This window comes from Aegilops tauschii, chromosome 3, assembly GCF_002575655.3.
Source record: "Aegilops tauschii subsp. strangulata cultivar AL8/78 chromosome 3, Aet v6.0, whole genome shotgun sequence".
Classification (NCBI taxonomy): domain Eukaryota; kingdom Viridiplantae; phylum Streptophyta; class Magnoliopsida; order Poales; family Poaceae; genus Aegilops; species Aegilops tauschii.
Window position 1 is genome coordinate 601,848,895 of NC_053037.3, and position 71,430 is coordinate 601,920,324.

A 71,430-nucleotide genomic window follows, 5' to 3' on the forward strand; every position below is an offset into this window, starting at 1 on the left:
GCCACCATTTTGCAGGATGTCTCAATTCTTTTTGAGCATTTACAGCCGCTATGTTGTCCGAGTCATCCCAGGTTTCTAAACAATCTGATGCATTTGCAAAATCCTATCCCTCTGTTTTGCGTCCCTTTGGGCCAGATTAAGCACACTACCGGTGCGTTGAGGCACTCTATTGCCTCGACATATATGTTGGAGCTATTATTATGACCCTAGGTGTCTTAGGGAGTCACCTAGTAATCTAGCCATGTTTTGTGTTCCCGGTGTGATGATTCTGGCCACCATTCTCGAAAGCATCTCGTGATGCCATTTAGTAGTAGGTATTCTACTCCTGGGTTCTTGACCCGAGATTCACTCTACTTACCTCGTGTTGATAGTGTTGCTCGTACCTTTAGGATATTAGTAACCTTTGCGATAGTCCTCGAGGTCTGTGGTATATCGTTCTTCCAATACCATGAACTGCTTATGGCAGAAGTTCTCTTGAACCGAAAGATCACAACCAGAGTGCTCTTGAGGAGTACTCCATTCATATTGTGACTCTGCCAGTCCTTCCTCCTCTGCATGGGTTATCCGGAAGAAATATGTTGAATTTGTTCGACATACTAATTCATGCATCCATAACTCAGAAAAACATATGTTCCTTTGGGTTGTCCCTCTTTAGCTGTATTCCGACCTTCATCTATCAATTGATAGTCAAGAGTATGTGTGCAATCGTGCTCATTGATGCCTACTATTCTTGTGGTCCGTCAAGCCATTCTATTCTGGATGGCTAGGAGAAACAAACTCCGGTACCTCGTCCATATCTAGGATTGGGTCAAAGTAGTTGTATTCCGCAGATCAAATTGCCAATCCAGCCTTTGATCTGTTCTACCTTGGAATGTCACCCTCTTTCATATCAAGAATGACGTGAGAATTGCACAATCTCTCATGAATTCTTGATGTAGTGATACTTCTCGCCATCATTATTCATCTCTCGGTCTCCGTGTTGGTTGTAACCGGAATGCTGACAAGTGAACTGTGATGTGTGAAATCAATACTCCTAGCAACCCTGTTGCTTGGTAGTTAATGGACAACAATCTCATTCTTAGCGTGTTGGTTATTCAATCATCATCCTGAGATTGATCGTGTTACCTAGTCCATTTTTCCTGGTGCACTCTTTGGTCAACGAGTTAGGATTGTATCAATTCCTCGCTCTTTTTGATCACATCGTCTTGCCCTGAAAAGCAAGTTTGTTCTCGAGCTTAGTAACATATCGGTGGTTCGTGATTTCTCGAATATCTTCTCGGAAGTGTTACCAGGTTGACACCCGACCGCTATGTTGAGCTCGTGATCAAATGGTTTTCCTATAAACCACTCTTTCTCCAAGAATCTGTGTTGGATACCTTGAGCTAGTTGGTTAAGCTAAACAACAACTTGGAGAGTTGGAAGATAAAAGCTTGCCTGACTTAGTTCTCTCCAAAGGATATCTCTTGTGTGTGTGTTTGTTGTAGAAAGATGATTTCTTCATCGATTGGTCCTCGTGATCAATTAATGGACCTATCATCTTAACCAAACTTTGATTTGAGTATGGGCTATTATCAATCAAATCAGAACCAACGATGATCATAATGTTGTCTTACTCGTGGTTGATCCCTCGAGCATGCACCATTATATCTTTTGGGTCTGACCAATGCTATCACTTGTTCACATAATTATGGAATTCCATCTCCATGGAAACCTGGATGAATTGTTGTTGAGCCCATCAGCAACACTGCTACCTTCTCCATGATTCGTGTTGAACATCCAGCTAGTATTGGAAACTTTGTAAGCATTGCCTTCATGTTCCGCTCATGAGGTATACGTTTTGATGGAAGAAGTGACTTCCTCTGGTTTATGTGCAATCGATGCAAGTTGCCGCCGTGAACTCGAGAAAGCTTGTTTTTGCTTCTTTTGGAATCATCCCAAGTCAGTCATGCATATGTGCGAAGTATTCTATGGTCTGGAGACTTGCAACCTTCATTCTATATGTGTTCCTAGCACAACAAGCCACTGATTGATTTGTTCAAGGAAAAGGAGTTGCCGTGCGAATACTAGTTCATGCACAAGGCTTCGATATCCTCATTGATGGTTCCCCACCTGAACTCGGTAGTGTTCTATTATAAGACCACTACGTGGCCATGCTTGGCTGGGACAGCGAGTTCACAGGTTGTAGCAGAACCAGCCCATGTTTTGGAGCTTGCTATCGTAGTTCATTTCCCGAGAATCTCGCAACATCTTCTCGTCGATTCGTGTTGCAACCTTTCCTTTTCCAGACACGTTGTCTGAATTATCTTGTTACCAACCAGATTTGAATCTCAGGCAGATATGATGGTTGGAACTTCTTCCAAGAACTATGATATAGGTTCCAGTGAAGTGGACGCACCTAGCTGGAAGCACCATTATTGTAGTATCTTGATTAAGCCGTTTGGTCACTTCCCATGAGGATTTCATATGACTTATTCCACAAGTTGTTCCTTATGGATTTTTATATTTCCGAAGTCCAACCTTTTACTTGATGTTCTAGATATCAAACCATATCTATGAACGGGATATGCTAGTGCATCAAGGAGAACATTAGAAGCGGAGTGCTAAATGTCTCTCGGTCGATCATCCAGATTTGCTTCTTTGGCATTGCTAAGGAAAAATCTGAGAAAGTGTTGTCCTCCTTTGCACCTGCATCCTCCATCACCGTTCATCATGGTAGTATGATGTGTTGCCAGGATCCTCGGCACGGATGTTGGTAAAACCTTGATGAATATGGAAATGCTCAAGTTCTTGAAAGCACGCTCAGTCACTAGGTTATATCCTTGGTATCAACTGGAATGTGCCTTCCATTTGCCAAGTTGTTCTATAACCATAGTTTCCTTTCCAAATTGAGTGTGCCATTCTTTTGAATTCTTTCAAACGATCATTTGTAAATTGCTTTACGCTGGTATGAAGAGTTTCAATGATCTCTGAATCAAAAGTAATTCTTTTTGCCACTTAAGGGAATATTTCTATGAGCCACCCTCCCTAAGGTGCCCCGTTATGGAATCAAGGCAGATAACTCCTTGTTATCTTGAAACCATGCACCATCTTATTCAGCATGGAATTGTGCTTATCACCTTGGATCCTCGTTCTCTGTTTCACTCCATCCCTCTGGATGTATGCTTCGTGTCGTAGCTCGAGAGATGTTCAACATCTCATTCCGTGAGTTGATCGTAAGTTACTCGATCTTTAAGAAGATCGGTTCCTATAGAGTTTCTTCTATCGTCATCGTGTTGGATGAAGACCCCGGAAGCAAAGACGACAAGATCAATTTGAAGGAATGAATCAACAACTTTGATGAGGGCATTTGGATCGAGAAGATTGTGTTAGCTTTTGTGTCCCCTCTTCCTCTTACCCTACGCTTGAATCTCGGGACGAGATTCTTGTTTAGTGGGGGTGAGTTGTCACATCCCTAGTTCTGGTTTGCTCTAGGCTAGCTAGTCATGTGTGCATCATGTTTAAATTTCAATGAATTTGAAATGGGGACATGTGAAAGCCTCAGAAATCATTTCTGAAAAAGACCAAGATAAAAATTGCTTCAAATAGGTCCAAGAAAATGTTCATGTTTCTCTATGGAAATATTGGCCAGAATTAAAATTCAAACCAATATTTTTAGGAGCTCATAAATATTTGTTTTGGGCATTTGAAGCTAATGCAATAATTATTTGCATTGGATATATATACATGTTATATATTTTATATATGTCCAATAATTCTGGGTAAATGTGAGGGGCTCTAGTATAATCCAAATAGTCCCTACAAAAATTTACCAGAAGCGTATAAAGTGATTTAGTGCAGAGACTAAATCAAAATAGAGTTAAAATAAATGGGAAAACAGAAACTAAAATAGAAAGAAAGAGGGACAGAGAATCTTCCTGCACAGCCCACCACTGTAGCAACCTACTGGCCGAAGCCAGCCCAGCCCACCAGGGGCAGCACTGTCTTCATCCTCCTGCCAGGAGGAGAAGCAGCTGCGTGCCCGGTGCGCAGACGAACCACGCCGGCTCCTCCCTGCCTGCGTGCCCCTCGACCGCCTGGTCGCCTCCACGCGTACCACGCCGCCTCCTCGACCCTCTCTCACTTTCCCTCAAGCTCATCCCCTCCTCTGGCTCGCTCTCTCACGCCCACCGAGCACGCCCGTCACCACTGTCGCCGTCCACCATGGCTACCGAGACCCCCTCGTCCAACCACCGTATCCCCGAGCTCTGTCGTCCTGCTCTTCCTCTCCTCGTCGACGCACGCAACTCCAGGAGCAGCAGAATGCCACCCCCGTCGTCTTCATCACCGTTTATGTCCGGTGATCCCCGTGGTCGAATTCGCCGCCGCAGAGGCCTCCCCGAGCCCAATGAGGCCGCCAACGACCCCGCTGTGAGCTCCACTCCGTTCCCCTCCTTCGTTTTGCTTGCCCGTGCTCCGTAGCCTCCTCCCCGATGAGCCCGTGTGTGCGCCGCCGCGCGAGGTCGTCGCCGGCATCGTTTCCGGCCACCCCGCGGCCTCCCGTCCGGTCCTTTGGATGCGGACGAGCGAGAGCCCCTCCTTGGTGCCAGCAGCGCGACGAACTGCCGTCCCTAACGCGAGTCCGGCGAGCTCTCGCCGTCGGGTTGGTCATCGCCGGCGTAGATCCGGTGATGATGACATGGCACTCTTAATTAGGGGCTAATCACCCCGCTAACTAAACCGTGTGCCACTGACAGTGGGCCTCGTGCCCTAATTAACCCCGGGATTTATTCCCTGTTTAGTTTAAATTAAACCAGCCGACCCCACATGTCAGTTGACCCTGCCACGTCAAACGTTGACCTGGCCCCACTGGTCAGCCTCTGTTCTTGCCCTGTTACACTGACGTGCGGGCCCCACAGGTCAGGTTTGACCTGGACCGCGCTGTTGACCTGATGATGTCATCCTGACGTAGTGCTGACGCAGTAATTTAATTATTGGAATTATTCTTATACAGGAAATTTCAGAAAATAGTGCAAACTTCTAAAATTCATAGAAATTCAACCGTAGCTCCAAATCAAATAATTTATATATGAAAAATTATCAGAAAAATCCAATCTATCCATTTATGCTACTTTCATGCATGAAAAACAAACTTATACCTGCTGTATAAGTGAAAACATTCAAATGGCATTTTAAATGCTCAAATTAGAGTTTGCATTTGAACCTTTGGTTCAAATGGACTCCCTTGCACTTGTTGCTAGCTGCATTAGCTCAATTCACAGCATATTGCCATGTCACATTCATGCATCATATTGTGCATTGCATTGATTGTGTTCTTCCTTGTTTGCCGGTGTTTGCCCCCTCTCGATAGATGTGGTTCCGACGATGAGTTCGATGACACCGATGAAGAACTATACTATCTTCAGAAGTGCCAGGCAAGCAAAACCCCCTTGTTCATTCCGATACAATCCCACTCTCTCGCTCCTGCTTTCTTTTACTGCATTAGGACAACAACGATTCATCTGTTACTTGCTGCGGTAGCTGAACCCCTTTATCCTCTGCATGACCTGTCATTGCCACCGTAAATAGATGAAACCCACTAGCATGAGTAGGAGTTGTTTGAGCCCTGATGTGCCTACTCATTCATGCTTGTTTGTCATGCCTGCTATTGCTTAGAGTTGTGTCAGGTCTGATTCATCGGGAATGAATTGGAATGTGGTGAACATGTCCTACTGTTGAGAGCTAAGTGTGTGAACACGATTTGGTAAAGGTAGCGGTGAGAGGCCATGTAGGAGTACATGGTGGGTTGTCTCATTGAAACCGTCCTCAGGAACTGAGTTCTGTGTTTGTGATCCATGAACAGTTACTACCACACATTGGGTTCCGGTAACTCGACCCCTCTCGGCTTATTAACCGCCTCGATCTCTGTCCAGGAGTTGCAACTAGTTTCTAGTGTTTGTAGGTAGTGTTAGTAGTCTACCAAGTGGCACCCGGTACAGGTGGGCTTGGGACAGACTAGGCACCGTGGCACGGTGTACCAAGCGTAGATCTATCCGTCGAGGTGGGCTTGGGAACCCTGTTCACATCGTTTAGGGCCGTGAGCGACACCCCGGCCGGATCTCCTTGCGGATGGAACCCGAATAGGCGATAAACCTAGACTAGAGACTTGTGTGGTTAGTCAGGTCGTGGCCGACTCCCTCGCCAGACTTCCGCTTGAAGGTTGCCGAGGTACACGACGTGTACATGGTGGTAAGTGGCGAGAGCGTGTGTGACGAAGTACACCCCTGCAGGGTTAATATGATCTATTCGAATAGCCGTGTCTGCGGTAAAGGACTTCTGGGTTGCCTATAACAGTTCATAGACAAGTGAAAGTGGATACTCTAAAATGCGCAAGATAAGCGTGAGTGCTATGGATGGCGTTCTCGTAGGGAGACGGGAGCGGATCCATAGTGGTGTATTGATATGGTGAATATGTGGACTCGTGTGCGCCACCTCAAAAGAGTTACTTGCAGTCGTAGTTCAGGATAGCCACCGAGTCAAAGCTGGCTTGCTGCAGTTAAACTCCACCACCCCCTTTGTTGATACCGATGCATATGTAGATAGTTCTGATGTAAGTCTTGCTGGGTACATTTGTACTCACGTTTGCTTATTTTATGTTTTGCAGAGAGACGTCAGTCTCGCTAGTAGTTCCGTGTGGACTTCGAAGTTTAGCTTGTTACCTCAGCTACGATCTTGTGCCCTCGGCAGGATCTGGTAGATAGTCAGGCTTCGCAGCCTTTCTCTTTTGTAGATGTCTGTACTCGGACATGTTAAGCTTCCGCATGTGTTTTGACTTGTATGCTCTGCCTGTTGGGTCATGAGACCCATGTTTGTAATATCTGGCTCTTCGGAGCCTAATGAAAAAATACTCTGAGTCGTAGAGTCTTGTTGTGATGCCATGTTGTATTTGCACATATCGAGCATATTGTGTGTATGATTGAAATGCTTGGTATGTGTGGGATCCGACAATCTAGTTGTCTATCCTTAGCAGCCTCTCTTATGGGGAAATGTAGTCTAGTGCCTCCTTGAGCCATAGTAGTCCGCTACAGCCCGGTTCGCCGGAGTCCTGCTAGCCCAGCACTACTGCTCTGGACACTTGACTGGCCGGCATGTGTTTCATATCGTTCCTGTGTCTGTCCCTTCGGGGAAATGTCACGCGGAGACATCCGGAGTCCTGCCTAGCCTGCTACAGCCCGGGTTCCCGGAGTCCTGTTAGCCCAGTGCTACAGCCCGGATTCGCACACTGCTGACCGACACGTTCGATGTTGATTCATGTATGCTTGTCCCCATACGTTAGTGCCGCTTTGGGTTCACGACTAGCCATGTCGGCCCGGGTTCTCTGTCATATGGATGCTAGCGACACTATCATATACGTGAGCCAAAAGACGCAAACGGTCCCGGGCCATGGTAAGGCGACACCCGTGGGAATACCGTGCGTGAGGCCGCAAAGTGATATGGGGTGTTACCGGCTAGATCGATGTGACTTGGAATCGGGGTCCTGACATATATGTTTTGATGTACCGAAGGTAGTTCGGAGTCCCGGATATGATCACAGAGATGACGAGGAGTCTCGAAATGGTCGAGACGTAAAGATCGATATATTGGACGACTATGTTCGGACACCGGAAGTGATTCGGGAGGTTTCAGACATATACCGGAGTACCGGGGGGTTACCGGACCCCCCCGGGGGAGTGTAATGGGCCTATTGGGCCTTAGTGGAGAAGAGGAGGGGCGGCCAGGGCAGGCCGCGCGTCCCCTCCCCCTCTAGTCCGAATTCGACAAGGAGGGGGCGGGCGCCCCCTTTCCTTCCTCCTCTCTCCTTTCCTCCCCCCTTCTCCTACTCCTACTAGGAAAGAAGGAGTCCTACTCCAGGTGGGAGTAGGAGTCCCCCCTTGGCGCGCCCTCCTCCTTGGATGGCCGCCTCCCCCTAGCTCCTTTATATACAGGGCAGGGGGCACCCCAAGACACAACAATTGATTATTGATCTCTGATCCGTGTGCTGTGCCCCCTCCACCATAATCCACCTCGGTCATATCATAGCGGTGCTTAGGCGAAGCCCTGCGTCGGTAACTTCATCAACATCGTCATCACGCCGTCGTGCTGAGAAACTCTCCTTCGAGCTCTACTGGATCGTGAGTTCGCGGGATGTCACCGAGCTGAACGTGTGCTGAACACGGAGGTGCCGTACGATCGGTACTGAGGATCGGTTGATCGTGAAGATGTACGACTACATCAACCGCGTTGTCATCACGTTTCTGCTTACGGTCTACGAGGGTACATGGACGACACTCTCCCCTCTCGTTGCTATGCATCACCATGATCTTGCGTGTGCGTTGGAAATGTTTTGAAATTACTACGTTCCCCAACAGAGGTTGTACTGTCCGGATCCAGTCAGGCACCCGGACCATCGGGTTTTGGCCACGAGCTGGGACCACTGGGAAGCGGCCCTCCACGCGGACCATGGGACCCATGCCAAGGCCGTGATCACTACTTTCTGGGTGAGTTCTCTTCAGAAGCACAAGTCCATTCTAGTTTCATGAATGATTTAACTCATGGCTTCTTCCATTCTTGTTTCATGCATGATTGTAGAAATTCTATTGAGTTCTTCTGGAGCACAGGGCCAGAGCCGACTAGATCGTGCTGCGCCAATGCAAGAAGAAGGCCCGCCAGATGCAGTACAAGGTGCGCTATGTGGCCATCTCGACATACTATCACGACGCTCTTGGTGTGATGATGACCAAGGAAGAAGCGCGGAGGATGGGCATTACCTTGGAGAGGCCCGAGTACTTGGCGATAAGTATAAAAGATTTTTCATTCCGATGTTTGTGGTACATTTCACCGTTTCGTGTTGACATGCCATTATGCTTTCATTATGTAGGTGTGTCCAAATTGGTGTTATGGAAAAGACGAGTCCTGGGCGGCATTGGTGGAGCTTTGGTGTGATAAGGCTGGAGCCTGGGCGGCTACAAGCATAAAAAACAAGGCTAACCGAGGGAGGGTAGCCGTACTGGAAGGTGCGGCTGGATCACCTCCTTTTCAGGGAGAGCTAATGCTTATGCTTATTGGGTATTTTGGTTTGACACTTCTTCACGCCCAAAAAGAAGGCAGCTACGTCTGAGCTAAACTTGGACATGGAAGTCTTCTTTCGTTTAGGGTGAAGTAAGACCAAGCTCATGAGCTTATTATCCTAGTTCGGAGGGAGTACATGCTCAGGGAAACGGAAACCACTTTCTCCACAAGACACTTAATGTATGACTAACCTCATTAAACATTCTTCTTCTTCTATTTACCGTCACTTTCTTATGTATGACTAACCTCTGTTTGGTGGTGCAGGAGGAGAAACTGAAGCGGCCGCTCTCACACATGCAGGCGTGGGAGATCGCCCATACGCGGAAGGACTCCAAGCCTGGCGAGCCCAAGTACTACAGCAAGAATACTGCGCAGAGGAAGAAGGCCTACTCCGATGGGTATCTGAGGTTACATCCTGACACACCTGACCCCATTGCGGCGGATCTGGACGAGAGGGTGGTGGTGGGCATGGGGCCCAAGGAGCACGGTCGGGAGGCGGTTCTCGATGCTATGATCACTCCTACTATCTCCTACACACAACTCCGTCATATCGATCCGAGTCTGAGCCAGCGCACGAGCACGCCCATGACCAGTGCACAGTCACAGTCCCTCTTTCAGGAGCGGCAATCTGTAAGTATTTTCCCTCTTATCTTCATTGCTCACTTTATTTTCCGCATTTAGTAGTTTTATGAGTTCCATCATGTCATACCGTAGGCCTACATGGAGTACACACGCCAGGAGACCATGGCGTGGCACGAGAGCCTTTATGCATACCATGAGCAGAGGGATCGCCAGATGCAGCACGCTTTTCAGGAAATGCCGGCCGGCGGGTTTCCTCAATTGCAACCAGCACAATGTCCTCCACCACAACCAAGGCTGCTTACCTTTGAGGAGTTTGTGGCACAGAACGCTGGCCCCTCGCTGGTTAGTTCATCCCCAATCTATTCACCCATAGCATATCATGCCTTTCAACACAGTCATATATCTCGTTAACATGTCTTTTCAACATCCAGGGAACCGGTGGATCAACCGTTGGTGGTGGTCTTCGCAGCACTCCCGAGTCATGGAGCCTGACCACTCCGAACCACGGAGGCAGAGGCGGAGGTGGAGGCTGTCTTGGCGGTAGCGCCGCCGCTAGCAGTGACGACCTGGGCTTCGGCGGTCTTGGCGGTGACGACCTCCGCGGTGCTCGACGTCCTGGCGCTTAAGCCTTTCGGTTACTTGTGTGCTTATGCTTATGTTTCTTTAGATGACTTGTGTGTGGTGATGATGATAAACTTGTGGTCTCTGATGGTCCTTTAGATGACTTGTGTGCTTGTCTTATATGCTTATGCTTATGTTTATGTTGATTGTGATGATGCTTATGCATATATTGTTGTGACGGTGCCGGATGATACTTAGATGTGTTCTATATGTCTATTTCCATCATATATATCTGTTGATATCTGCTGTATATTTGAATTGAATAGATCTGAAAACAAACAGAAAAAAGAAAAAAAAATCAAATACAAACTATGCCGACGGCTAGGCCGTCGTCATAGAGCTGGCGTGAGCACCCAGTTGCTGATACGTGGCAGCTATGCCGACGGCCTCCTGGGGCAGGGCTATGCTGACGGTCTAGCAGTCGGCGTAGTTTCAAACTAAGCCGACGGCTAGGCCGTCGGCATAGCCCTGCCCCAAGAGTAACGGCTGCTCGCCACGTGGCACGTCTATGCCGACGGTCTAGCCGTCGGCATAGATGCGCCATGTGGCGAGCAGCCGTTGGTCAGTACATGACGGCGGCCGCCGTTAGGCGGGAACGTTGCCGACGGCCAGGGCCGTCTAGATGTACGGACACCGTCGGGATAGGTCCTATGCCGACGGCCTTCCGGGCTACACCGACGGATATTTTGCCGACGACCCAATGCCGACGGGGGCCGTCGGCATAGGGTGCGATTCCGGTAGTGGATGATTGCTGCCCTCAAATGACTAGCATGATTCCTCTTCTGTATAGGGTATAGGGTAATACCTGAATGTTGAATATATTAGCTGCATTTGTCTCTCCTCTCACACTTCTCTCCTGTCCTCTACTTGTACTACACTGCAGAACAAGTATAGTTATACGAAATGAGGACTGCGTGGTTTTTTGGTATTGCCTTTAGCATTTGCTGTTCTATTGATTAATGGCAGTCTTAGGGCATCTCCATCGCTGACCATCCGCTGTTCTGTTTCTTAATGGCAGTCTTAGGGCATCTCCAACGCTGACCCCAAATGGAACATCACATATGTCCACAGTGTTGGGGAACGTAGCATGCAATTTAAAAAAAATTGCTACGCTCACGCAAGATCTATCTACGAGATGCATAGCAACGAGAGGGGGAGGGTGTGTCCACATACCCTCATAGACCGAAAGCGGAAGCGTTTGACAACGTGGTTGATGTAGTCGAACTTCTTCCCGTTCCGACCGATCAAGCACCGAACGTACGACACCTCCGAGTTCTGCACACGTTCAGCTCGATGACGTCCCTTGAACTCTTGATCCAGCAAAGTGTCGAGGGAGAGTTTCGTCAGCACGACGGCGTGGTGACGGTGATGGTGAAGTGATCCGCGCAGTGCTTCGCCTAAGCACTACGACAATATGACCGAAGGCGTAAACGGTGGAGGGGGGGCGCCGCACACGGCTAGGAATCAATGCTGTGTGTTCTAGCGGTGCCCCCCACATATATATAGGTGGGAGATGGAGAGGGGCAGCAAGGGCCACCCAAAGTAGGAGTAATCCTACTTGGGCGCCTCCTACAAGACGGCCTCCCCCCTTTCCATAAGTGTCGGAGGGGGAAGGAAAGAGAGGGGGGATGGGAAGGAAAGGGGGAGGCCGAATCCTCCCCTTTCCTTCTCCATTCCCTCCTTTCCTTTTCCCCTTATTTCGGCCTATAGGGGGCGCATGAGCCCCTTAGGGGCTGGTCTGTCCCTCTCTTGGCCGATTAGGCCCATATAGTTTGCCGGGGGTTGCCCGGAACCCCTTCCGGTGACCCGATACGTACCCGGTACCGCCGGAACACTTCCGGTGTCCAAACACTATTGTCCTATATATGTATCTTGACCTCTCAACCATTTCGAGACTCCTCGTCATGTCCGTGATCTCATCTGGAGCTCCGAACAACATTCGGTCACCAAATCACATAACTCATATAATACAAAATCGTCGTCGAACGTTAAGCGTGCGGACCCTACGGGTTCGAGAACTATGTAGACATGACCGAGACACCTCTCCGGTCAATAACCAATAGTGGAACCTGGATGCTCATATTGGTTCCTACATATTCTACAAAGATCTTTATCGGTCAAACCGTAATGACAACATACGTTATTCCCTTTGTCATTGGTATGTTACTTGACCGAGATTCGATTGTCGGTATCTTCATACCTAGTTAAATCTCGTTACCGACAAGTCTCTTTACTCGTTCCGTAATGCATCATCCCGCAACTAACTCATTAGTCACATTGCTTGCAAGGCTTATTATGATGTGTATTACCGAGAGGGCCCAGAGATACCTCTCCGATACTCGGAGTGACAAATCCTAATCTCGACCTATGCCAACCCAACAAACACCTTTGGAGATATCTGTAGAGCATCTTTATAATCACCCAGTCACGTTGTGACGTTTGATAGCACACAAGGTATTCCTCGGGTATTCGGGAGTTGCATAATCTCATAGTTAATGGAATGTGTATATGACATGAAGAAAGCAATAGCAATTAAACTTAACGATCATTATGCTAAGCTAACGGATGGGTCTTGTCCATCACATCATTCTCCTAATTATGTGATCCCGTTTACCTAATGACAACTCATGTCTATGGTTAGGAAACTTAACCATCTTTGATTAACGAGCTAGTCTAGTAGAGGCTTACTAGGGACACTGTGTTTTGTCTATGTATCCACACATGTATCAAGTTTCCGGTTAATACAATTCTAGCATGAATAAATATTTATCATGATATAAGGAAATATAAATAACAACTTTATTATTGCCTCTAGGGCATATTTCCTTCACACATACCAGGACCAGTCCTGGACACAGATGCGAAAGCCGGCCATCCAATGCTAGCCGCATACATTTTTGAACATTGTTTGAACTAAATGAACGAAATTCATCAAAAATGATGGATTTTATTAAAATTTGACATAGTTTACATAAAATGGTCGATATTTCGAACATTCAAAACTGGGGAAAAACCTAAACCCTATACAAGACGACCACCTTGAACGCGTGGCCGGCCTACCCTGTCGCACCGTCGTCGTCGTCCGTGCCATCATCGATGGCGTCGTCCCTCCAGCGGCGAAAGGGCGACGGAAGGCCATGAAAGCCTTGTCCGGCGGTTGTGTACCACTTGCGGAGGAGCCGCTCTGCCTCCTCATGCATCATGCGGAGGGCCGCCACGGCCAAATGCAGATTGTACCCATAGAGCTCTAACGGCGTCCTTGGCCCTGCCGACGTTGGCGGAGGAGTCGCTAAGCGGCCACTCCGCGCCGATCTTGGCAAGCTCGCCGTCAAGGAGTGGCGGCCCCTGGCTGCCGTCATTGCGGTGGTGATGGAGTGGTCGAGGACCCATGTGGCGGCGAGGTCCAGGTCTTTGCGGACCAATTCCGGCGTCGCGTCGGACTTGGCGAACGCCGAGAGGTGGGTGGCGTTGCGCCGGTCGTATCGCGCTTGTTGGCTCGCCACGTGCTCCTTGAAAACAACGGCCCTCGAGGCCGAGGGACCGCCGATATCGCCGCCTCCGAGGAAGTGGAGGATGCCGTCCCGCGCCTTCGTGATCGCGAGCGACATTGTCACAACCCTAGAGTAATTCTCTGTAATAGTTACATTTAGAGGCATCATGCATCATGTTTAAATTTATGAAATTTGAATTGAGGAAAATTGTAAAGCCTAAGAAAATTTTTAAGTAAAGGGAAAAGCCCTTGAAATTGCATTCAATAATTCCAAAATGTTCCTTCTAAAGTTTTTAGAATTTTGGCAATTTTTATTAATTGAACCAAAATTTGTGAACATATTTAAGGAATTATTTTGGGCTTTTTAATTTAAATCAATAATTATTTGAATTTGGATGCACTTGGCTAGGACCAATGTATCTACATAAAAGTTTACATAAAGTTTGGCACTTGTTTGGAACCATTTTTGAATTTAAATCAATGTCAAATAAAGAAAACAAAACAGCAAACCGAACAGAAAATAAAAAGAAAAGAAGCGAACTCACCTAGGCGTACCTGCAACAGTAGACGGCCTGGCAGGCCCAGCCCACCTCCCCTGGGGTCTTCCTCACGCCCACTGGCAGTGGGCATGTCGCTCGCGCGCGCGACCGAGGCCAGCTCTTGCTTGCCTCACCCAGCCTCATTCCCTCCGTTGCGTGAATAAGTCGCGGCGACGTGTCGGGCACGACCAGCGCGTGTATGGGCGCGAGCTGATCGTGTCGGGCGCGTCGGGTCCGCGGCGTAGGCATGCGTGGATGCGTGCGTGTGGTGCACGAGGTGACCGTGTAGGTAGACACCGTGCGTGTGTGAATGTAGACCAGGTCGTTGGCGATCCAAGGGGAGCGCGTGCGCTGGTTCGTTGAGGGCTCGGCGCGGTGCGCGTCGCGGGCGTGTCCAGAGCGGGCCGAACGGAGCGTGGGAGTGGGTGGAGGCGTGCGGGTCGTGGCCCAGCGCCGGCCCGGGTATAAGTGCGCTACAATGATCGTTGTAACGATGCGGTGTTGAGTTCGAGCTCAAGGAATACGCCGTGGTTTCGGTGGGCGTTCATGCGCCGGGAATTCTCGCCGTGTCCATTAATTGTCTCCTTCTTCTTCCTCCCTTCTCTTCTTGGTTCGAGCCAGACAGAGAGAGTGAGGTGCAACAGAGAGTGAGAAGAGATAGGGCTAGCTAGGGTTTAGGGTTTGCAACAACATTTGGTATCAGAGCCTCGTTGCGGGAGGAGTTCGCCGGCGATGTCACTTGTGCCGTACGCCGGCGGAGCGGGCAGCTCGCAGCCGCAGCAGGTGCCGATGCTCACTGGTGATAACTACACCACGTGGGCGATCAAGGTCGAGGCCAACCTCGACGCGGCTGGGCTGTGGGAGGCGTGGTGCTGCCGGAGGATGCGGCGGCAGCGGTGATCGCCAAGAAGGACAAGCCGGCGCGGGCGTATCTACTCTGGGCGCTGGCGGAGGATCTTCTGCTGCAGGTGGCGTCCAAGAACACGGCGGCTGATGTTTGGGCCAGCCTAAAGGCGCGGTTCGTCAGCGCGGATCGAGTCCGGGCGGCGCGGCTGGGCACTCTCCGTGGGGAGTTCGAGCTGCTACGCATGGCGGAGGCTGACACGCTGGATGAGTTCGCCGGCAAGCTCGGTGGCATGGCGGCGCGCTTCGCAGGGCTTGGATCGACGCTGGAAGACACGGCGCTGGTGAATAAACTATTCGACTCGGTGCCGGACCTCCTGTACGCGGCGGTGGCCGGGATCGAGTAGTTCTGCGACGTGTCCACGATGGCATTTGAGGAAGCGCTGGGTCGTCTGAAGGCGTTCGACGAACGGCTACGACGATGCGGACAAGCGGGCGGACGGCCAGCTCATGTTCACAGCAGTGCAGTGGCGGGCACGAGAGCGGCAGTAGAGCGGCGCTTGGGATGACGACGACGGGCAGAGCGTGGCGTCGGGCAACGGCGGCAATAGGCGCGGCCGCTGCTACAAGTGCGGCGAGCGCGGCCACTTCAAGCGGGAGTGCCCCTAGCCGCGGAAAGCGCCGGCGGCGGAGCGCGCACTGCTGGCGGACGGCGGCGTCGAGGACGATGGCCTCCTTTGAGCCGCGGCTTAGGGGGTGAAGTGTTGCGTGAATAAGCCGCGATGACGTGTCGAGCACGACCAGCGCGTGTATGGGCGCGAGCTGATCGTGTCGGGCGCGTCGGGTCCACGGCATAGGCGTGCGTGGGTGCGTGCGTGTGGTGCACGGGGTGATCATGTAGGTAGACACCGTGCGTGTGTGAGCGTAGACCAGGTCATTGGCGATCCAGGCGGAGCGCGTGCGCTGGTTCGTTGAGGGCTCTGCGCGGTTTGCGCGTGCGGAGCGCGTCGCGGGCGCGTCCAGAGTGGGCCGAACGGAGCACAGGAGTGGGTGGAGGCGTGCGGGTCGTGGCCCAGCGCTGGCTCGGATATAAGTGCGCTACGACGATCGTTGTAACGGTGCGGTGTTGAGTTCGAGCTCAAGGAATACGCCGTGATTTCGGTGGGCGTTTCGTGCGCCAGGAATTCTTTCTGTGTCCGTTGTCTCCTTCTTCCTCCCTTCTCTTCTTGGTTCGAGCCAGACAGAGGGAGTGAGGTGCAACAGAGAGAGAGAAGAGCTAGGGCTAGCTAGGGTTTAGGGTTTGCAACAACACCCTCACGCCTCTGGAATGCCAGAGAAACCCTCCTCTCTCTTTCCCCTCGCCCAGAGCTCACTCTCCCTTCCTCTGGAGGTTGGTTTCATGGCCGCCCGAGAGCCGCAGCTCGCCGCCGCTTGCAGTCCACGTGGCCACCGTCGTTGATTCGGCAGGAAAGCATGTCCCCATCCCACCGACCGCATGCACGTACACGGGCAAGTTGCCGCAAGGATCTCGCCGTACGAGCTGCCTCCGTGGCAGTGGCTGCAAAATCCCGGACCTGTAAGTTCCAACAAATACCTCCCTTATTTTTCACTTCTCTCAGGCGACCTGGTGGCGGAACAGCCCCTACTTGCCTAGTTAGACAAAAATTGATGCTCTGCACAATCAACCAGTACTAGTTTCAGATATACACTGAGATATGAGTGACACAAAATAGTTCATTCTTGACATGATACTAGTTTCCGAGATACACCGAGATATGAGTGACATAAACATAGTTGAATCTTAACACGGTACTTGTTTCAGAGGTACACTGCGATATATGAGTATATCACATAACAAAGTTGATTCTTAACATAGCACTATGGCATAACATAGTTCATTCTTGACATGGTTATAAGATTAACACGCAACACAAAGCTTAATAAAGCAGGCGAATCCACGAATGATAAACCTTAATTTGATGAGAGCTCCCCACCGACAATGGTAGAGGGCGACATGACTTCTGGTTCCCCGTAGTCGCGAACAAGCTCCATTGCTTCTATGACGAAGGACGCAAGAATCCTGCCAGGCTTCCTTCACTACAGGAATCGCACCCTATGCCGACGGCCCTGGCCGTCGGCATAGCCCTGATTGGCCGTCGGGACAGGCCTATGCCGACGCCCCCCGTCGGCATAGGACCGTTGGCAACATATCCGTCGACGTAGTCCGGGAGGCCGTCGGCATAGGCCCTATCCCGACGTGTCCGTACATCTATGCCGACGGCCCTGGCCGTCGGCAACCTTACCTCGTAACGGCGGCCGCCGTCAAGTGCTGACCAACGCCTGCTCGTCACGTGGCAAGCCTAGCCGTCGGCATAGATTTAGACTAGGCCGACGGCCAGGCCGTCGGCATAGATTTAAACTAAGCCGACGGCCAGGCCGTCGGCATAGGCCTGCCACGTGGCAGCAACTGGGCTCTCCTGGGGCAAGGCTATGCCGACGGCCTGGCCGTCGGCTTAGTTTATATGTATGCCGACGGCTAGGCCGTCGGCATAGCCTTGCCCCAGGAGAGCCCAGTTGCTGACACGTGGCGTCTATGCCGATGGCCTGGCCGTCGGCTTAGTTTAAATCTATGCCGACGGCTAGGCCGACGGCATAGATGCCACGCGTCAGCAACTGGGAGCTCCGGCCAGCCCTATGCAGCCGTCGGCATAGTTTGTATTTGATTTTTTTTCATTTTTCTGTTTGTTTTCACATCAATTCAATTCAGATATACAGCACATATCAGCAGATATATATGATGGAAATAGACATATAGAACACATCTAAGTATCATCCGGCACCGTCACAACAATATATGCATAAGCATCATCACAATCAACATAAACATAAGCATAAGCATATAAGACAAGCACACAAGTCATCTAAAGGACCATCAGAGACCACAAGTTTATCATCATCACCACACACAAGTCATCTAAAGAAACATAAGCATAAGCACACAAGTAACCGAAAGGCTTAAGCGCCAGGACGTCGAGCACCGCGGAGGTCGTCACCGCCAAGACCGCTGAAGCCCAGGTCATCAGTGCTAGCGGCAGCGCTACCGCCAAGACCGCCTCCACCTCCGCCTCCGCCTCCATGGATGGGAGTGGTCGAGCTTCGTGACTCGGGAGTGCTGCGAACACCACCGCCAACGGTTGATCCACCGGTTCCCTGGATGTTGAAAAGACATATTAACGGGATATATGACTGTGTTGAAAGGCATGATATGCTTTGAGTGAATAGATTGGGGATGAACTAACCGGCGAGGGGCCAACGTTCTGTGCCACAAACTCCTCAAAGGTCAGCAACGTTGGTTGTGCTGGAGGACCCTCTGCTGATGGCTATTGAGGACACCTGTCGGCCGCCATTTCCTGAAAAGCGTGCTGCATCTGGCGATCCCTCTGCTGATGGTATGCATGAAGGCGGTCGTGCCACGCCATGGTCTCCTGGCGTGTGTACTCCATGTAGGCCTACAGTATGACATGATGAAACTCATAAAACTACTAAATGCGGAAAATAAAGGGAGCAATGAAGATAAAAGGGAAAATACTTATAGTTTGCTGCTCCTGAAAGAGGGACAGTGACGGTGCACTGCTCATGGGCGTGCTCGGGCGCTGGCTCAGGGTCAGGTCGATCCGACGGAGCTGTGTGTAGGAGATAGTAGGAGTGATCACAGCATCGAGAACCGCCTCCCGACCGTGATCCTTCGGCCCCATGCCCACCACCACCCTTTCGTCCAGATCCGCCGCAATGGGGTCAGGTGTGTCAGGATGTAACGCCAGATACCCATCGGAGTAGGCCTTCTTCCTATGCGCGGTCTTCTTGCCGTAGTACTTGGGCTCGCCAGGCTTGGGGTCCTTCCGCGTATGGGCGATCTCCCACGCCTGCATGTGTGAGAGCGGCCGCTTCTGTTTCTCCTCCTGCACCACCAAACAGAGGTTAGTCATACATAAGAAAGTAATGGTAAATAGAAGAAGAAGAATGTTTAATGGGGTTAGTCATACATTAACTGCCTTGTGGAGATAGTGGTTTCGGTTTCCCTGAGCATGTACTCCCTCCTTCCCTCGGTTAGCCTTGTTTTTGACTCTCATAGCCGCCCAGGCTCCAGCCTCATCACACCAAAGATCCACCAATGCCGCCCAGGACTCGTCTTTTCCATAACACCAATTTGGTAACACCTACATAATGAAAGCATAATGGCATGTCAACACGAAACGGTGAAATGTACCACAAGGTAATGAAAGCATAATGAAAGCATAATGAAAAATCTTTTATACTTACCTTCAAGAACTCGTCCCTCTCCAAGGTAATGCCCATCCTCCGCGCGTCTTCCTTGGTCATCTTCACACCAAGATAGTCGTGATGGTATGTCGAGATGGCCACATAGCACACCTCGTACTGCATCTGGCGGGCCTTCTTCTTGCATTGGCGCAGCACGATCTGGTCCGCTCTGGCCCTGTGCTCCGGGAGAACTCGATAGAATTTCTACAATCATGCACGAAACAAGAATGGAAGAAGCCATGAGTTAAATCATTCATGAAACTAGAATGGACTTGTGCTTCTGAAGAGAACTCACCCAGAAAGTGGTGATCACGGCCTTGGCATGGGTCCCATGGTCCGCGTGGAGGGCCGCTTCCCAGTGCTCCCAGCTCGTGGCCAAGACCCGATGGTTCGGGTGCCTGACTGGATCCGGACAGTACAACCCCGGCCAGTGTAACTTTAGCAAGACGGTGATGAGGCCGTTGGGAATACGGACCCCTTTAGAATATATCCAGTTGCTGCAAAAGAATGAACTATTAGCATGTGACAAGCAAAATAAATAACAACCGGAATGAGCATGTGACAAGCAAAATAATGAAATTATTATAAAGTGGCAGTTACTCTTTCCCCGTGGGCTCAATGAGCCACTTCTGCTCCTCAGTAGCAGGAACCTGCTTTGGTAGCTTTGCGTTACCATGCAGCCACCCCTTGTTGTCAACCCCCTCCCCGCCAGCACAATCATCCCCGCCACCACCCTCCTCCTCGCCTGCCTCCCCCTCCCCAACCTCCTCCTCATCCTCCTCCTCCTCGTCCTCCTCCTCCACCTCCTCCTCGGCCCCATCCCGAACCTCCTCCTCCTCGCCTGCCTCGTCCTCGTCCTCCTCCTCACCAGATGAGGGTACCTCACTAGAGGAGGGTACCTCACTAGAGGATGGCCTCGAAGACAACACCCCTAAGTCGGTGAGGGTGCGCTCTTTCTGGCCGCGACCCCCACCACCTCGCCCTCTAGGGGCTCTCCCCCCGCCCCCTCCTCCTCTAGGGGCACCTCTCCCTCGACCTCCCTGTGAGGAGTCATCGTCAAGTAGCCGGGGGGGAGGATTACGTGCTCGACCACTCTGACTAGGCAGGCCAACGACCTTGCGTAGGAAACCCACGCCGTCGGCCTTCCCCTTGCCCATGTTCCACGAACCTGCATTGAAAAAAGAATAAGCAATTAGTAAATTAATGAAATGAAGGAAAAGGCATGATAATAAACACATTAATAAAAATGCATAAAAGGCATATTCCTAAACTATAGAAAAAAAGACTTGACACGTACATCTGCTAGAAACCATATGAATCATCACTGTTGTAACCTCTTTCTCGGTCAGTCTTATCGTCACTATCAATCATATCATCTTCGTTGTCTGACGGAGGTGGAGGCTCTTCCTCGTCGTCAACGTCTTCGTTTAACTTTTCTAGCATAAGTATGTCATTTTCATTGACAATGGTCTCACCATCATTCCGTGCTTCGTCGTCGTTTGGATCCACATCATCATCACCCAATGGTCTAGCGTCATCGTTTCTAGCCACATCATCATCATCAGGTTGCTCTTGATAGAACACTCCCTCGTATGTCATGGGGTTAATGTTGTAGTAATCGTCTTCATTCGGGTTCGGTAGCTTACCATGTGGCGACACCTTGAACACAACTTCCCAACCCTTTAGGTACTCTTTCTGGCATGGGTAATGCAGATAATATAGTTGTGTAGCTTGGGTAGCCGCAATGAAGAGATCGGCTCCGGCATAGACGGTTGATGGTTTAACTTCGACCAAACCAATGGAAGGCGTATGTTTTACCCCCTCCCGCGGATCGAACCATCGACATTTGAACACAGGCAGACTTAGGGTCTCGCGCCCCTGGTGGAATTTAATCTCGTATATATTTTGTACCCTTCCGTAGTAGTCTACTGAATTTTGACCGGGGGTGTACACTCCGGTATTTATAGTTTTGGGATCAGGCCGGCTGTTCTGGTGATCCTCTGTATGGAAGCGATACCCATTCACATCATACTTTTTACATGTCATGACGGCAGGGTCAAAACCCATGGAAACCCATCTCAATTCATCATCCATAGATATGTTCGGATCTTTTCCCTACAAGTATAATTGAAATTGTTGCGTGCATTAGTTAACTAATAAATGTTGAACTAGGTATTTAATAGGGGAGTGTGGAAAATTACTTTCTCCATGAACCAAGCAACAAAATTTTTACGTCCAGGGTTTCCATGACGGAGAAGAGTAAGTGCCTCCGCCTCAGTAGGAGGATTCATTCCCGTCCATTCCTCTTGAACGAAATCACTAGAAAAAGAAAAGCGGTGTTAGACCGGGACTAAGTGAACATAGAACATGATGATGGGGAAGACATAAAGGAATGGTGTAGTGGTATTACCTCATCCACACTTCCTCAACTTCCTTGATGTTGTGCAAGATATAGAACATGAGGTCCTCCCACTCTTGTCGTGGCATGTTATAAGATTTCGAGGCCCCAGCCCTCCCACCTTGCGTGTTGAATAGATGGAGTCTGGGTTGATACTTGGGCTCTTCTATATTGTATCGAGGCACCTTGTTATGCAGATGGGGAACGTGGTCTAGATAGTATGATGTCCTGAGGTCTGACACCTCCTCTAGGATAACTGCCTCAGCTATGGAAGCTTCAATCTTAGCTTTGTTTCCACATTTCTGTCGGAGATGCTTATTCTATCTCTCAAGGCCGTACTGCCAGCGATTCTACACAGCCCCCCCCAACAATACCTCGTTCGCGAGGTGCAGCATGAGATGTGTCATCGGAGTAAAGAAGCCTGGCGGAAAGATCTTCTCTAGCTTGACTATCAACTCCAATGCCTTCTTATGCAATTTTTCAATCACGTCTTTACTTACTTCTTTAGCAGAGAGCATGCGGAAGAAATGGCTTAGCTCGGCAAGCACTCGCCAGACATGCTCGGGGACATAGCCTCGAACCATCACCGACATTATCCGCTCAATCCATACATGGTAGTCATGACTCTTCAGGCCGGTCACTTTGCCCGTTGAAAGATTGATTCCCTTACATATATTCGATGCATAACCATCGGTGAACTTCAAAATGTGTTTCAGCCAGATAAGTACTTCCTTTTTTTCTGGCGGTTTAAGGACAAAGTCAGCATCTGGCTTGAACAAGTTTTTTCGACCGCCTGTGGGAGGATTCATGTTCAGACGTGGTCTATCACAAATTCTCTGTTGATCCACTCTAGCTTTAACGTTATCCTTCGTCTTATCAGGAATATTGAGGATCGTGTGGAAAAGGGACTCTGCCACATTCTTTTCGGTGTGCATCACATCGATATTGTAAGGAAGTTTGAGGTCCTTGAAATAGGGAAGCTGCGAGAAGGGGGTAATGTGAGTCCAGTTGTGCGTCTCACCATATCCCTCGAAGCCTTTGGCTTTGGCTTTGCCTTTGCCTTTGACTTTAGGCTGGAGAGCTTTTAGCTGAGCAAGAACATCTGCCCCCGAAAATGTTGGAATCTCGGTTACTTCATGAACAACCCGGCCTTTCGTGAAGTTCTTCTTGTCTTCCCTGTCTGGATGGTCTGGAGGGAGGAACTGTCGATGCAGGTCAAAGGCTACATACTTGCCACCCTTACTCAGCCAAATCATTAGCAGAGCCTGCATGCACACTGGGCATGGCATCTTCCCACTTGTACACCATCCGCAGAATAGAGCATAGCCGGGAAAGTCATGCATGAAATAGTGCAACCAAACTTTCATCAAGAAATTTCTCTGCAGATCCCGGTCGTATGTCAACGTCGGAAAGTACCAAGAATGGTGCAAAGCATCCACCAGCGGCTGCATAAACACACCCAATTGCTTCCCCGGATAATCAGGCCCCGGAATGATGAGCGGCAAGAACATGGTCTTGCGTTGCATTAGGGCACCGGGAGGAAGATTGAGCGGAATTACAAACACGGGCCAGCAGCTGTATGGATTGGACGACATACCATATGGATTCAACCCATCACCTGATATGGCTATTCTGACATTCCCAGCCTCGGCTGCTTCCTCGGGGTATTCTTCATCGAACGACTTCCATGCTTCCCCTACCGATGGATGTACGATTTTTTTGGATTGTACCTTATACCTTCCTTGTGCCACTTCATCATTTTGGCAGACTCCTTCGTGATGAAAAGGCGCTGCAGTCTTTTTATAAAATCAAGATACCGAAGAACCTTAAGGGGGATGGTTAGCTGCTTTTTCTCACCATCCTCACCGACCACCTCAATGTACCGAGACGAACCGCACTGCCTACAGTACTTGTCATCCGCATACTCGTGCCTAAACAAAAGGCAATTCTTCGGGCAAACATCTATTTTCTCATAATCCATAGAGAGTGCCTTCATGATTTTCTTTGTATCGTACATGCTTTTCGGCAGTTCATGACCCTCAGGGAGGCTGTTAGCCCATACTCCCAAGAATGCTTCGAAGCATTTCTGGCTACAGCCGTACTCAGCTTTGACTGCAATCAGTTGCGAGATGGCATCCAGCTGAGATATTTTCGCACCCGCATAAAGAGGTTTCTTCGACGAGGCCAAGACCTCCAAGAAGGCCTTTGCGGTTGCCTCCGGTTCCTCCGGTTCATTCTCTGAAGGTGTCGCATTTCCTGTTTCTGCAACAATGACATCATCTAGCATGTCCCTGACCCCGTCGTCCTCATATCCATCGATGCGTTGTCGCATCACCTCCTCTCTACCACGGTCCTGCTCGGCTATGTTTATCGGCGGCATGTCAAAGTTTGGCATATATCTGTGCGTGCGAAGGTGCTCACTCATGTCCGTCTGATTTCTACGGTGACGTCTGGCACATCTCGCACAGGGGCATGGTGGGATAATTCTCATTGGACGACGGAATATCTCCTTCAAATAAACATCGGTTTTCGCGATCCACTCTGATGTTACTCGATTCCGACGGATAAAACCACTGTACATCCACTGATTATCTGCCATCCTCTGCTTTTTTGCAAGCCACACAACATAATTAAGGATTCATTTAAATTAATCACATCAAATTTTCAGTTTCTACCGCGTTTAATCCACCTACATCTCTAATAGGTAAAGATGGGTCCTAATCCCACCCGAGGATGTGTAGATTGAGTACGTTCTCCATTCTACCCCGTTCCGAGACAAAATTTCGGCAGCACCTCCCCGCTGTTCTCTAGATACACGTCTCGGCAAATATCCGAGAGAATGTGCTCCGGAGAACAATGGGGAGGCGCCGCCGAAATCCTGTCTCGGAACGGGGTAGAACATGGAGAACATACCCAATCTACACATCCTCGGGCTGTCCGTGGAAAACGCTGGACAATCCGAAAGAGCTGCGGTGATAAATATGCAATTGAATGCATATTTATCGATGCAACCCTTTCGGACGGGAGACGCCTAGGTTACGCCAGGTGACTTGAGAATGAAATCTACTGATATGAAAAAAGGGAGGAGATGGACTTGTAGCTCACCCTCGGCTGTAGAGGAAGTAGTCGAACAGCAGAGGGATGCTCAGGGGGGCCAATGCGTCGGACAACGGTCACTCCGACGAAATGCGACACCACAAAGCTTGCAAATTCCATCGCGACAAAAAATTAGAACATCACATTTAATAGAGCATATTTAAAACATTTAAACATGCATTCATTTATTTTTGCATCATGTAGGCAAAAAAACTAACAACATTAACAATATATTCATCATCGTCATCACATATTCATCATCATCATTATCACGTATTCGTCATAATCATTGATCCATCTCATCGAACCAATTTTTTTTGCAAGATATGCAACATATAGCATCTCATCTAACCAATTTTTTTTACTACCTATCTCACTATCTATCTAACTATCTAACTATCTACCTATCTAACTATCTATACAACTATCTATCTAACTATGTACCTAACTATCTAAATATTTATCTAAATACCTATCTAACTAGCTACAAAATTACTAAAAAACACTAAAAAATACATAAAATTTTCACCTTCGAGAGGGCCGGCCGGAGTTGGGGCGGGGAGGCGCGGAGTCGGGGCGGGGAGGCCGGCGGGGGGTCGGGGCGGGGCGGCCGGCGTGGGGTCGGGGCGGGGAGGCCGGAGGGGGGTCGGGGCGGGGCGACCGGAGGGGGGTCGGGGCGGGGCGGCGCGGGGTGGGGTAAGGGAGGCCGGAGGGGGGTCGGGGCGGGGCGGCCGGCGCGGGGCCGGCGCGGGGCGCCGCGAAGTCGGGGCGGGGCGACCGGCCCGGGGTCGGGGCGGGGTGGCTCGGGGTCGGGGCCGGGAGGCGCGGGCGGCGGCGGGCTCGGGGTGGGGCGGCGCGGGTCGGAGCGGAGAGGCGTGGGCGCCGGCGTGCTCGGGGCGGCGCGGGCGGTGGCGTGCTCAGGGCGGGCGGCGGCGGTAAGGGTCGGGGTCGGGTGCGGTGAGGGAGAGAAATGAGTGGAGGAGGAGGGTGGGCAATTACTGTGAACTTTTCAGTGCCCGGGCAGCCGGCCCGGTGCCCGAGCACTAAAAGGTTCATAGTGATAGTACATTTTCAATGATGAATACCGGAGTTTTTAATCAATTCAATTATTATATTTTTAGATTCTTAGTTTACCGTCTGTATGGGACCCGGTACCCGGTGCGACGCCTGTGACACCGTGACCTTGGGGGTTAGGCGGTACGGGGGCCATGGGGGGTAGCAATGCCACTGGAGCTTAGCCGTCGGCATAGATGGAGATGCCACGTCCGGCGAAAGTCAAAGGGCTAGACCCGGCGGTCGTCTGTGTCAGGGATACACAGGACGGGGTACCTGTGGGCGGGGGGGGGGGGGGGGATAGCAATGCCATCCGTGAGGGGTCCACACCCCGGAGACGCGTGCCGCCTCTTCGTACATGCCACCACACCACCCCGCATGTATGAGGGCCCAGTGCGACGCTCCGGTGGCATTGCTACCCCCCAGGGCACCCGTCCCGCCTAACCCTGTAGCGTTAGACCACGAGATCTAGCCCTTTGACTTTACATAGACAGGCTTTGACCAGTGGAACTCTCCCCCCGGGTGTGTTAGATCAGCACATAGGAACACTTTGGAGCAACATCCGGGCCAAACCCACAGCAAGATCCCCTCCGTGTAGACCCGACGCGTCTGTTTCACCCCTTCAGGTGCCAGCGGCGGCGCCGTCCGTGAGGGGGGGCACACCCCGGAGACGCGTGCCGCCTCTTCGGACATGCCACCACACCACGCCGCATGTATGAGGGCCCGGTGCGACGCTCGGGTGGCATTGCTACCCCCAGGGCCCCCCGTCCCGCCTAACCCTGTAGCGTTATTCACGCCGCATCGTTACCGCAGAACGTCTACTACCGTGTCATCGCCGTCCATGAGGGGGGGGGCACACCCCGGAGACGCGTGCCGCCTCTTCGGACATGCCACCACACCACCTCGCATGTATGAAGGCCTGGTGCGACGCTCCGGTGGCATTGGTACCCCCCAGGGCCCCCGTCCCGCCTAACCCTGTAGCGTTAGACCACGAGATCTAGCCCTTTGACTATACACGGACGGGCTTTGACCGGTGGAACTCTCCCCCCGGTTGTGTTAGGTCAGCCCATAGGAACACTTTGGAGCAACATCCGGGCCAGACCCACAGCAAGATCCCCTCCGTGTAGACCCGGCGCGTCCGTTTCCCCCCTCCAGGTGCCGCCTGGAGGGGGGAAACGGACGCGCCGGGTCTACACGGAGGGGATCTTGCTATGGGTCTGGCCCGGATGTTGCTCCAAACTATTCCTATGGGCTGACCTAACACAACCGGGTGGATAGGTCCACTGCTCAAAGCCCGTCCGTGCAAAGTCAAAGGGCTAGATCCCGTGGTCAAACGCTACAGGGTTAGGCGGGACGGGGGCCCTGGGGGTAGCAATGCCACCCGAGCGTCGCACCGGGCCCTCATACATGCGGCGTGGTGTGGTGGCATGTCCGAAGAGGCGACACGCGTCTCCGGGGTGTGCCCCCCCTCACGGACGGTGATGACACGGTAGTAGACGTTCTGCGGTAACGATGCGGCGTGAATATTATTAAATACTCGGAGCGCGATAAAATCATGAGTTTTTTACACGACGTGGGCACATGTGTTGTAGGACTGATGGTAATTTTTCATAATTGTTGGTGATGGAGTAGTATCTGAACAATTCCCTCTACGCGGATTGCTCTTCGCGTGTCTACGACTGTGGCCGGCGGCTTCCGGGGGCTAGCATGTTGCCAAATCTTGCGTAGGCGGCCTCTCACAAGTCTGGAAGTGTTGTGGCGGGTGCAAATGCCCGGCACGCGTCTCCGGGGTGTGCCCCCCCTCACGGACGGCGCCGCCGCCGGCACCTAGAGGGGGATACGGACGCGTCGGGTCTACACGGAGAGGATCTTGTTGTGGGTCTGGCCCGGATGTTGCTCCAAAGTGTTCCTATGGGCTGACCTAACACAACCGGGTGGATAGGTCCACTGCTGAAAGCCTGTCCGTGCAAAGTCAAAGGGCTGGATCCCGTGGTCAAACGCTACAGGGCTAGGCGGGACGGGGGCCCTGGGGGGGTAGCAATGCCACCCGAGCGTCGCACCGGGCCCTCATACATGCGGGGTGGTGTGGTGGCATGTCCGAAGAGGCGGCACGCGTCTCCGGGGTGTGCCCCCATCACGAACGGCGATGACACGGTAGTAGATGTTCTGCGGTAACAATGCGGCGTGAATATTAATAAATACTCGGAGCGCGATAAAATCATGAGTTTTTTACACGACGTGGGCACATGTGTTGTAGGACTGATGGTAATTTTTCATAATTGTTGGTGATGGAGTAGTATCTGAACAATTCCCTCTACGCGGATTGCTCTTCGCGTGTCTACGACTGTGGCCGGTGGCCTCCGGGGGCTAGCATGCCGCCAAATCTTGCGTAGGCGGCCTCTCACAAGTCTGGAAATGTTGTGGCGGGTGCAAACGCCAGGTACGCATCTCCGGGGTGTGCCCCCCCTCACCGACGGCGCCGCCGCCGGCACCTGGAAGGGGGAAACGGACGCGTCGGGTCTACATGGAGGGGATCTTGCTGTGGGTCTGGCCCGGATGTTGCTCCAAAGTGTTCCTATGGGCTGACCTAACACAAACGGTGGATAGGTCGACTGCTCAAAGCCCGTCCGTGCAAAGTCAAAGGGCAAGATCCCGTGGTCAAACGCTACAGGGTTAGGCGGGACGGGGGCCCGGGGGGGTGTAGCAATGCCACCCGAGCGTCGAACCGGACCCTCATACATGCGGGGTGGTGTGGTGGCATGTCCGAAGAGGCGGCACGCGTCTCCGGGGTGTGCCCCCCCTCACGGACGACGCCGCCGCCGGCACCTGGAGGGGGGAAACGGACGCGTCGGGTCTACACGGAGGGGATCTTGCTATGGGTTTGGCCCGCATGTTGCTCCAAAGTGTTCCTATGGGCTTACCTAACACAACCGGGTGGATAGGTCCACTGCTCAAAGCCCGTCTGTGCAAAGTCAAAGGGCTAGATCCCGTGGTCAAACGCTACAGGGTTAGGCGGGACGGGGGGCCTACGGGGTAGCAATGCCACCCGAGCGTCGCACCGGGACCTCATACATGCCGTACGGTGTGGTGGCATGTCCGAAGAGGCGGCACGCGTCTCCGGGGTTTGGCCCCCTCCAAGTGACGGCGGCACTGCCTTACGTGCAGGGGGGCACACCGCGGAGCCCCAAGACGGGCGTCTACTCATGCCTGAACACTTTCACATATGCATGGGGACCCGTGTGATGTTTCGGTGACATAGCTACACCCCGAATCCCCCCACCAACCAGAATTCCATCCGTGTCGACCGTTTCCCCCCTTCGTGGCAGAGCGATAGCGACGTTCGTAACGGGGGGCAATCGATATACCATCGGGGTATGTTTTTTTAGATAAGGCAAAATTATCTTATGCAAAAACAAAAACTAAAATAAAGTAAAAATAACAAAATAAAGTAAAAATAAAAAAATAAAGTAAAATAAATGTATGCCGACGGCATCTGTGCACACACGGAGGTGCAGTCCCACGGATCGATGACGTGGCATGGCACACGGATCGATGACGTGGCAGAGGGGCCTATGCCGACGGCTATGCCGTAGGCATACCTTCACCATAGATAGTATAAAGCAAAATTAAAAATAAAACTAGATAAACATATGCCGACGGCAAGAGCTGCGCACACGGATCGATGACGTGGCAGAGGGGCATGGGCCCGGTCTATGCCGACGGCCTTGCTGTAGGCATACCTCTGCCATAGATATGCCGACGGCCGCCGTTACCTCCCGTCGGCGTAGCTTCAACGCCGTCAAACGGTCAGCGCTGACCAGGTAGGTGGGCCCGGGCTATGCCGACGGTCCCCGTAGGCGTATCTCAAGCGGTCCCGACGGCCCCGTCTATGCCGACGGCCCCGTCGGCATAGATGGATGTACGCCGACGGCTTTTCTACGCCTACGGCCTGTCTTTGGCCGTCGGCATAGGTCCATCTATGCCGACGGCCCCCCGTCGGCATAGATGAGGCCGTCGGCGCAAGCAGTTATTCTGGTAGTGCTTGGTTTTGCTGCGTTGTCACCTCTTGCGAAATCCATGGATCTGTCAATAAAATACATGTTTCTGCTACAAGCCTTCAACAGTGCTTCCACCAAGCTCTCCAAATCTGGTTTCGGGTATCTGCTACCTCTGCATTTCATCATTGATATGACCATCCTGCTGGTAAGCTTATGTATTTTCAGGCAACTGGCCGTGGGTTTACTGTTTCTTTCAACCATCTCCCTGAGCTTCACTGGAAGGCTAAGTTCACCGATTGCGCCATCAAACTGAAGAGCCAAATGCTGATCAGCGCTGATGAGTGTCTCGTGTACTGTCACACAAAGGGATAATAGAGATGTCTCTGTTTTCCGTTTTGTTTGAAGTCTCCTGTTCTTGACCTTACTTTGCAAAGCACCTGTTGTAAGTATTTTGTTGAGCACCTGCAAATGGTGTGAGTATGCTTAATTTGACAGATGTATGTAATAAATAGGATAGGATCATTTATCCTCATGTATATAAAGAGATACTAATCGTCTGAGAACTTTTACTGTAGGACAGTGATTACCTTCGGAATTACGTCGGTCATGGATTCCTTGAGTATCCTTAGGCATTCATCATCATTGGTGTAATGAAGACATGCATGCTGTAGAATTTCTGCTACACTATGGTACCCATAGTTTAAAGCTTTAAGGTCCTCTGTGAAAGAGGAAACTGCAGAACCATTTACTTGTAAGATAATCGTGGCATTACTCCCGTCCTGGAAACATAGTTTCGCCAGTGCTTCAAGTGCTGATGTTCTGGAGTTGGCAGTAGTGTACATGTGTACGAGCATCTCGATTAAATATACTTTGTCTGCGGTCTGCATCTGCACGTGTAGATTGGTGAGAATCCCCATGGTCAATGTTCCCATCTTTTGAGAACATTTGTCACACCTGAGAACACTCATCATGGTTTCCACTGCCTCCATTTCCAGGTTGGTTTCGATTTCCCGAACCAGCTTGCTGCCTGTTTCCCCTTCCCCATGACCATAAGTAGCTGTGAGCCGGTTTATCACTTTCAGTGATTCCTTTAGTACGTTTTCCCAAGTATCATGATCAGTTTGGTGGTAAAGGTTGGAGGCTAGAGGTGTCATGATCTTGGTGAGCAGACCTCGAGTGTGGATGATGAGTCTACAGTTGTTCTCGTTGGCTGCAAGCACGTAAAGAACGTGCAGACATTCCCACAACCGCTCCAGGTAGTCCTCCTCCTCCTTGGCATAATCACTGTGTGTGAAAAAAAATCGTTGATGTTCTTTAAATGTGCTGATTAGTGAGGATATGCACTGGATCACTTGGGGAAGCTGCTCCACACTGACCCCGTCGGCCAGGTGCAACACCATGTTTGCAGCGTGCTTCCTTGTCTCTCTTAGTTGAGAGGTAATTATCTGAGTTTCTGGCCTCTCACTACCATATGGGCTGCTTCTCGGATTCGATAGGACCAAAAGGAGACGGAAGATGTGGCTGGAGGGTGCGTACAAGATCAGATATCGTATTATGCCGCGCTGCTCCTGAAACTTGCTTGGTTTCACTTTCACCCGGCACAGTGGCCCAAAGATTGTGCTGAGGATGGTTAACCCGGAGGCGTAGTCTGCAGGCGACTTATCAGGCCCCATCAGGTCCACAGCATATGTCACCAGGTTCCTTCCTTTGGCGAAGGAAGGGTTCTTCGCACATCCCCTCCGGGTTTCTTTCATGTAATCCTCAACTAATGTGACAGTAGGACCTTTGAAGCCGTATGCTTCAGCCACTTCCGTTACTAACCTTTTCTCCACAAGAGCATTGATTATTCTTCTATAGAGCAAGATTGCACATTGGACCACGACGATTTTGTACAAGACGTCAAGGGCCAGATTCATGTTTGCTTTGCTAGGATCTCCATCCGCGTCCCCGTAATCGTGCCGTTTTAGACGCAACAGGGAAATCCCGGCGGCCGAGTACAACCCCCAAAGTATGACATAGAAAGCACCGAACAAAAACAGAGCTATGTACACCGCTTGTTGGAGAAGCGATACGATCCATCCTAGAATTTGTTTAACACTCACTACCAGTCTCAGGATATTTGCTGATGGCGTTGCACTATCCTGCCGGTTCCGCACAAAAACCGCGGCCACCGCATTCAGTCCCGATGCTGACCTTGCAGCTGAGTTCCACTTGTCACCAGCAAGGTTATCGACCACCCTGTTGTGTTGTAAAGCTCAAACTTAAATTAAATCTGGAACCAACAAGAGAAATTCTTGACTATAGTGCTTGAGAAAAAAAAACTCTGTTGATCAACTTTTAATCTAAGCTCCTCATATGGGCTTCCTACTCTCTCTTTTTGTCCTCATAATTTCCTCTTTCTGTGAGGATCCTTAACTATAATGCCATCCATGTTATATACCGGCTTTCCTAAAACTTTATCTTGAACCCTATGACTATCAATGATAGTCTTGCATTTCGAGATTTTGAAAAACTGTCAACATAATGCTTGATTTATTCATTTTTTCTGTGTCATTAATTGGCACACTAACTGCTCCTTCACGGACCTATGCCTCTGCTTGCTCGGCTACACATCTCTAAGCAGTTGCTCTTCTCGTAGACTTGAGAACCACAGAAAGAGCCTTTTATGTGGTTGACTACGGACAAAGCTTCAGGAGTGAAATGCAAGATCTATTGAGAGACTATCTACTGCCCTACCAACCTCGGTGGCCTTGCCGTGCTCCACCTTGAAAAATTCGCTAGAGCTCTTCAATTGAGATGGCCATGGTTGGAATGAAGGACTCGAGCAAGACGTGGGTTGGTATGGGCAACCTATATGATGTTGTGGATATGAACTTTTTCCACACCTCCACCATCAAAACCATTGGCAATAGCAACAAGGCGCCTTTCTGGCACTCGCCATGGACACCGAAGACAATTGAAAGACATCGCGCCCCTCCACGAGAACACATGGATTGGGAAGATCAAAATGACCAGTGACTTCACTTCACCATGGAACACATCCTAGAGTATATTGAACTTTGGACGCTCCTTAGCCAAGTTCAACTTCAAAATGATGTTGACGATGATATTCGTTGGAAGCTAACTGCAAGTGGGGACTACACGGCAACGTCTGCCTACAAGGCTCAGCTCGTTGGACCAACGCTTACCTTGGTGAACAAGACCGTGTGGAAGGTACCCCCCCCCCCCCCCCCCACCCACCCTAAGGTTAAGTCCTTTGCTTGGCTTGCCATCCAAAACATAATTTGGACCGCCTGGAGATGCGTGGGTGAGCGAAGTCATTGCCCTCTTTGCAAGAGGGCAAATGAATTAGTCACTCACCATTCTTTCAAATGAGAGTGTGGAGAATGGTCAAGATGTGGCTTGGTTTGGAGGCCTTTGATTTATTCCGTCGGGCGGACGAGAGGAACATAAAGACTTGGGGGAAAGCGGGCTGCAACATTGCGAATCTGAAAGCGATAGCCTCTCACCATGTTTGTTTTCTTGAAAAATTCAACACTGCCACATAACATTTTTACAGTCCATTGAGGGAGGGGGAAGCTCTGGGTCTCCACGGGGCTAGGTACTTAAGAAACATCATGACGGGAGAGTGAACGTTTTGTATTGCTCTGAACTTCTCACACTCGCTTCTTCGGGCAAAAACTATGTAACCTCTGATCTTATTTAATGGATGAGACTAATGATCAGCCTCCGTTCAAAAAAAAAACAAGCGAGGAGAGAATAGTTCTCATGAACTCTGTCGACGGAGAAGGGATGCCTTTTTTTTTTGGGTGCTTAGATCACTCCTCAAAATTAAGTTTGCTACTAGATTGCCAGTCCCATTTTTCTATTTTTGGATTAAATTTATTTGAAAATAGTTATTAAGTCCAATGGTTCTGCATTTTGAAATTAATGTTATTATAACAAATAACAATCAAATCTAGTAAGTTTCAAAATTGAAGCTTGTAAACGGCTAATCACCAATGGTTGGCTTGAAACATAATAAAAATATGTCTGCTTACTATATTGGAATGAAAGGAGAAAAGTATACATGCAGTCTAAGTTAAATACTCCTGAAAACGACAGAAAAAAAAGGTAGTAAGACTAACCCGGCTATCTGAATGAATGTAATTATTGTGAGAGCAAAAAAATCCTTCTTCTGGAGTAGAGAGACGAAGCCACCGAGAAGAACGACAGTGGACCAGGTAACCACTAGATAGCCCAATCCTCTGATTACCATCGCCAGGCACCCCGAAAACGCGGCATAGTTATTGATGCGCTTTACTTCCGGCCATGAATTACGGCTATCCATTGTTCTTCTCCAGATCTTATTTGGGTCTACTGCAGTGCAGCAATCTTATATAGTATACTAGCAAACCAATAAAACTCGCGTAACTGTGAAGTTGATATTATCGGCTTACCTCGTTAGGAAATTTACTCCTCATCTATCTCCCAGCTTTCCATTACTCCCCACTGCCATGTAAGACTGCACAATGACCGGGGATGGGCACCATAACCTGGCGTTTGGAGCAGGTGAGAAGCAGGCGTCACAAATATAGGCTATGTTGAGCATTTCTTTCTGATAAAGGATATTTTATTCAATTGGTGTATCAAGGTGATACAACCGCATTGAAAAAATACCTGGCCTCTGCATAACACGCACCCAGCCAACACATCCAACAGAGCAAAAATAAAAGATCGTTTTAAAGCAATAATAGAACATGGAAGGAGCATGGAAAGTATATCTGTATATAGAACGTTATTTCTTACGTAGTGGCACCAGCAGATTGTCACATAACAGTAACATCAACTCCAAAAAGCACACCAAACCGCAGCATTCTGAATTTCCGATGCTATACAATCTAGGCGGGGACATTAAAAAGCACGCCAAAAGGATGAAAGTGCTGAACTGGATACCTTTTTGGTGCAGCATCTGAAAGTCAGCGTATCCTCCTAAGGAAATACTTGGTGCACCGGATAAAAACGCTAGTACCTGGAACAAGATTAAACTAAGGCAACCTTTGCACACAGAGAGAAAAGAGCACGTGAATAACCAGGGCCCAAAGTCCTCACTCTCACCTCAGCTACCCATTCTGGTCTGAGAAGCAACGGGGAGTAGCAGCTTCCAACTGGAAGTGGGACTTCCTCGCACTATCACACGAACAGGAGCCCAGACGATGCTCCTCGCCGGAAACGGGGGACGGCGTAGAGGAGCTAGCACGGCGTGGTGTCTAGCAGTTGGATTTGGGAGGGAAGGACCTGAACGAGCACCGGCAGAGCACAGCAACTTCTCGAGGCCTCAATGTTAAATGCGACTACTCCGGGTCTTAGAGCATCTCTAGCCGCGCCCCCGACAGGCCCTCCCCAGGCGTTTTTGCCGCGCCGGCGCCGAAAAAATGGCCCAGTCGCCCCCAGAAGCCCGTTTTTCGCCGGCTCGGGCCGAATCTGGTGCCGGCGAACCCAGCCAGAACCCGGCGCCCCTGGGGGGGCGCCTGGGGTGCCGGCACAAGCGAAAAGGCGCGCGTGGGTCCGCCCTGTCGGCGAGTCCAGCGCCTCTTCCCGCCGTTTCTCCCCGCTTTTCCCCCAGTTCCCTCCCATTTTCTCTTTTCCTCCCGCCATTCTCTCTCCTGCTCGCCTCCCAGCCGGCCGCCATGGCACCGAAGAAGTACGTCGTCCCCCGCGCCGCGGCAACCGCGACCGCCTCTGTCGCCCAGCCGAAGCAGAGGAAGCCGAGAGCGCCGCCGTCCAAGCCGCCGGGCATGATAAACGCCGATTGGAGAGTAAAAGTACAGCGACGGGAGGGCGTCACCGCCGACCGGCGGAACAGGGCCCTCGCCAAGAAGGCCCGTGACAACGCGGCACGCGCGGCTGCGGGTGCCGCTGCCGCTTCCGCGGACCAGGCCGAGGCCGAGGCGGCACGCGCGGGGATGATGAATCCCCCGGCAACCACGCGCCGTACGCGCCCTGGGGCCAGCAAGGTGTCGGGTCTCCGACGCCGCAGCCATGGGGATCGCCGAGCTACGCCGACGGGGACGTGCACGGTGGGTTCAACCCAAATGTCACGTTCCCCCATGGATACCCAGCCCAGCGCACGCCCTCGCCCGCTTTCACCGGCGTGCAGTACCCTCCATACAACTACTCGCCGCCCGCGTACGCGTCCTCCCCGACGCCCCCTCTCCGCCGTTGCGCACTGCCCTTCTCGCACCTCGGCGACACCGACGAGACCGAGACCGACATGGACAACATCATCGCGGAAGGATCGGCCGCGGCCGCCGTGTCTCCCGGGTTCACCGCGGATGAGGCGGTGGATCTCAGCGGCGGCATGGACGGCGAGCTCGGCTACGTCTACGGCGACGAGGAGCAGGAGGAGCAGGAGGAAGAGGACGAGGACGAGGACGAGGACGAGGAGGAGCTGGCGAGGAGGCGCAAGAAGAAGAAGCGGACGGCCAGGTCAGCCGAGCCGCGCATCAAGTGGGTGTCCAAGGAGGAGGAATACCTCGCCGAGGCATGGAAAGTCGTCTGCCTCGACCCGACCACCGGCGCGAACCAGAGCATCGACACGTACTGGGCGCGCATCAAGACCGAGTTCGACGAGCGCAAACTCGTCGACCCCTACTTCAAAGGCGTCTACATGCAGCGCGGGTCGAAGGCGATGGCGAACCATTGGGGGCGCATCCAGGGGGCGTGCAACAAATGGCATGGTGTCGTCGAGGAGGTGGCCGCTCGCCCGGAGAGCAGCGCCAGCTTTGAGGATCAGGTATGCCACGCCGGTCTCCCGTCTCTCTTCGCCATGTGCGCCCGCCAACTGTTTGTTCGTCCCCGCGCAGTTGCTGCGCATGTTCGGCCTGTATAGGCAGAGCAACAACGACGCCGAGTTCAAGTACCTCCATGTTTACAAGCGCATTGACAAGTGCGACAAGTGGGCGGAAGTCCGGCGCACCCTCGAGAAGGCCAAGGAGACATACAAGCCGGACACGCCGGCTCCGGGCGCGTCGGAAGGGCAGCCGGACGGCAACAAAGGTGCCAAGAAGGGGAAACACGCCGACGCGGCCACCGCTCGCGTGCAGGAATCCATCCAGCACTGCCTCGCTGACGCACAGGCCCGGGCAGTCCTGCGTGAAGAGAAGACCGAGGGGCGGTGGTCGGCGTTGATGTCGACAAGCGCCGTCAAGCTCGACCTACTCCGGACCAACGTCGCCGCGAAGAAGAGGAACACCGACCTGGCTTTCCTGCTGGGCGGGGCGGACATGCTCCAGAGCACCGACGAGGCGGTCAAGGCGTGGTACAGGGCGCATGTCGGCCTCATCCTGGACCAGCTTCCCTCGACGACGCCACCCACACCCACGCCACGACGACGCCGCCCACGCCCACGCGCACGCCGACGCCGCCAACAAGCCCGACCGATGATGCCGCCGAGACTGCCCGCAGCGCAGAAGCCACGCCGCCAAGCACAGAGACCCCGTCAAGCCCGCGCACGCCGACTCCGCCGACGCCGAAGGCCGACCTCGCCGTCTGATGCGCGTTTCTGTTCTGATTTTTGTACGCCGAACTTTTCATCGATCGCCGATCACCGCTTGATCGCCGGATTGTGGCGTTTATTTTTGGGCGCGGGAATGAACTACGTTTGAATTTGCCAAGGCTGGGGGGGGGTCCTGGGGACGTGGCTGGGAGCTAGGCCGCCCCAGGGGCCGAACTAGCGCCGGCTCGCCCCCAGGGCGCAGTTTTTGGCGCCCTGGGGGGCCGAACGGCTGGAGATGCTCCCGGCGCGCTGTAGTACCTTGGATGTTGCAGCACCCACCGACATGTCCATGGCCCATACGTACTCGGTGCGGTTCATTTTTCAAAGACTCATAATGTTACGGTACGGACCAAGAATTATTGGCGGTCCTTGGGTGTACTGATGAAAGGCTACGTCCAACGTCTGCGGAGCACGGCTACGTGCACAGGGACGTGAAGTCCCTGGGAACAATGGGGTCCAGCCGCTGCGATGCAGTGGGAAGGAGTCACCTCTGAGGAAGGAACACAGCATGGGACGGACGTGTGGCTGTAGCATTTTGCTGTTTCCCAGTACACCCTTTCTGTCCCCGCAAAAAGAAAGTCGTTGGGTGTCGGTATCCCAGGACCAGCCGTCCGTATATAATCTGCCTTGTGATAGGCCCATCGGGAGCTGTCTTGCATTACGCGATATTAATACACGGGGCCGGTGGTTGGAGTAAATTTATTTTAGGCAATACGAAGGGCCGCACCTTTTTGCCTGCGGCCTCCGCGAAAAATGAGGTCCGAGGGCATGTTTCAGTTCCCGTGAAAAATGGAGGATCGGATCGAACACAACCTAAAATCCTACTTTCATGCATAAAATGACACCTGGGAAAAGCTAACTTACGAGCCATGATGTCATACAATAGCACTATAAGAGCTACTGGTTTCACCGCCAATGTATCTTACCACCTCTTGAACAATGTGAAGCAAAATATCCACTTTCGCAGGATAAAGTTCCTTAGCTAGCGCGACTCCTCTCCCGGCATGCTAGTGCTTCAAGGCTTGTCGCATCGGTGATGTTGTTTACAACTATACGAAAAGGGTTTCCCCCGTTTTAGATTATAAAAGCAACCAATATCCACAACCAAGCCATCGATACAAACGCACACCACACACACCCAAGACGAGATACAAGGATGCCGGGCACCGACACACCCTCAACGACTACCACGCATCCACAGGTTGCCCGATGAACCGGGAAGAAGTGTGACGGACCACGCCGGACCGAGGACTCCAAGACGATGCCTCCAAAAAGGGGTACAACCACAGAATGTCGCCACCGTCCGATCCGAAGATCAAGCTTTCACCCGGAGCTAGAAGGAAGGAGAAGCAGCACCACGACGGAGCCTACAGGGAGGAACACTACGTCTGCGGACGCCATCACCGTCGGCCAGAGCGCGTACTGGGCAAGTGATGTACTCTGGTGCTTCAACTCTTCCGTCGCCTCCCCGGTCCGACAGCCACCCGCAGCTATGCCACCCGAGCGGCCATAGATGCCCGCCCGCATCCGAGCCGCGCAGTCCGCCCACGACCGCCGCGTCTCCCACCGCCAGGGCCGCCGCCCTGCCACCAGACCACCGCGAGATCTCCCAAAGGACACGACTTTGACCAAATCCATGCCCCCAACCGCGTCCTGGAGTCGCCGGCGGGCACTGCCTCGAGACGAACCGCGACCTAACGCTGCCCGGGGGAAGGGGGAGGTGGGGGAACGGCCAGTGGCCAATGATGAACCCATCCCCCAACCAGTCTCCCCCCCGAAACCACCTGTTTCGCCCCCGCAGCCGAAGGTCCGGATCCGCCGGAGAGCAGCCACCGCCACCCGATGTCGAGGAAGAGGGATGAGGTGGCAGATCTGCCGCCACCGCAGCCATGGGAGGCCATCAGGGAGGTCTTCCCGCGCCAAGCTCCGCCGTCCAGCCGAAAGGGCCCGACTAGACGAGGGTGCCCACCACCACCGCTGCCGCGCCGCCCCCCCCCCCCACCCACCAGAGAGCCACGGCGAGAGGGGCCGCCCGCGACCCGGTCGCACACGACCCTCAGTGCCAGAGGAGGCTCGCCGTTGCTGCCGGGAGGCAACCGCCGCCGAAACCCGCCCGCCGGCCTGCACCACCACGCGCCTTGCCGCCTATCACGCAACTGCCACGCCACCGTCGTCGGCCCCCGCCGGAGCGCCGCTGCGCCCGACATCCAGCGCCGCATCCCGGCACGCGAGATCCGGCCCGCGCCGAGATCCCCGCGTGAGGAGATGAGGGAAGCCCCGCAAATGCCGGCGACAACCGGGCTTCGCCCGCTCGCGCCCCACGGCGACGGCGAGGGAGGAGGAGAGGAGGAGGGAAGGAGAAGCGGCGACGCTAGGGTTTCCTCCCGGACGCTCACGGGAGCGTCTCGGGAGGAGGGGGGAGGGGCCGTTCAAGCAGAGGGAGGAGACTAGTGAATTCTCGCGCACGCCGCGTTCCCGAACGGCGAGATCACGCCACCGTACTTCTGGTTCACGATCGGCGCCGCCGTCGCGAAGAAGATGAGGATGAACGTGCCCCGTTGTTTACAACTATTGCCGAAGCCCCCACATACTATGCGGCCTCATCTATTCTATTATATATAAAAAGTATTGGACACGGATAATTGCCACACGTGTGGTGTATTGGGTGGTTGTGCCGCACGCCTCGTGTGGCATGGAGAAGAATCCGCCCGCACGACCGCGTTCGGGCGCGCGTAGCCACAGCCCGCACGTCCGGTGTGTGGCAAAACCGCCCACACGTCCGGGCCAAACGACCGCGCTGCCCGCACGACCCAGCACGTCAGCCGTCCCGGGCTCCTTCCGATCCCTACTCCGCCCTGCCGCCATTGTCTCGCACCTCTCGCTCCCCTACCTCCGTCGGCTTCCTTCTCTGGTTGCCATGGCAACCAGAGCAGATCCCTAGCGCCTTTCCCACCGCTAACCACCCACCCCACCCCCTACCCCCTCCCACCCCAACACCGCCCTCCCAAGACGACGAGCTAAAACAGGTGGATCTCCGATCTCCTTCTGTTTCTCGACCTTCTTTTGTCCAGAAATCTGAATTTGCAAAATTTGCCCACGAAGATGGTGACTGGATCCACGCTATCAGGGCAAACACCCCACGAATTTGTGTGTCTTTTCATTTGCCCACCAACATACGCCAAATCTGCCATATATTATGCTAGAGTTGTGCCAAGCTTCTGGGTTGGCTTGATGCGAGTAGTGGTAGCGTAGTAATCACTATAAAATAGGGAGAGAAAGGAGGAATTTGGCATGGGGAGGGAGGGAAAATAATTGCTACTTGTATCTAACGTCAGTTGCCATCTATCGTTGTCCGTAGTTGCCACCATGTTATATTATTGCTTGCCATCCTATTTTATTTTCTGTTGCCATCGCTTCAAAATGATAGATGGCATCTAGAATTCAGAAAAGAAAATGGATGTGCATGTCCTACTTGCCATGAGGTGTTGGTTGCCTACGCAAGAAATGTTATGAGATTGCCGTGTTATCTTCTACGTGCAAACAGCAAGAACGCTTTTTGCGGATTGTTGATGCGTTCTTCTTCATGCAGTGACTAAAAGCACACTGGCAGAAAAGAAAAAGCAGAAGAATGAATCACGAAGATGGCACTGATCCTTGGCTTTCTCAAAGACCGGAAACGCCACCTTGGGATGCAGCAGAGTACAATCAACTCATTTCTTCAGGGCCATTGCTGCCACTACTAGAGCACTACGCGGGCATCTGTACCATGCATGATAAACAAAGAAGAAACAGTTGCCATGTTCATGACAATGAAGATGTCATTCTACTTATGTCCTACAATCTATTTTTAGCAGGTTCTTATGACCAAACCACAATCAGGGGGGCAGCATGGCAAGTTTCGTCACAGGGCACTAACGCTGACAAATGTACGGGCAACCAACTTCAGCTAGCTAATGTGGCAAATCAAGGTAATGCATACGAAAAAGGAACTTATTGTTGTGGACATGAAATTAAACTTGCAAGGATGGCAAAAGACTCACGAGTTATATCGGAAAAAATGTAGGACCTTCATGCAGCACGTGGCATCAGGCAGCAACCATGTACCTGCCATCAACGTCGTACACAAGTGAGTGCATGAAAGTGAAGTTGTGGACAGTGAGTTAGGAGAAAGGAACATACATGACAGCTACAGTTGCCATGCCTGGACAGCTTCGGTTGCCATGGCTGGACAAACTGCAGTTGCCATTCCTGGACAACTGCAGTTGCCATGTATAATCAAATGTGACTGCAATGTCTAAACAACCGTGGATGACAAGTGTGAACAAATCTGTGTGGCATGGTTGGACCACTACATGTGCCATGTTGAACAAACTACAGTTGCCATGCAATGACCAACTGCTACCATGATCGCAGGTTGTTACGGTGGAACCACATCGGCAAACATCTCATGGAAAGCTTCACAGTTGCAGGAAAGCACTATTGCAGATAGAGCACATCAAATTGGAATGACAGACCACACAAGATCGGCACATGCGGCACAACAAGGTAAAAAAAGTGAAAACAGAAAACAGTACTGCATTTGCTTTAGTGGGGAATAACATGTGAAGAAAAGTAGATTTGTAACGGTGGTGGTGGAAAAAACAAACAAAAATGCTACCAAGTGGTCATGTGCAAAAGAGTCGTATCTTGTCTTCGGGATTTGCCAATTGCTATAAGAGTGTGTGCAACATTCATGATTGTTCACATTTGCGTACTGAGCTCAAGCCTAGAATACAAGTTTTGATGCTAGAGTATACTGGTTGTCATGTGTTGGCAACAGTAGTTGCCATGTATGTTGGACTGTATCTGCCATTGCTATGTGCTGCAAGTTCTGATGCTGAAAGAAGCTGGTTGCCATGTGTGTTGGACTATTTCTGCCATTGCTATATGCTACAAGTTCTGAAGCTAAAAGACGCTGGTTGCCATGTGTTGGCAACAGTAGTTGCCATGTGGTTGGACTGTAGCTGCCATTACTGGAGAATTACAGTTGCCATGCATGGCCATATACAGATTCACAGCTTGCTGTGTGAAATGATGTCATGCAAAATCACATGCAGTTGTTGTACTCCGTTACGATACACATGACATTCAAGAAAAATCTTACGCTCGTACCCGATTTTTTAATGCAGGACCTTCAACTACAATTAACAGCGGCGCGGGGACATCTACTGCAGGGAGCTCTGAGCACACGGAAGACGCGTTCCACCAGCCAGCCAACACTCATGCCACAAACAATGCCGAGTCAGTGTCGGAAATGGCAATCGTGCCAGCAATACCGACAAGCACACCTGTGCACACCAGCACAAGCAACACTCAAGCAGGTGAAACAGCCGCCGATACTGAAGTGAATGATGAAACCGATGACGAAGCACAAGGGGATGAAGATGGTGGACAATCAGAAATCATGGTACCCCAGCCACCGTATCTTGGGCAGAGATTTGATTCGTTTGAAGATGCAAAGGAATTCTACCAGACATATGCAAAGTTCCATGGGTTTGCGGTCAACACCGAATACCATAGGAAAATTAAAAATACTAACGAGTACAGCAGAGGTGAGATGAGGTGCTACAAGGCACGAAGAAACAAGAAGGGCAAAGGTGATGCGCTTGTCGTTCCGGAACGAAAGAGAGGTATCATTCTCAAGACGGAATGCCCTGTCCGGTGTAAGCTGAACGTAGATGGAGCACAGTGGGTGGTCACTGAATATTTTGACGAGCACAACCACGAGCTAATAAAGAAGTTTGACCTGGTAAAATTTCTGACCGCCCACAGAGGATTCACCCCCTCGAGAAGAAATTCATAAAGCTGCTACATAATTGTAACGTCGGTCCATCAAGAATGGTGCAGATACTCTCCCTCATCCACAACAAAAAGGTCTCTGAGTAGCATGCCCTACCTACCAGCAGACATCACAAACCTAAAGGCAAAGTACCATAGAGAAAGCAAGTTGGCTGACATAGAAGCCACGATAGCCTACTTCGATGAGAAAGAGAAAGAAGATCAAGATTTCTTCTACAGGATAAGATTGGACGATGAGGACCGTGTCAGGAACATGTATTGGGTGGATGGTGCTGCAAGAAGAGCCTAAACATTTCCAAGACTGCATTTTTTTTCGACGCGACATATCTCACTAATATGTATAAGATGCCATGCGCTCCATTCATAGGAATAAATAACCACAATCAGTCATTGCAATTCGGATGCGGGCTCGTTCGGAACAAAGACACGGATGGGTACGTTTGGCTGTTCAAGACCTTCTTGGAGTGCATGGGTGGACTTGCTCAGATGAACATAATAACAGACCAGGATTTTAGCATGCATGCAGGCATAGAGGAGGTCTTTCCGTTGGCAGTGCACAGGCACTGCATGTGGCGCATTATAAAGAAGGCTGAGGAGACACTAGGACCATTCTTTGCTGACCGTCCAGACCTGCACAAGGCATTCGAGTTGTACGTGGACCACTACTTGACAGTGGAGGAGTTTGAAAGGAGCTGGATGGCTATGATTGAAACATATCAAGTCCAAGACCACGAGACGCTTGCTAGCTTGTGGGAGAAGCGAATGTACTGGGTGCCAGCCTACTTCATGCAGTGCTTCTTCCCGTTTCTGCAGACTACACAGCGCAGTGAGGGGTTCAATGCTGTTTTGAAGCGGTACGTGAGCCCTGACAACTCATTGCTACAGTTTGCCAAGCAGTACACCGTGCAACAAAAAATACTGGGATCCGAGCTACAGCAAGAAGCAAACACCGCGCTCAAGCAGCCAAAATTGCTAACGTATTTACCAATGGAGAGGCAGATGAGCAAGATATACACCAACACGATTTTTAACAAGTAAGTCAGTTGTGCTACAATCTTATTTGCACAAATCATGAAGGTACCGGGTGGCATGTAGAATGCAATGCAATTGAAATGCTTATTTGAAAATGATGATTGTGTTGAAAAGTAGCCATTAGGTGCAGAGTAAACATGATATGTAGTTGTTGTGCTTAATGAACTACAGTTTGCCATGCTTAATGAACTGCAGTTTCCCACGATTACTCAACTGCAGTTACCATGTTTGCTTAACTGCAGTTGCCATGTTTGATGAACTGCAGTTGCCATGTTTAATGAACTGCAGTTGCCATGTTTAATGAACTGCAGTTGCCATATTTAATGAAATGTAAATTCCACTGGCCATGATTGTATGGAATGCAAATGCCAAATTGAAGTTGTTATGTAGTTGCCATGTTTAAATGAACTGCAGTTGCCATGTTTATTGAATTGTAGTTGCCATGTTTACTCAACTGCAGTTGCCATGTTTAATGAACTGTAGTTGCCATGTTTGAACGAGTTGTAAGTCCATTGGCCACAACAAACAAAAGGTGCTACAAAAAACTTCACACAAGAGTTTAACAAAAACCACACAAAACTTGCAGATTCCAGGAAGAAATAAAGCGTGCCAGCATGTACACGGCTTTCCAGGTGGACGAACATACGTTCAAGGTGTGTTCTATCATGGGCATGTCGGATTCAGAACCTGAAGACCCAGACAAGGGAAGGAACTACTTTGTGAAGGCATCGATAAGCGAAGGCGAATACTACTGCCAATGCTGCAAATTCGAACGGGACGGGATTGTGTGCTGTCACATTCTAAAAGTAATGGACTTGAACGCGGTGACACGAATGCCCCGCCATTTCATAAGGCGGCGATGGACTTGGGACGCTGACGACGCATTGGCGCCGCAAACATCAAACACAGTTTTGGCCGTGCATGACGAGAGACCAGAGTCAACCATGGAAGCCGTGAGGCACGTTGTGTTGACAAAGAACTATGCTGAACTAATTGATGAAGCGTGCAAGAGTGATGAGACAGCAAGGGTCGTAGAAAAACACAGGAAGGCCCTCAAAAGAGAGCTTGATGAGATCAAGAAGAGGAATGCTGAGGAAGCCTTACATAGGTTCCCCCGCACATCAAGTGTTCCTTCGTCCATAGGGCCATCATCTGAAAACTCAGAGGTAGGATCTGGAACAGCAAGCACACAAACACAGGTTTTGAACCCGCCCCGTTCCATCACAAAAGGGGGTCCAAAAGAGATAAGATACAAATCGGGATTGGAGATTCAAGCAAAACACAAGAAACCAAAGAAAGGGACGGGCAATCCGTAAACAACATTGGAGCACTTTGACTTGGTCCATGGTGACATTTTTTTTGTAATCTAGATGTTCTAAATTTTCTAAAAACTGGAGAATGACTCTTTAGGTGCATCAGAATCTGAAGTAAAAATGCCATGAAGGAATAGCTGCAGTTTCCACGTGTATGGCACTGAATTTGCCATGTTACTTGAAATGAATCTGCCATGCAATTTCTACTGAATCTGCCATACCATTTCTACTGAATCTGCCATGCCATTTCTACTGAATTTGCCATGTTATTTTTACTGAATTTGCCATGTTATTTTTTACTGAATCTGCCATGTTAGTTGTACTGAATCTTCACCGCGTAGATTTCCATGTCCAGTCAGCGCATTTTAGTCACACGTATTGTATTGTGGTGCAAACTATGGGAAACAAGCTGAAACGGTCTCGTGCAGCAACCGCACAGGTTACTGCTCCGTGATCAAAGTACCATGCTAGCCGGTATAGTTAGCAGTGCAAAAAACCCAAAAAGCCAAACAAGAAAGAACGATAACTTTCACTAACCATGACTGATCAACTACATTTACCATGTTTTCAGACATCAAGGACGCATTCAAAACACCATGTTGGTACTACCAACCCACAAGCACATAATAATACTGAAAACACATAAACGTATCTGCTCTCAAACCTAAGTAGGTTCACATCCACACATATATTACAAACTATTCAAATGTCACTCACATGCCACCACTGTATACTAGGCTACGGGGAGATGCAGTCATAGCATATTACACGGACATAGTTTTGAAAAAACAAGGTAATACCTTACATTCCTCGGCAACAGAGTGTAAGGTAGGCGTTCGGTCAGGAGCACCACGTGATCACTTGTACTTCTTGGCGGCTTTCTTCACAGCTTCCTCTATGAACCCACGTGCGTTGGACCACGTGTTGAAATCTTCATTCATCAACCAGTTCCATGTGTAAATTTTGCGGAGCTTGACGACCATTGCAGCTGTGACGACAGGAACCCGTCGACCTTCCCACTTTGCAAGGTATTCCAACGTGTGGAAGCCGCAGTCGTGCCTAAACAAGAAAAGAGTCCGGTTAACTCACAAGAACATATAGAAAAAATCATAAACTTCAATTCAGAGGTGACAAAAAGTGAGGGTGAGCATTGGTTTGGAGGACACATGAAGAAATGATGGGAAAATACCGGTTTCCTTGCTTCGTAGTCGCCACGTACTCAATTGGAAAATGTCTGATCTGGACCTTTGAGTTTTCATAGTGAGGGTTCCATGTCTCTTTGAGGTTGTTGATGAAGTATTCAGCATGCGTAGTAAGGTCTACATCAGCTTCTGAACGCATTGAATCAAGCACCTCAAAACGGTGGTTCTTGAGGTCAAGGCAGATCGCATAGTGGTGACCACACTTGTTGTGTGGGTCGTGTGGTGCAAGCTCCTGGAACATGGGGAACAAGACCTGCAAACAAAAATGAAGGAAATAAAAGAAGCAGAGCTCACATTAAGAACAGAAATGATGTAGTTGGGAAAATGACATGTAAAGATATCACCGGTTACACTAACAGGCACATGAGTGACTATGAAAGCATCAAGGGTCCAAGAAAAGTGGACCAACATATAATGTTTAGTTGTAGTGGGTAATTAAAAGAAGTTGCCGTCCATGTATGAACAAAGTTGCCATGTATTTTAGTTTGAAGTTGCCAAATAGGTTGTATTAGGAAAGCAAATCAGAAGTCATTTTACATGGCAGCTGTTGCCACATGAAACAGCTGTCACAAAACAGGGTGTAGCCCACATCTGAAGCATAGCTACTGGCAAAAAAATAACATGGGAGGAAAAAATGTGCAAAAAAGGAAGAAGTACTCACACATTTCTTCATTGTGAGCTTGAAATCACCATGCGCAGCAAAATGCTTCCTCAGGATTTTGTGGTGGAAGTCACCATCCCATATTTTGCACGTCATAGTGTACGGCATGATTGTTTTGTCGGGAGACATATCCATATGCCTGTTGATGAAGTCAATCCCACATGCAACTACATTCTTCGACATTTTACCGAGTGGCCTCACAGACTCGGCAAGATCACCCAGGTCAACGTACGTCGCATCACATTGTATGATCTTGGTTCTGTCCAAACATGAGCTGTGTGAAAATGATATAACATGAAAGAATCATGTCTACTAAGTGAAAAAAAGAAATAAAACGTAAACGGAGCATATATGGAAATATCAAAAGGATGAATAGTAAAAAGAGCGAAGCAAGTGAGAGGTTTATGTGGGTGTGGTCATTACGCTTTCAGCTCCTTCATGTGATTGCTGTTGGACCTCGCATTTCCAAAGCGCTTGACAATTTCGTACAGCTGCATCTGATCCTTTGTGGCCTTGACTTCCGGCTCATAATCATCCGCGGGTGGCGCGTGAACTACCCTACGCTGCCTCACAGAACCAGGGGTGGCACTTCAAATGGTATCCTCAGATACGGACTCAGCAGGCACGTTGGAACTTGATTGGCCCTGACCTCGTGAGGACCTCCTCCGCAATGCTGCCTCCTCAATCCTGCGGTAAGCTTCATCAAGTGACGGCGTAATCTCCTCGGGGGTGGCTGCACGGATCAAAAAAGTGGGTTAGGAATCCTTGGAAAACAAAAAAAAATCTAGTTTGGAATAAAGGTTGCAGAAATATGAGATGTAGGCACAAAAAGTAGGGAGTTGCCATGTGCAGGCAACTCCAGTTGCCATGTGCAATGCATTGTAGTTTCCATGTGACAACAACTATAGTTCCATGATGTATCAACTGCAGTTGCCATGTGCTTGCTAGAATGGAAAAATGGAGTATGGCAACAGAAAAATGTAGGTGACAGCGTGCAAGCAAATCCAGTTGCCATGTCCATCAGATAACATTTGCCATCACAAGTGAGAACCCAAAAAAAATGCTTGGAACAAAAGTCAGACTAAAAAGATGTATACACGAGTATGATAAACGCATAAAGAAATGTACCTTGCACAACCGGCTCTGCGAACTTCACAGCCTTCTTGCCCTCGACCATTGGCTACACCATCATTGGGGCCATGCCTGCCGGGAAAGCAAAGGCAACTGGTGAAGGATCATGCACCACTGGTTCATCTTGACTGCGATCAATGCCAAGGCTACAGCTCGGTGGGGTGAAGGTCATTGGGTGCCTCTCCTGCCTACTGGCTGGACCGCGAACAGCTTGCTAGGCAGAATCCAAGGGTGAAAGATCAACAAACATTTCTGCATCGGCTGCTGCAGAGTCATCAGGCTTATTCGTAGGACGGGGCGTGCTGTCAGCGGTATCAGTCGCAGCTTTCTTGACAATCTTCTTGTTTGGGCTATAGGGAACACCGATGTTGACTGGGAGCTTAGAAGTGCGCAGATTTAAGCTGGGGTTATGCACTGCGGGTAAAGACGCAGTCTGCTCCGCACGTTCACCTTCGTCAGTTATGCCCGGCTTGCCACCTGGGTCGGTTGTACTCCGGTCTTCCGTTCTCTCCATAACATCGCTTCTGGCAGGTGGTGGGAATAGTGTGGACGTAGGCACATAACCAGAGTCATCTCTGCCGCTCCTAGCTACAACAGGCGCGTTGGGTGTGTCTGCAGATTGCTTGCGGGGGCTACGACGCCTAGGTGGAAGACCAGCTCGCTTAACGGTCACCTTGGCAACCTCTGGAGCACCAGAAGCTGGAGCTGTTGTGCCAAGAGTCTCACCTACGGATGGCATATCGTTATGAACTGTCGCCTCAGCCCCTTCTTTCGTGGACGAAGAACTGCCACCACCCACGCGCTTGGAATCTGTGTCAGATGAGCGGGAATCTTCCTTGCTTAGGTTGATCTCGGGGGCGTCCACTTCAACACTTGCTGATCGGGTCGCATGGCTCACAGCAGCATCCTTCATTGCTAGCAGAGTGGGCAATATTTCAGCAGTCCTGGCAGATACCGACTCGTCACTCCCAGCTGTACGGATGCCTGCTGTCGTAGCCTGCACATCTGCAACCGGCGGAGATGTTCGGCCGCTTGCATCAGAGCTAGTGGGAACAGTGGACGGTGCCGCAGCAGGTTTCTGCACTGGCGCCTCATGAACGTCGGAGTTGCCACCTGTCGACAGCTTTGAGTGTATGTGTTCGAGTGGGTCTCTGGGGTTCTATTTCGTCACGCGTGTGGTAGTCTTCTTCACCCTGAAAAGAAACACACGAACATTGTTAGATGAACAGATGATAGTTGCCATGTAGGTGGAATAAGAGTTGCCATGTGGACCAGTTAGTAGTTGCCATGCATAACAAGCAGCAGTTGCCATGGTAGACATCTTAAAAAATGTAAGAAATGTGTGATGTCCCAGGACTGCCATTTCAAAACTAGGTGTGGATGAGTGCACAAACAGATGGAAAAGCTGGTAGTTGCCATGTAGGTGGAATAAGAGTTGCCATTTTGCCTGGTTAGCAGTTGCCATGCAAAACAAGCAGGAGTTGCCATGTAGTAAGAAGAAATAGAGCATGGGAGAAACAGCAGTTGTGATGTGGGACTGATGGCAGTAGCCCATGTGGCAAGCTGAACAACTGCATTGAAAGGCAAAAATATAGCAATATGGCAATGAAGAAAGAACATGGATAACCTACTTCTTGACTGTCTTCCTCAAATCTGGCAACACGACAGGATCACCGGTGTTGGACGTCGACATACGAGGAGATGACCTAGTGGAATGCGTGTCACCAGCAATAGGGGCACCCTTGTTCAATCGAGCAGAAACACGGGTTGGCGTTGGTGCTTGTTTCTTCGTAACTGCTCGTCCACCAGCTGTCGCCTTGCTGCATATATAAGAAAGAGGCAAAAAAGGTGCCAAGTGTCAGACACGAAAATCGTTGCCACGCTTAGCAAAAACAAATGGAAAAAGGGGGTCAGTCTGTTCGAAAGGATAGACAAAACAAAACACTAAAATAGAAGTCGAACCTCCTCCTAGCAGCTAAGGGATCGGTCCTAGGTCTCTTGACAGGAGAGCCCTGCCCAACCTCCTCTGGATCCCTCCCCCTCTTTGAGGGCGACACCCCCTTGCCTCTCGCAGCTGTCTGTTCTTTGACTTTCTCCGGTGAGGGGACATCTGGTACACCCTTGCCCTTCTTACCACCTGCACGAACGTTGACATGTTCATCATCGCCGGTGTCATGTTGCACGTTCTCCATGTCATTGTCGTCGTCCTGACCGCATCTCCATCTAGTTCATCTTGTGTGTCGGAAAGCTCCTGCGAGCTGTTGTAGTCGTACCGACCATGGCAACCAGTTGGCCGATGTGTCCGTTCTGCAACGAATGGAGTGAACTGCATTGCAACCATGTCGCTGTCAGAGCCATTAAGGGACGTCCAACCCTCAACCAACTTCCCGAGCAAGCTGGTCATTCCGAATGCAAACTGCCCAATTAGATGCTCAACAGGTGCCCTCGCCTGTGCGCGAAACAAGAAGCAGCAGTAACCAACTGTATTAAAGTCGCGTGCACAAGATCAAAATAAACCAAACATAGCCATAGATATATATCCTTGATTACCTCAACAGGACAAGACGGACCTGAGTGCACATCCATCCACTTTCCAAAGTTGTGAGGCCCACCAAACACGCTGTAGTCTATAGCATGCTTGGCCATCAGCTGGAAAAACCCAAAAAAACAGCTAGCATGTAAAGATAGAAAACAATGAACACTAACTAACAGTTCATGTATTGCAACAAAAAAGAGGTGTAGGATAGAAGTTTCAAAATGAATGGCAAAGTTTCCATGTGGCGTAAGACATGGATACCATGTGCAGACAACCATGGCTAACAAGGTAGTCATCTCTTGTTGGCCACGGACGGTTGCCGTATGGGGATTTTTTCATATGTTATGCAGCGTCAAAAATGAAAGAATGCCGTACAAAGAAAGAAGCCAGAACTAACCTGCAGTTTCCCGTATTTCGTATCAGTTATCTTGTCCGCGGCAAGCACCGCCTTGACATCATCGTAAGTCCACGCGGAAACAGCAAACTTGTGTGGATGCGGCGGGCCTCCTATCCCAGTAAAGTCCACAGTAGACAGATCAAGACGATCGACGTACATGAGCTGATGTACAACAATTTAAAAAGAAAAAAATATGAGTTGCCATCATGGTATTTTGCAAAAAAGAAGCTAACACATGATCCGTCAATCATAAAGTTGGAGGCCATGAAGAAGGAAAAGAGTTGCAATGTATTTCTGTTAGTTGCCATGTATTTCTGTTAGTTGCCATCTAGTTATGTTGGCAGTTGCCATCTTGTTATGGTGGCAGTTGCCACAATGTCACCATCATGGTTGCCATGCATCCTCAAGGAGCTAGGAGTGTTTGCAAAAAGAGTAGTACAAAAATACCATTAAATGGAGCCGACAACACTTCTGGTACATCTTGTTTGAGAATGCATCATGCAGGAAGTCCGCAATGAACTTACACCAATTCATGTTCTTCACTTCTTTCAGTTTTGCCTGCACGACACAAATTTCAGGACAAGAAGTTGCTGCATCAGAAATCAAAATGGGAAAACATCAAAAAACTGGTAGTGACTACCTCACAGATGACATAGGAGTCAAAAGATTGAAGGAAAAATGAAGGAGTAGAGATACAGCATTCACCAGGATGGGGAAGCATTTGTTGCTTGGGCGAAGAGATGTGGTCGGCACAAAAACAGCTGAGATCAGGTACATGAGTAGCTTCATCTTGAAAACCACGCCATGGGTTGTCATGCCCTCCAGTGAATTTGCCAGCACGGTCGTGTTCGGCATGGATGTCAACCCAGGAAACAAACGGGCAAACAACGTTTCCTCAATCGTATTATTGACCTCATACGGGACTTTGATCTCTCCGCGGGGCACACCCAACGTGTAGAACACAAATTCCTCGTCTAACGACAGTCTTCCACGTCCCGGAATCACAAATTCCCTGGAGGCAGGCTCGTAAATCTCACCGAGCCAGTCGCATATAGGATTCACTAGATTCTTGCACCGAACATCCATCAGAGCCTACATCCCCAACTCAGCAGTGGCTCCCTTCTGGTCGTCGGTGATTCCCTCGGTCAATATAGTCAGGCGTTCCTGTGAAGCCCTATTGTGATTACGTTTCTTCTTCTGCAAAACAGAGAAATGATATTGCCATGTTTCACCATCATGAAGGTTTAGACCCTATCAGACGATTGCAAACTCAACATGACATTCAAAACATATGGGGGGGGGGGGGGTGGGGCTGGGGGGATGGACAGTTACCTCATCGTCGTCTGTTGTCCGTCTAGTTGCACGATTCTGCCGCGGTAACTCCATGAAATCATCATCATCGTCTTGATGATCACCGCGAGCCATTCTGCTGATGTAAAAACAAAGCAAAAATGTCAGGGTGAAAATGAAAGTATGAAGTAAGCAGTTGCCACCCAACAGAATGTACTTGCCACAAAGGCTCAATTGAAAGTGGCAAAAAGTACTAGGTTGCCATATATTGTGGTAACATATAATGTGGCAACATATAATGTGGTAACTCACACTCTGTCCTCATACAAAAAATGAGTTGCCACATATTCAAAGGCGAATGTACTAGGTTGAAATTGCCATGTTAAAAATGCAAGACAATTCAAAAAGCGTTGAAAACATCTACTCAACAACATGTAATGTGGCAACTCACAAACTGACCTCATATTAAAAAATGAGTTGCCATGTAGTACGACCAAAAATATGTTCAGATATCACAAGTCAGTATGGGCAAACACAAAAAGTGAGTATATTGTACAGAGAATTTGCCGCATTATCCTGCCTATATCATGGCAACAACCTTAGTGTGGTAACAGAAATACTTGCCACATATAATCATACTGTGCGGAAACTGACACATTTCATCAGGAAATTAGTTGTCTTCCAGTGCACATAGTTGCTGAAACTGCCATGACTACCTATTTACTACACTTTACCAGGCCTACAGCATGGCAACAGCCATATTGTGTGCACACAAAAAGTTGCCGCATGGAAAACATATTTGTGGCAACTGACACAGTTGATCAGGGAATTAGTTGCCATCCAGTGCAAATTGTTACTGAAACTATCATGTCTACCTTCTTACTGCACTTTGAAAAACAACTACCGCGATCTAGCACTAGTAGAAAACTGGGCTTTGGTCACAGGGCAATATTCACATTAGTCCCGGTTCAGTCACGAACCGGGACTAATGTGAGCATTGGTCCCGGTTCGTGCGGCCAGGGGCCCGGGCCTCGTGGGGGCATTGGTCCCGGTTCGTCCGGCCCCTTTGGTCCCGGTTGGTGGGACAAACCGGGACCAATGGGCCTCGCTCCTGGCCCACCACCATTAGTCCCGGTTGGTGGCTTGAACCGGGACCAGAGGCTCACCCTTTAGTCCCGGTTCATACCACAAACCGGGACTAAAGGGTTGGTCCTAGTAGCGGTCAGAGTTTAGTCCCACCTCGCCAACCGAAGGGCGCTCACACCGGTTTATAAGCCTGTCCCTCTCTGCCTTGTTGAGCTCCTCTCAAAGTGAAAATATATGCCCTTATACAGGGAATTTGACCTAAATTCAGAGTAAATTTCTTTGAATTTCATAGAAATTTATTATGAATTTAGGTTGAATTTTCTCTATAGGCGCATCTATGTTCATTTTTTATAGTAAATAAAATAAATAAACCTTAATAAAATAAATAAAAATAAATAAACCTTAATAAAATAAAATAAAATAAACTATAGTAAATAAAATAAATAAACCTTAATAAAATAAATAAAAATAGCAGCAGTAAAATAAATAAAGATAGCAGTAGTAAAATAAATAAAAATAAAATAAATAAAGTAAAATACATAAGTAATTAGAAACAAAATGGAATAAAATAAATAAGTTTTTTGTTGTAAGTAGAAACAAAACAAAATAAATAAAGCAAAAGAGAAAACAAAAAACAGGGAAAAAAATTATGCCACCTACTAGGCCACCACGGCCTGAATACGACTTGAAACCCATCCATGGGCCAGGATTCAGGCCCGCAGAAGGCCCAGTAGGCCCCACAGGCAAAGAGAACGGTTAGGCCCGAAAGCCTGCAGTTGAGAGGAGCTCGAGAGCGTGGGCGCAGCAGCGCTTATAAACCACTCTCGAGCTCTCTCAACTAGCGAGGTGGGACTAAACTTTTGACACGGGGAAGCACAAGGCCTTTGGTCCCGGTTGGTGCCACCAACCGGGACTAAAGGGGGGCATGCGTACCGGTTCGTTTAGTCCCGGTTGGTGCCACGAACCGAGACCAATGAGTTGCCTATATATACCCCATCGCCACAGCAGAGCACTCCATAGTGCTATGTTTTTTCTGGCCGGCGAGGGGAGGGCATTTGGGTGCTCTAGCTCACCTCCTATGCACATGAGGTGTTCGATGAAATGTCTGAGCCACACTAGTTAATCTTTCTCCTCTCGAAACTCGACCTCCGAGCTCCATTTTCCCCGAGATTTGTCTAGGTTTAGCGGTCCGTCACGTCCCGTCCCCGTCTTCACCGCCGTCGATCGCCCGCGCCGATCTCGTCGCCAGCACCACCGTGGTGAGCCTCCTGTTCTTATCTTCTTTCTGAAAGAAAAAAAATTCTTACTTTAGATAGATACTTGTCTAATTTTGTTACTTTTATTATTCCTTCTTATTACATAGTGCGATGGTTTTGGTATCCGCCCCCGTCGGCCCTCGTCCTGCCTATGATTCGGATGTGGTATATATTATCTTTTTATAACTATTTGGTTCATCTATTGTTTATGACAAATATGCCGAGCAACGTGACATAGATTTTATTTATCTAGGAGGTGGTTGAACCGGAAATTCCAACCGACCCTATTGTCGAGAGGTTAAATTTAGTTGAAGAAGAAAACAATTACTTGAAGGAAAAAATAAAAAAATTGAGGAGGAGAAGATGATATTGGAGTTGCATGTTGCGGATGTCGTCGATGATCACAAGATCAAGATGGATGCAATGCGCTTGAAGATTAGAAAGATTAGAAAATATGCCATTCATACCGAGGCTTGGTATCATTATGCCGTTGGATCAATTGTTACCTTGGTTGCGATTATGATTGCATTTGTTTTCGCATTGAAATGTTTTACATAGTTTCAATGTATGGTTTAATTAATTAGATGCTCTGGAGAGCTATATATATGTTGTTAGATGAGAACTATGTATGTACTTTGGTTTTAATGTGATGATGAACTTCTATTAATTTGGTCACTTAATTATCTATTCATGATGTTCTGTAATGGTTTTTGACACACTTAATTATAAATAATGCACGCAGATGAACCGGCAATGGATGTACGGTGACAGACACACCTCCGAGTACATTAAGGGCGTGCATGATTTTCTCGAAGTGGCTGAGGCAAACAAGCAGAATGGTTTTATGTGTTGTCCATGCCCTACATGTGGGAATACGAAGTCTTACTCTGACCGGAAAATCCTTCACACCCACCTGCTTTACAAGGGTTTCATGCCACACTATAATGTTTGGACGAGGCACGGAGAAATAGGGGTTATGATGGAAGACGGCGAAGAAGAGGACGATGACAACTATGTGCCCCCTGAATACGGTGATGCTGCAACGGGGGAAGCTGCTGAAGATCAAGAGGAACCAGACGATGTGCCCAATGATGCTGCAAGGCGGGAAGCTGCTGAAGATCAAGAGGAACCAGTGCCCGATGATGATGATCTCCGCCGGGTCATTGTCGATGCAAGGACGCAATGCGAAAGTCAAAAGGAGAAGCTGAAGTTCGATCGCATGTTAGAGGATCACAAAAAAGGGTTGTACCCCAATTGCGAAGATGGCAACACAAAGCTCGGTACCGTACTGGAATTGTTGCAGTGGAAGGCAGAGAATGCTGTGCCTGACAAAGGATTTGAGAAGCTATTAAAAATATTGAAGAAGGAGCTTCCAAAGGATAACGAATTGCCCGACAGTACATACGCAGCAAAGAAGGCCGTATGCCCTCTAGGATTGGAGGTGCAGAAGATACATGCATGCCCTAATGACTGCATCCTCTACCGCGGTGCGTACAAGGATCTGAACGCATGCCCGGTATGCGGTGCATTGCGGTATAAGATCAGACGAGATGACCCTGGTGATGTTGACGGCGAGCCCCCCCAGGAAGAGGATTCCTGCGAAGGTGATGTGGTATGCTCCTATAATACCACGGTTGAAACGTCTGTTCAGAAACGAAGAGCATGCCAAGTTGATGCGATGGCAAAGTGAGGACCGTAAGAAAGACGGGAAATTGGGAGCACCCGCTGACGGGTCGCAGTGGAGAAAAGTCGAGAGAAAGTACTGGGCTGAGTTTGCAGCTGACCCAAGGAACGTATGGTTTGGTTTAAGCGCGGATGGCATTAATCCTTTCGAAGAGCAGAGCAGCAATCACAGCACCTGGCCCGTGACTCTATGTATGTATAACCTTCCTCCTTGGATGTGCATGAAGCGGAAGTTCATTATGATGCCAGTTCTCATCCAAGGCCCTAAGCAACCCGGCAACGACATTGATGTGTACCTAAGGCCATTAGTTGAAGAACTTTTACAGCTGTGGAATGGAAACGGTGTACGTACGTGGGATGAGCACAAACAGGAGGAATTTAACCTGCACGCGTTGCTGTTTGTAACCATCAACGATTGGCCCGCTCTCAGTAACCTTTCAGGACAGACAAACAAGGGATACCACGCATGCACGCACTGTTTAGATGACATTGAAAGTATATACCTGGACAAATGCAGGAAGAATGTGTACCTGGGCCATCGTCGATTTCTTCCGACCAACCATCAATGTTGAAAGAAAGGCAAGCATTTCAAAGGCGAGGCAGATCACCGGAAGAAGCCCGCCATGCGTACCGGTGATCACGTACTTGCTATGGTCAATGATTTACACGTAATCTTTGGAAAGGGTCCCGACGGACTAGCTGTTCCGAATGACGCTGAGGGACACGCACCCATGTGGAAGAAGAAATCTATATTTTGGGACCTACCCTACTGGAAAGTGCTAGAGGTCCGCTCTTCAATCGACGTGATGCACGTGACGAAGAACCTTTGCGTGAACCTGCTAGGCTTCTTGGGCGTGTATGGGAAGACAAAAGATACACCTGAGGCATGGGAGGACCTGCAAGGTTTGCACGAAAAATACGGCATGCCTCCGAAGCAGTATGAAGGTCCTGCCAGCTATGCTCTTACGAAAGAAGAGAAAGAAATCTTCTTTGAATGCCTGCTCAGTATGAAGGTCCCGACTGGCTTCTCGTCGAATATAAAGGGAATAATAAATATGCCAGAGAAAAAGTTCCAGAACCTAAAGTCTCATGACTGCCACGTGATTATGACGCAACTGCTTCCAGTTGCATTGAGGGGGCTTCTATCGGAAAACGTCCGATTAGCCATTGTGAAGCTATGTGCATTCCTCAATGCAATCTCTCAGAAGGTGATCGATCCAGAAATCATACCAAGGCTAAGGAGTGATGTGGCGCAATGTCTTGTCAGTTTCGAGCTGGTGTTCCCACCATCCTTCTTCAATATCATGACGCACGTCCTAGTTCATCTAGTCGACGAGATTGTCATTCTGGGGCCTGTATTTCTACACAATATGTTCCCCTTTGAGAGGTTCATGGGAGTCCTAAAGAAATATGTCAGTAACCGCGCTAGGCCAGAAGGAAGCATCTCCATGGGTCATCAAACAGAGGATGTCATTGGGTTTTGTGTTGACTTCATTCCTGGCCTTAAGAAGATAGGTCTCCCTAAATCACGGTATGAGGGGAGACTGACTAGAAAAGGCACGCTTGGAGGGGACTCAATAATATGCAGGGACGAGCATTCTTGGTCTCAAGCACACCACACAGTTCTACAGAACTCTACCTTGGTGACCCCGTATGTCGATGAACACAAGAACAGTCTGCGCTCCAAACACCCGGAGTAGTGTGACGACTGGATTACATGTGAACACATCAGGACTTTCAGCAGTTGGTTGGATACACGTCTCAGAGGTGACACCACTGTTTGTGATGAGTTGTAGTCGTTGTCCAGGGGACCATCTTCGACTGTATTGACTTACAAAGGATACGAGATAAATGGGAATACATTTTACACGATCGCCCAAGATCAAAAGAGCACCAACCAAAACAGCGGTGTCCGCTTTGATGCAGCAACCGAGAGGGGAAAGGACACATATTATGGTTACATAATGGACATATGGGAACTTGAATACAGACAAGATTTTAAGGTCCCTTTGTTTAAGTGCAAATGGGTTAATCTGTCAGGAGGCGGGGTACAGGTAGACCCACAGTACGGAATGACAACAGTGGATCTGAACAATCTTGGGTACACTGACAAACCGTTCGTCCTAGCCAATGATGTGGCACAGGTTATCTATGTGAAGGACATGTCTACCAGACCGAGAAAAAGAAAAGATAAGGAAGCGAATACATCATACGATGAGCCAAAGCACCACATAGTTCTTTCAGGAAAAAGGGACATTGTGGGAGTGGAGGGCAAGACAGACATGTCTGAAGATTATGAAAATTTCATGAAATTCCTCCCTTCAAAGTCAAGGCTGACCCCAGCATCCTAATAAACAATGAAGATTATTCATGGTGACGGCGCAATAAGAAAATGACACAAGCGAAGAAAAAGTGAAGACTTTCTCCCGCAACTATTATGATGATACCATGCCAACTTTGTAACAGACGAGTATGATACCATTGTCCGTTTTGTACACGAAGTGCATCTAGTTTTTGCCGTAACCCTCTCAACTTTCTTGCACATGCTATGTGGATGAAATGATGATACCATGCCAACTTTCTACCTTGTCAGAGTTCATTTGAAATGCTTTTCAATTTTAGGGTCTTATAGCTCAAAATAATTAGTAAATACATGAACAATAACAAATGAAGTCAGAAAGGGTTGAAAATTGATGATGTGGCTTTGAATGGTGCATTTTGAAAACAGAAAAAGTCATGAGTTCAAATAAGTTTTAAAAAATGAAATCCCTTTGTAACAGACGAGTTTCCGTATGAAATCCTGATACTTCGAAAGAGATTGTCCGTTTTTGTACACGAAGTGCATCCAGTTTTTGCCGTAACCCTCTCAACTTTCTTGCACATGCTATGTGGATGAAATGATGATACCATGCCAACTTTCAACCTTTTCAGAGTTCATTTGAAATGCTTTTCAATTTTAGGGTCTTATAGCTCAAAATAATCAGTAAATGCATGAAAAATGGTGCATGAAAAATAAAAAATAAAATAAATAAGTAATTAGAAACAAAATAATATAAACTTTAATAAAATATATAAGTATAAACAAAATAAAATAAACTTTAATAACATAAATTAAATTTATGAAACTAAAATTATCAAAGTATTTTCTGTTCAAAACATTATAAGCAACCTCTAGTATTATTGAAACTAAAATTATCGAAGTATTGTCTGTTCAAAATCATTGAAAGCAAAAATAATTTTCATAAAGAACTTTTTTTGTTAGAAACTTTAATAGCAAAAAGAATTATCATAAACTAAAATAAATAAGTAATTAGAAACAAAATAAAATAAAATAAATAAGTTTTTTGTTGTAAGTAGAAACAAAACAAAATAAATAAAGCAAAAAATAAAACAAAAAAAGGCAAAAAATAAAAATTATGCCACTACTGGGCCACCACGGCCTGAATACGACTAGAAACCCATCCATGGGCCAGGATTCAGGCCCGTAGAAGGCCCAGTAGGCCCACAGGCATGTACACAGAGGTTAGACCCGTAAGCCTGCTTTAGAGAGGAGCTCGACAGCTCAGGCGCACCGCACCTTATTAACAGGTGCGGCTCTCTCTCAGCTAGCGAGGTGGGACTAAACTCCCGCCACCACGCCGCTGTGCAAGGCCATTGGTCCCGGTTGGTGCCACGAACCGGGACCAATGCCACCCTTTGGTCCCGGTTCGTGGCACCAACCGGGACCAATGCCCCCTTTTAGTCCCGGTTGGTGCCACCAACCGGGACCAAAGGCCGCCGCTTCCCGCCCTTTGGGCTGCTGAAAAGAGGCCTTTGGTCCCGGTTGGTGGCACCAACCGGGACTAAAGGGGGGCATTGGTCCCGGTTGGTGCCACGAACCGGGACCAATGCTCTTAGTATATAAGAAAGCACTTAGCGTTTTTCAGATTCATCTCTGCATCGGTTCCCCCGCCCCGACGACGCCGCCAGGCTGCCCGAGCTCGCCCCGTCGACGCCGTCGCCGCCCTCTGCTGCCTCGTCGACGCGCAGCCGCCCCTTCCCCGAGTAGGCCGCCGGCGGCCCACCCCGACCACGCCGCGCGCCCCTGCCCCGACCACGTCGTCGTCGCCCCAGCTGCCCCAACCACGCCGCCGTCGCCTCTGCCTCGCCCTGCCCCGACCACGCCGCCGTCGCCTCTGCCCCTGCCCCGACCACGTCGCCGTCGCCTCTGCCCCTGCCCCGACGCGCCGCCGTCGCCTTGGTCAGGGCCGGCACTGCCCCCTTCCTCCCTGTTTTTTTTGCACATATATATGATGTTTTTTCCTGATTATATGTATATGTATGAGTATATATATGTCTGTATATCTGTTTATATGTCCTTTTTTTAGATATTTTTTTTGCATTTTTATAAAAATGTATATATGTATGTATATATGTTCTCTGTGTATATATATGTTCATGTATATATGCAAAAAATAGATTTTTAGAAAAGTTAGGATTTTTTTCTGTTCATAGATTTTTTTGGTGACATTAATTATTGTAGAATATGCAAATGTTTGTATATTCATATGAACAATGCATTAGGCAAAACCTTTATTTTTTCGAAATTTTCTATTTGAACATTTTTTATGAATGAGAGGAAAAAGGAAAATAAGAAGAGGAAGAAAGGAGAAGAAGAGGGAGAGGAAGAAGAGGAGAAATAAATAAGAAGAGGAAAAAAGAAGAAAAAGCAGAGGAGAAGAAGAAAGGAAATAGAAAAAATTCTATTTTTTCTTCTTCTCTCCTCTATTCCTTTCTTCTTCTCCTCTTTTTTTTCTTCTTTTTTTTCTTCGATCTTCTCCTCTATTCCTTTCTTCTTCTCCTCTTTTTCTTTCTTCTTCATTTTCTTATGTTTTATCGGGTCTGTCGTCGTCGATATACCCCTCTCCCGATAACTTCAACACGAGGGGGGGTCGATATACCCCCTCCCCGATAATATTATTTTCCCATGTACGTATGTCATCGTTGTCGATATAACCCCCTCCCGATAACTTCAACACGTGGGGGGGGGTCGATATACCCCCTCCCCGATAACATTATTTTCCCATGTATGTATGTCGTCGTTGTCGATATATATAACTCCCTCCCAGATAACTTCGACATGATGGACGGTCGATATTTATACCCCCTCTCGACCGTGATAACTTATACCACGGGAGCACCCCCCGGCCCTCTTGCTCGACCAAAACTCTCGAGGACACCCAAACCCTAGAAAAAAACGATGTCGGTCTCCTACCCCCTCCCGCCGCGCCCCTACTCTTGAAGCGTTGCCGAGGCCACCCCAAACCCGGAATAAGCTAGGTCTACGTTTGCACTAATATATCCACCTGCTGTCATGTTTGTGTAATAATTGCCATGTTGTAATATTTGCAGAAACAATGGAGCACGGACGAGACGAGCAAGCAGAAGAGGTGTTGGGGGACATAATCTTAGCCGGAGGTGATATCTTGTCGTATCTTAATGACAATGATGGTCTGGAAGAACAGGGTGAAGAAGCAGGCTACGGTGATCGAAGAGTGGAGGAGGAAAGACATGATTATGATGGCTCCGGTGACCCAATGCTCGTGCAAGAAGGAGCTCGTGGTGACGGCTCCGGTGACCGAACAGAGTCCGGCCAGGTAAATATATTAGTTAAGCCTGTGCTGACTAGCTAATTGATGCATTCATTGCTTTGGTATGTACACATATTAATTAACACTCGTCTTTCTTATTTTTTCTAGCCCTCCGGATCGAGCACAAGTTCGGTAAAGAGACGGGGCCCAAAGAGAAAGTTGCGCTCGGATGAAAGGTTTGAGATCACAGCAATCGCGCGCGACGGCCAACCGATTGAACCCATCCGGACAAAGGATGCATTTGCTGCTCAGTGCGGGGTTCTAGTTAGGGACAAGATCCCGATCAGCATCCACCAATGGTATAAGCCTAAGAAGGAAGACCCTGAGGTGTCTTATGTCAATGATATGCAGAAAGATGATCTTTGGACTGAGCTGAAGGCAAATTTCACCCTACCGCCAGAGGAGGATCCGGAGAAGCCAGTTAAAGAGCAATTAATCAAGTCTCGTGCTCTTAAGAAGATGGCAGACCTATTTAAGACATGGAAGAATGAGCTGAAAACGTTTGTCGATAAAGAAGAGACACCAGAATTCATCGGCCGGTATGAGAAGATCAGAGATCACTGGCCCGCATTTGTGGCCCACAAGACATCGGAAAGGAGTAAGAAGATGTCAGCGACAAACAAGAAGAATGCTGCGAAGAAGAAGCTTCACCATCGCACGGGGTCAGGTGGCTACCTCAAAGCCCGGCCTAAGTGGGCCGAGGCTGAGAATGATCTGCTTGAAAAAGGGATCGAACCACAGACAATGAACTGGACAGACCGTTGCCGGACTTGGTTCTTCGGGGCTGGCGAAACCTTGGACCCTGTATCAGGGAGGTGCGTTTGGACGAACGAGCTTTTGAGAATACCAGTCAAGAAGATTCAGCAATATATCGATGCAGCGCAGGAAGGGACGTTCGTTCCAGACAGAGAGAACGACGAGGTCACAATGGCCCTCGGGAATCCTGAGCACCCAGGACGGACACGAGGCACGCCAGGCTCCGTTCCATGGAAGGCTGGTTTTCCGGACGTAGGCGGTTACAAAAGCCAGGAGAGGAGGAAAAAAATGAAGCAGACCCAAATTCAGAAGCTGCACGAAAGGGTTCAAGCGCTAGAGGAACGAGACGGCAATCGACATGCCGAAACTACCCCCGAAGCTACCCCGCCATCTCAGCGGAGAAGCAGCGTGGCTTCCACCGAGCTGCTTCAGCCGGAGCATGTCTTGACGGCTCCTGCTAGCTACCCCGTGGATGCTATCACGGAGTCTCAACATTGCCACCTTATGGCGCAATGGCAGAACTTCAAAGTCAAGGCGGATGTTGGCTCTGTTTTACCTCCTGAACCCGGCGCAACCTACCACTGCCGGCCGATTCCAGAAGGATATGCTAGGGTGATGGTGGATGAAATAACGGAGGGATTTGAGGACCTCCAGCTTGACCACCCTACTAGTGAAGGGGAGACTCGGCTGGGTTTAGCTCTGAAGACTCCGTGCCTATGGCGGAAGGAGCTCATTAACCTTCCGAACTGGACGCCTCCGGCGAGTAAGGGCACTCCGCCGCCGCCTCCTCCTCCGGCGAGTGATCAGGGCACTCAGCCTCCTTCTCCGGCGCGTGGCGGCACTCCGCCTCCTCCTCCGCCTCCTCCTCAGGCGAGTGATCAGGGCACTCAGCCTCCTTCTCCGGCGCGTGGCGGCACTCCGCCTCCTTCTCCGCCTGCGCCGGCGTGCCAGAGCAGCCAGCCTCCTCCTTCTCCGCCTCGTCAGCAAGGGCGGAAGAGACCCGCCGCCGCTCCGGCTGCTCCGGCGCGTCGTAGTCCTTCTCCTCCGCCTCGTAAGCAAGGAAAGAAGATAGCCGCAGCCGCTCCGTCTGCTCTGCCGGCGTCTAGCAGTACGGCTGCCAGAGGCGGGAGGCAATACAGATTCGGTCCTTCTCTGAAGACTCCAGAGAAGTTACCATACGAGAGGACCGAAGAGGAGAACGCGAAGATCGTGCGAGCCGAAGTGAAGAACTTCTTTGAAGGGGTGAAAGCAAAGAAACATCCACCTCCAGAGGAGAAGTTAGATCCGGTGAAAGCGAAGCGCACTCTGGATGCCCTGACAAAACCACCAAAGTCTCCGCCGAAAGGCAACTATGAGCGCATTATTGCAAAGACATTTGTCGAAGCGGAGCGATCGGGAAGTACTGTCAGTGATCAAAGGTTAAAAGAACGACGAGCTAGGAAAAAAATTGCCTAGCTCGGCGAACAAGCGAACCAATCGTGCCCCCCGCTCAAGGTGTCTAAAGACATCGTCGCTAATGATCCGAGGATGGTGGCCGGTTATAGCAATCTTGGAGATTACCTGCCCGACGATGTACATTATGAAATCATGGAGGTGGACGAACACAAATACCATTACGGGAAGCCTCTCGTCAAAGATGAAAGATCTCTAACAACGATGATGCGAAGATTACATGATTGGTACATGAAAACCTGCAGAGAGTCTGGGATGAATACTTTGACGCTGAGAGTTAAACCGGAGCATGACCTCGTTGGAATTGAACTGCTGAATGTTCCATTTGAGGAGTTCTTCCAGTTTTTCAATCAAAAGGCCCTCGATAAATCAACGATCACTTGCTACTGTCTGTAAGTAGTATTACTTCTGTCATTAAGTCTCTCTATATAGGTCAGCTCTTTCATTGCATGTATTTATAATTATCCTCACTATATTATGCATATTGAAGATCGCCGAATTGAAGAAAAGACAAATCGATGATATTGGGTTCATTAACACAAATCTCATAGATGCATATACGGTTGAAAAACATGCCAAAGATGCCGAGGCCAACTTGCTACGATCGTTGGTATTAAATCAAAATAAAGATATAATACTCTTTCCTTACAACTTCAAGTGAGTGTTACTGTCATGTGCATATTCTGTTTCCCTTATTAGTCTAGGTTATGGTAATGTAATTGATGACTTATGCATGCATGCGCAGCTTCCACTATATTCTCCTAGAGATTAAGCTTGAGCAGGGAGTAGTAACCGTCTTAGACTCGAGACGAAAAGATCCCTAGGACTATGCGGACATGACTCAAATGCTCGAGAAGTAAGTTAAATCGATCATTATCCACAATATCATCAACTTTGTTCATTTCCTGTTATCAAGTAATTGTTTTCTTTGTCTGGCAGGGTTTGGAGAAAATTCACCACAAAAGCTCCGGGACTGCCGAAGAAGCTGCAATTTAGACACCCGAAAGTAAGTACTATAGTAGCATGTTCTGCACATCTCCTAGTGATTCAAGCGCTAGTTTCATCAATACCATTTAGCATGCTTGCTTATCAGTTAGATTGACCTCTATTTCTTGTAAAGTGGTTGTGGCAGGAACATGAGAATGATTTCTGTGGATACTACGTTTGCGAGTCTATCCGCCACACGACCTGTGAGCGGGGCTACTCTGACGAACAATATGAAGTGCGTAAGCAATAATATTAACAATTTTATTTTATTACCATCATTTGTGTCGAGTTTCATTTATTCATATATATATGTATTGACCCCCTTCTTCAATTTAGATGTTTCAGATGCGGGATGAACTCCTAGCACCAGATCGTATGCGAGCAATTCAAGAGGAATTGGCGGCATTCTTCCTTGACCACGTGATCGCTGAAAACGGAGAATACTATTTGGACCATGTGTTCTTACAATTTAATTAGGAGATTATATTGTAAGAGATAATTATTGTATATATGTAGCCGGTAGTGTCAGATAGATATACGAGAACTTGTTGTTTGACCAATCTCTCGAAGAAGGAGAGGTGGTCGATATCACTTCTCTCTGTATGCATATGTTCATGATGATCTTCTGTTTCCTTCATTTGCTTACTAGCTAGCGTGTCTAGTCCTCTCCATACGTATATAGTACGTAGCGTCGACCAAGCATGGAGATAAGAGAGGACACTTCTCTCTATTAATTAGCTAGCTAACACAATATATGAAACACCTAAATTAACCCCCCCCAAACCCCCAACCCCCCTCCCCTTTCAAAAAAACAAAAACCCCAGCCCCTGAAATGCTGACGCGTGGATGCCTATTGGTCCCGGTTGGTGACACCAACCGGGACAAAAGGCCCTGCCTATTGGTCCCGGTTGGTGGCACCAACCGGGACCAAAGGCCCCCCTGCCTGGGCTGGCAGCAGCGGCCACGTGGAGGACCTTCTGTCCCGGTTCGTGTAAGAACCGGGACTAAAGGGTTAGGGCTTTAGTAACGACCCTTTAGTCCCGGTTCGAAAACCGGGACAAAAGGCCCTTACCAACCGGGGTAAAAGCCCCTTTTTCTACTAGTGTAGGGTTCATTGGCAACTATCATAACCTAAAATTCATCAACAAAAAACTTCCTGCACTGCTCGCAAAATAGCATTTCAAGACAGCACGTAACTATGAACACCCACACCCCCTACGATTGTCCAACGATAAATGTGGCAACTAAACACATTGGCTTCATTGAACATCTACAGTTCATAAGGCAATTTAACAAAATGTTGAAGTTGCCATGTTAACGCAAAAGAAACTAGAAACAAAAAGGGACACATACTACAATGCACAAACATATAATGTGGCAACTGACACCCTGTCCTGATATAAAAATGAGTTGCCATATCTTCGCAGGCAAGTGTGGTAGGTTCAAATTGCCATGTTAAAAGTGCAGGACAACTCAAAAAGTGCATAAAAACATCCACCAGACAGCATGTAAATCTGGCAAACACACACCCTGACCTCGTATTAAAAACGAGTTGCCATGTATGTTCATATATCACAAGTCAGAAGGCAAAACGCAAATTCAGTTTACAATACAGTGAATTTACCCCATTATGCTGCCTACAGCATGGCAACAGCCATTGTGTGTTCACAAAATTATTTGCCACATGGCAAGCATGTTTGTGGCAACTGACACGGTTGATCACGAAATTAGTGGCCTTCCAGTGCATACAGTTCCTGGAACTACTATGGCTGCCTTTGTAATTCACTTTGAAACACAACTACCTAGATCTAGGGTTCAATCCCAACTATCAAACCCTGAAATTAACCAACAAAAAACTTTCTGCACCAATGGCAATAGCATTTCAGGGCAATGCATGACTAACAACTACAAAAACGCCGGCTCAAATCGAACCGCAACACCCGGATGTGGTTGCGGACATGGCGAGCCACACCGGCATCACTGCCACCGCGGCGGCAACGAACCTACGCAATGCCATCCTAAACGGCAAACACGGGACTCCGCCGCCGACGGGAACGCCGGAGCACCGCGGTTATGCCGTAATCACTATGAATCTCGAGTGGAGAAATCCACCGCAGAGGGGAGAGGGGAAAATGCAGGGAGGAATGTCAGCGCGGGGAGGAGCACTACCTTCAAGCTGCGGGCACTCCGGCGTAGACTCTCTAGTCCGGCGAGCCTCACCGACGGCCGCGAATGCTGTCGACTCTTCCGCCTCTGCCGCCTCCTCCTCCTATCGGCTTCTCCTCCAATCGAATGAATTGCTGCGGATGGTGGGTTGGGTGAGTAGAGAAGTGGGGGGAGTAAATGGAACCACGCACGATGGGGGTGTGAAGTATGTCGTGCTAGACGGCAACCGCATTCGGGCGACGCGTGCGGGCACAACCGCAGTCCCACCGCACGCCCCCGAGTGGCAACCGTTGACCGCGGAGAGGAAACCGGCGTGCGGGCGACCCCTCTTACACACCACACAATCGACTTGTCCTACGTGACACACGAAATCAGCCAGATCGTGTCAAGATTCGTGCAGTAGCTACTAAACGGCAACGGATGCGTGTGCGCGAGTTGGCTAACGCCCACACGTGTGGGTGTTAGACTTTTCGAAAATATTTGATGGGTTAACCAGATAATAGAGAATTAAGTTAGAAAATCCCACGATAATTAATTAGAAACATCCGATCGTTGATTTGGTGGGCTCATCACTTAAAAGTCGTAATTAATGGATCAGATCTAAGAGCGCTCCTTCTCAAAAAGAAAAAAAACTACAGTTTTCCTTAGCCTGTACGCATGTAACGTCAAATAAAAGTTGATGAGCCCCCAAGCCATTCCATAAGAAAGACCGACCAGACTCCAATTAAAAAAAAAGGTCCATCAGCCCCAACTCCAATCCAAGGGTAGCTCCACGTACATATAAAAGTGGGCGCTGCTAGGCGTAAGCTGACTGATTTCAGGAGAAAATCAGTCGGCTCGTCAGCCATTTGATTCAGGCCCCCACAGGCGTTGGATTGGTCTTTCTTACGCAACGCATGCGGCAGCTTCGTCCTCCACCTGTGACGAAAATTCCCCACGCTCTCGATCCTCTTCCACGCACACGGGAGCCCTGGCTACGGCGGCGAGCTCCGGCAAGACATCCCAACCAGGCTCGCAGTGCCATGTTCAACCTTGTAGCAACGCCGCTACCGTTGGCACCAGAACCACCACTGCGGGCGGCCGGGGAGCCGGCCCCTTGCAACACCCTCAGTGCCTCCCCCTGCAGCACCGCCACCGGCGAAACTCCATTGTAGCACTGGTGGCCCTCCAACGAAGCTCCATTGAAGCACTCGACGGCCTTGACGGAGCTTCATTGCAACACCAACGACCGACCGGCGAAGCTCCATTGGCAGCGACGGGTGCTGCGAAGCAGCGCATGCTAAAGACGGCGGAAGTTGGGAATCTATGCAGCGCTGGCCATGGCGGATGCTGCGGTGCAACGTTTGGCAGCGATGGGTGCTGCGACGCAGCACGGCGTCCATGGCGGAAACTCCAAGACAGCACGCGACGACGGCGAAAGCTGCGATGCAGCACCGGCGGCCATGGAGGATGCTCAGAAGAAACGTTGCCGGAGACAGGTGGTGCGACGCAGCGCGAGATGACGCCGGCGGCCATGGCGAAAGCTGCAATGCAGCGCCGGTGGCCATGGCGAAAGCTGCGATGCAGCGCCGACGGCCATGGCGAAAGGCTGCGATGCAACACGGGATGTGCGCGGGGCGGCGCCGTCGCCTACGGCGGGTGCTGCGATGCAGCTCGACGGCGACGGGAGCTGCGATGCAAGGCGACGGCAGATTGCAGCGGCAACGGGTGACGAAGGGAATGAGATGCGTGTGTGGTTGAGACGTTTCGACCAGAGGAAGCAGGAAGAGGATAAGAGCAACGTGGGTCCCATAAAAGACACGTGGGAGGCGCATGAGGCGGCTTGAAGGAGACTTGGAATCAGTCGGTTTAAAAGGAGTGTTTTCCCATATAAAAGCAGTGACCAATGCTACCTTCACGTATAGGTAAAAAAATTACTAAATGGATCGATTAGCCCTCACACCCGTTAGAAAGAAAAAAGATCAGCCAAGCAAAAAAAAAAAGATAGATCAGCCAGGTAAAAAGAAACAGCTTCACGTAAATGTAAAAAAACAACTTCACATACTTGCATTTAGCTTCACTTACATGTAAAAATAAAAAGCTTCACATGTTTGCATCAACCACAAACCAGAATCCATCCAATAGCTTGCCTTGGCTCCTCCACGCGACTCGCACGGTCATTGGGCTTCATATTAATGAAAAGGATGACGCTGTGTAATGTAGGGATATCTTCAAGTTGACGAACTTGGAGAATATATGGACAACACTGCCGGCAACTAGTGTGCAACAACCTCCCACAAAGCATGAGATAAGGGACATGATATGTTGTCTTTTAATTGCTAATCAGTAAAATATGATCATACCCTTCCTACATCAGAATCATTGTACAAGGTTTCCAAGCGAGACGAACAGAGAAAATAATATTCAAGCATACGGAAGCTTGAACTAATCGAATTATTTGGATGAGGAGCAGATGAGGCAGCATGTGTGCGGATGAGGTGTCGATGTGAATGGTGGCTTCACAGACAGACTTTTGTAAGAATATTGGAATAGAATATGCGTTGGCCTCCATGTGATGAATTGATCCAAGGGGATATAATTGATCGACGTGGGTAATTCTTTCAGTTTTGATGATACTAATTTGCCAGACGTGATTGTCATGCTGTAGTAGCATAAGCACTACACAGGGAGTCCTCCTCACATGTGGTCACCATGCTGCCCACATGTGCATTATTATTGATTTTTTCGAAAAGGAGGAAGACCCCCGGCCTCTGCATCTGGACGATGCATACGGCCAATTTATTAATTATTAATACAAGACCTTACAAAGTCGTACAACAGTAAGACCAAAGCCACCATCTTCTCAACCTCTGTCGCTACTCCTATCTAACTGATGAAGGGGCGCTGATAGTCTGGGCCTAATACCAAACAGACCTCACAGTCAAACCTAACATCTAAGACCTGAGGTCCCAACCAGGACGCCTGCCGGGTATGGGCACCCACCAGTCCGGCGTGCTCTTCAACCAGGACCCCTGCCGGGTATGAGGCCGCCGCAGCCACGTACCATCAATCCATCTTCAGAGCTGTACTGTTGCATGAACCGTGCCAGGTCTCTCTGCCATCGACGCCGCCACGACGCCAGACAGCACCACCATCCTGTGCATTATTATTGATGACATGCCTTTGCCGGGTGACAATTATGGGTACTACATATTAAGACAAGCTCGGATCGTAACCAGGATATTTACTATTGTTCCCGTAGTAGGGAACAAGGATGGTGAACCACAAAGTTAAAGAAAGTCGTGGTTTAATCCACGGAAAGTGAACGTGCTTTTTAAAACACACGTAGCCGCTGTCCCCTATGTCCTTTGACCTCACATAAAAGTCATAGCAATGAGTCTCTACACCAATGCTGCCGGTCTTGCTTCAGGTCCGTGATCTCTTTGTCCGGAAGATGATATTCATCCGGAAGAT

At 49.6% G+C, this 71,430-nt stretch overlaps 3 protein-coding genes across 5 annotated transcripts; 1 reads left to right on the plus strand and 2 right to left on the minus strand.

Moving 5' to 3' along the window:
- Positions 1 to 17,883: 17,883 nt before the first annotated feature.
- LOC109777870 (uncharacterized) lies at positions 17,884 to 25,534 on the minus strand. Of its 2 annotated transcripts, none has more exons than XM_073511265.1 (8): positions 24,983 to 25,534; positions 20,080 to 20,647; positions 19,775 to 19,976; positions 19,480 to 19,683; positions 19,203 to 19,376; positions 18,749 to 19,082; positions 18,459 to 18,668; positions 17,884 to 18,369 (listed from the first exon to the last, which is right to left on the minus strand). In XM_073511265.1, exons 2-7 carry the CDS (start codon positions 20,634 to 20,636, stop codon positions 18,493 to 18,495), a joined length of 1,647 nt encoding a protein of 548 aa, XP_073367366.1. In that variant the 5' UTR covers positions 20,637 to 20,647; positions 24,983 to 25,534; the 3' UTR covers positions 17,884 to 18,369; positions 18,459 to 18,492. The 2 variants fall into 2 exon arrangements, with proteins under 2 accessions (XP_073367366.1, XP_073367365.1); XM_073511264.1 differs by having other exon boundaries at positions 18,749 to 19,118.
- A 2,045-nt stretch (positions 25,535 to 27,579) lies between these two features.
- On the minus strand, positions 27,580 to 35,336 carry LOC109777869 (uncharacterized). Of its 2 annotated transcripts, none has more exons than XM_040385904.3 (6): positions 35,122 to 35,336; positions 34,960 to 35,035; positions 34,464 to 34,559; positions 34,152 to 34,380; positions 30,612 to 32,262; positions 27,580 to 30,486 (listed from the first exon to the last, which is right to left on the minus strand). In XM_040385904.3, the coding sequence occupies exons 4-6, from the start codon at positions 34,352 to 34,354 to the stop codon at positions 30,004 to 30,006; spliced, it is 2,337 nt and encodes a 778-aa protein (XP_040241838.2). In that variant the 5' UTR covers positions 34,355 to 34,380; positions 34,464 to 34,559; positions 34,960 to 35,035; positions 35,122 to 35,336; the 3' UTR covers positions 27,580 to 30,003. The 2 variants fall into 2 exon arrangements, with proteins under 2 accessions (XP_040241838.2, XP_040241837.2); XM_040385903.3 differs by having other exon boundaries at positions 34,152 to 34,383.
- An 8,151-nt stretch (positions 35,337 to 43,487) lies between these two features.
- LOC109777867 (protein FAR1-RELATED SEQUENCE 5-like) lies at positions 43,488 to 44,437 on the plus strand. The gene is made up of 2 exons (XM_020336424.2): positions 43,488 to 43,668; positions 43,767 to 44,437. The coding sequence occupies exons 1-2, from the start codon at positions 43,488 to 43,490 to the stop codon at positions 44,435 to 44,437; spliced, it is 852 nt and encodes a 283-aa protein (XP_020192013.2).
- Positions 44,438 to 71,430: the final 26,993 nt, after the last annotated feature.

Bases quoted from the DNA above. Each gene is read 5' to 3' on its own strand.
- LOC109777869 (XM_040385904.3), bottom strand. From the start codon at position 34,354: ATGGATAGCCGTAATTCATGGCCGGAAGTAAAGCGCATCAATAACTAT. The intron at 32,263-34,151 runs GTTAGTCTTACT...ACAACACAACAG, and splicing joins ACATTCATTCAGATAGCCGG to GGTGGTCGATAACCTTGCTG. The intron at 30,487-30,611 runs GTAATCACTGTC...CACCATTTGCAG, and splicing joins TGACCGACGTAATTCCGAAG to GTGCTCAACAAAATACTTAC.
- LOC109777867 (XM_020336424.2), top strand. From the start codon at position 43,488: ATGCCCTACCTACCAGCAGACATCACAAACCTAAAGGCAAAGTACCAT. The intron at 43,669-43,766 runs GTGCTGCAAGAA...CTCCATTCATAG, and splicing joins GAACATGTATTGGGTGGATG to GAATAAATAACCACAATCAG.
- LOC109777870 (XM_073511264.1), bottom strand. From the start codon at position 20,636: ATGGGCAAGGGGAAGGCCGACGGCGTGGGTTTCCTACGCAAGGTCGTT. The intron at 19,684-19,774 runs GTGAGTTCTCTT...GCATGATTGTAG, and splicing joins CCGTGATCACCACTTTCTGG to AAATTCTATCGAGTTCTCCC. The intron at 18,669-18,748 runs GTATTTTCCCTT...GTCATACTGTAG, and splicing joins TCAGGAGCAGCAAACTATAA to GCCTACATGGAGTACACACG.